Below are 60,948 nucleotides of genomic sequence, written 5' to 3'. Positions count from 1 at the left end.
TGAAGCACCGCTAGGTGAAGCGCCCATTTTCCCAGCAACTCAAGACGTTATGAATGCCTGGCAGTCGCGTAGTGATGATTACTCCCTGGTTTAGTGCGGCATGCTTTACAGCTTAGAACCGGGGCTCCAAAAGCGTTTTGAGCAGCACGGAGCATGTGAGATGTTCCATGAGCTGAAAATGGTTTTCCAAGCTCATGCCCGAGTCGAGAGATATGAAGTCTCCGACAAGTTCTACAGTTGTAAGATGGAGGAGAACAGTTCTGTCAGCGAGCACATACTCAAAATGTCTGGGTTGCACAACCGCTTGTCTTAGCTGGGAGTCAATATCCCGGATGGCGCGGTCGTTGACAGAATCCTCCAGTCGCTTCCACCTAGCTACAAGAGCTTTGTGATGAACTTCAATATGCAGGGGATGGAAAAGACCATTCCTGATGTATATTCAATGCTGAAATCAGCGGAGGTGGAGATCAAAAAGGAACATCAAGTGTTGATGGTGAATAAAACCACTAAGTTCAAGAAAGGCAAGGGTAAAAAGAACTTCAAGAAGGACGGCAAGCGAGTTGCCACGCCCGGTAAGCAAGCTGTCGGGAAGAAGCCAAAGAATGGACCCAAGCCTGAGACTGAGTGCTTTTATTGCAAGGGAAACGGTCACTGGAAGCGAAATTGCCCCAAGTACTTAGCGGATAAGAAGGCCGACAATACCAAAGGTATATGTGATATACATGTTATTGATGTGTACCTAACCATCGCTCGTAGTAGCTCCTGGGTATTTGATACCGGTGCGGTTGCTCATATTTGTAATTCAAAACAGGAGCTGCGGAATAAGCGGAGACTGGCGAAGGACGAGGTGACGATGTGCGTCGGGAATGGTTCCAAGGTCGATGTGATCGCCGTCGGCACGCTGCCTCTACATTTACCTACGGGATTAGTTTTAAACCTCAATAATTATTATTTAGTACCAGCTTTGAGCATGAACATTGTATCTGGATCTCGTTTAATGCGAGATGGCTACTCATTTAAATCTGAGAATAATGGTTGTTCCATTTATATGAGAGATATGTTTTATGGTCATGCCCCGCCGGTCAATGGTTTATTCTTGTTTAATCTCGAACGTGATGTTACACATATTCATAGTGTGAATACTAAGAAGTGTAAGGTTGATAATGATAGTCCCACATACTTGTGGCACTGCCGCCTTGGTCACATTGGTGTCAAACGCATGAAGAAACTCTATGCAGATGGACTTTTGGAGTCTCTTGATTATGAATCATTTGACATGTGTGAACGATGCCTCATGGGCAAAATGACCAAGACTCCGTCTCCGGAACAATGGAGCGAGCAACCAACTTATTGGAAATCATACATACTGATGTGTGCGGTCCAATGAGCGTTGAGGCTCGCGGTGGCTATCGTTATGTTCTCACCCTCACTGATGACTTGAGTAGATATGGATATGTCTACTTAATAAAACACAAGTCTGAGACCTTTGAAAAGTTCAAGGAATTTCAGAATGAGATAGAGAATCAACGTGACAGGAAAATAAAGTTCTTGCGATCAGATCATGGGGGAGAATATTTGAGTCACGAATTTGGCATGCACTTAAGGAAATGTGGAATTGTTTCACAACTCACGCCGCCTGGAACACCTCAGCGTAATGGTGTGTCCGAACGTCGTAATCGCACTCTATTGGATATGGTGCGATCTATGATGTCTCTTACCGATCTGTCGCTACCATTTTGGGGTTATGCTTTAGAGACCGCCGCATTCACTTTAAATAGGGCTCCGTCGAAATCCATTGAGACGACACCGTATGAATTATGGTTTGGGAAGAAACCTAAGCTGTCGTTTCTGAAAGTTTGGGGATGCGATGCTTATGTCAAGAAACTTCAACCTGAAAAGCTCGAACCCAAGTCAGAAAAATGCGTCTTCATAGGATACCCTAAGGAAACTATTGTGTATACCTTCTACCTCAGATCCGAAGGCAAGATCTTTGTTGCCAAGAATGGATCCTTTCTAGAGAAAGAGCTTCTCTCGAAAGAAGTAAGTGGGAGGAAAGAACTTGATGAGGTACTGCCTCTTGAACCGGAAAGTGGCGCAACTCAAGAAAATGTTTCTATGGTGCCTGCACCGACTAGAGAGGAAGTTAATGATAATGATCATGAAACTTTGGATCAAGTTGCTACTGAACTTCGTAGGTCCACAAGGACACATTCCGCACCAGAGTGGTACGGCAACCCTGTCCTAGAAATCATGTTGTTAGACAACGGCGAACCTTCCACTATGAAGAAGCGATGGCGGGCCCGGATTCCAACAAATGGCTTGAAGCCATGAAATCCGAGATAGGATACATGTATGAAAACGAAGTATGGACTTTGACTGACTTGCCCGATGATCGGCGAGCCATAGAAAATAAATGGATCTTTAAGAAGAAGAGAGAGGCGGATGGCAATGTGACCATCTATAAAGCTCGGCTTGTCGCTAAGGGTTATCGACAAGTTCAAGGGGTTGACTATGATGAGACCTTCTCACCCGTAGCGAAGCTAAAGTCTGTCTGAATCATGTTAGCAATTGCCGCATTCTATGATTATGAAATATGGCAAATGGACGTAAAAACGGCATTCCTTAATGGTTTCCTTAAGGAATAATTATATATGATGCAGCCGGAAGGTTTTGTCGATCCTAAGAATGCTGACAAGGTATGCAAGCTCCAACGCTCAATCTATGGGCTGGTGCAAGCATCTCGGAGTTGGAACATTCGCTTTGATGAGATGATCAAAGCGTTTGGGTTTACACACATTTATGGAGAAGCTTGTGTTTACAAGAAAGTGAGTGGGAGCTCTGTGGCATTTCTCATATTATATGTGGATGACATACTATTGATGGGAAATGATATAGAACTCTTGGAAAGCATAAAGGCCTACTTGAATAAGTGTTTTTCAATGAAGGACCTTGGAGAAGCTGCTTATATATTAGGCATCAAGATCTATAGAGATAGATCGAGACGCCTCATTGGTCTTTCATAAAGCACGTAACTTGACAAGATATTGAAAAAGTTCAATGTGGATCAGTCCAAGAAGGGGTTCTTGACTGTATTGCAAGGTGTGAGATTGAGCACGGCTCAATGCCCGACCATAGCAGAAGATAGAGAAAAGATGAGTGTCACCCCCTATGCCTCGGCCATAGGGTCTATCATGTATGCCATGCTGTGTACCAGACCTGATGTTAACCTTGACGTAAGTTTGGTAGGATGGTACCAAAGTAATCCCGACATCGAACACTGGACAGCGGTCAAGAATATCCTGAAGTACCTGATGACCCACAAGTATAGGGGATCTATCGTAGTCCTTTCGATAAGTAAGAGTGTCGAACCCAACGAGGAGCAGAAGGAAATGATAAGCGGTTTTCAGCAAGGTATTCTCTACAAGTACTGAAATAAGTGGTAACATATAGTTTTGTGATAAGATAGATTGTAACGAGCAACAAGTAGCAAAAGTAAATAAAGTGCAGCAAGGTGGCCCAATCCTTTTGTAGCAAAGGACAAGCCGGAACAAACTCTTATAATAGGAAAATCGCTCCCGAGGACACATGGGATTATCGTCAAGCTAGTTTTCATCACATTCATATGATTCGCGTTCGATACTTTGATAATTTGATATGTGGGTGGACCGGTGCTTGGGTGCTGTTCTTACTTGAACAAGCATCCCACTTATGATTAACCTCTATTGCAAGCATCCGCAACTACAACAAAAGTATTAAGGTAAACCTGACCATAGCATGAAACATATGGATCCAAATCAGTCCCTTACGAAGCAACGCATAAACTAGGGTTTAAGCTTCTGTCACTCTAGCAACCCATCATCTACTTATTACTTCCCAATGCCTTCCTCTAGGCCCAAATAATGGTGAAGTGTTATGTAGTCGATGTTCACATAACACCACTAGAGGCTAGACAACATACATCTTATCAAAATATCAAACGAATACCAAATTCACATGACTACTCATAGCAAGACTTCTCCCTTGTCCTCAGGAACGAACGTAATTACTCACAAAGCATATTCATGTTCATAATCAGAGGGGTAATAATATGCATATAGGATCTGAACATATGATCTTCCACCAATTAAACCAACTAGCATTAACTACAAGGAGTAATCAACGCTACTAGCAACCTACTAGCACCAATCCCGGACTTTGAGACAAGAATTGGATACAAGAGTTGAACTAGGGTTTGGAGATGAGATGGTGCTGGTGAAGATGTTGATGGAGATTGCCCTCTCCCGATGAGAGGAGCGTTGGTGATGACGATGGTGATGATTTCCCCCTCCCGGAGGGAAGTATCCCCGGCAGAACAGCTCTGCCGGAGCTCTAGATTGGATTCGCCAAGGTTCCGCCTCATGGCGGCGGAGTCTCGTCCCGAAAAGTTCCCTCTTATTTTTTTCTCATCGAAAGACCTCATATAGGAGAAGATGGACGTCGGAGAGCCACCAGGGGGCCCACGAGGTAGGGGCGCGCCCTAGGGGGGCGCCCCCACCCTCGTGAGAAGGGTGTGGGCCCCCTGGCCTTCATCTTTGGCGAGGATTTTTCTTTATTTATTTGAAGACGTTCCGTGGAGTTTTAGGAATTTTGGAGTTGCGTAGAATAGGTCTCTAATATTTTCTCCTTTTCCAGACCAGAATTCCAGCTGCCGGCATTCTCCCTCCTTATGTAAACCTTGTAAAATAAGAGAGAATAGCCATAAGTATTGTGAGATAAAGTGAAATAACAATCCATAATGCAATAAATATCGATATAAAAGCATGATGCAAAATGGACGTATCAGTACCTGAAAAGGACTAAGGACATGTTTCTCGTTTATGGAGGTGACGAAGAGCTCGTCGTAAAGGGTTATGTCGATGCTAGCTTCGACACAGATCTGGATGACTCCAAGTCACAAACCGGATACGTGTATATTTTGAATGGTGGGGCAGTCAGCTGGTGCAGTTGCAAGCAAAGCGTCGTGGCGGGATCTACATGTGAAGTGGAGTACATGGCAGCCTCGGAGGCAGCACATGAAGCAATCTGGATGAAGGAGTTCATTACCGACCTAGGAGTTATTCCCAATGCCTCAGGCCCGATGACTCTCTTCTGTGACAACACTGGAGCCATTGCCCTTGCCAAGGAGCCCAGGTTTCACAAGAAGACCAGGCATATCAAGCGTCGCCTCAACTCCATTCGTGAAAATATTCAAAATGGAGACATAGATATTTGTAAAGTGCATACGAACCTAAATGTCGCAGATCCGTTGACTAAACCTCTTCCACGAGCAAAACATGATCAACACCAGAACTCTATGGGTGTTCGATTCATCACAAATGTAACTAGATTATTGACTCTAGTGCAAGTGGGAGACTGTTGGAAATATGCCCTAGAGGCAATAATAAAATAGTTATTATTATATTTCCTTGTTCATGATAATTGTCTATTGTTCATGCTATAATTGTGTTATCCGGAAATCGTAATACATGTGTGAATACATAGACCACAAAATGTCCCTAGTGAGCCTCTAGTTGACTAGCTCGTTGATCAATAGATGGTTACGGTTTCCTGGCCATGGGCATTGGATGTCATTGATAACGGGATCACATCATTAGGAGAATGATGTGATGGACAAGACCCAATCCTAAGCATAGCACAAGATCGTGTAGTTCGTCTGCTAAAGCTTTTCTAATGTCAAGTATCTTTTCCTTAGACCATGAGATTATGCAACTCCCGGATACCGTAGGAATGCTTTGGGTGTGCCAAACATCACAACGTAACTGGGTGGCTATAAAGGTGCACTACGGGTATCTCCGAAAGTATCTGTTGGGTTGGCACAAATCGAGACTGGGATTTGTCACTCCGTATGACGGAAAGGTATCTCTGGGCCCACTCGGTAAGACATCATCGTAATGAGCTCAATGTGACTAAGGGGTTGGTCACGGGATGATGTGTTACGGAACGAGTAAAGAGACTTGCCGTAACGAGATTGAACAAGGTATCGGTATACCGACGATCGAATCTCGGGCAAGTGCTATACCGGTAGACAAAGGGACTCGTATAAGGGATTGATTGAATCCTTGTCATCGTGGTTCATCCGATGAGATCATCGTGGAACATGTGGGAGCCAACATGGGTATCCAGATTCGCTGTTGGTTATTGACCGGAGAGATGTCTCGGTCATGTCTGCATGGTTCCCGAACCCGTAGGGTCTACACACTTAAGGTTCGGTGACGCTAGGGTTATAGGGAATAGAAGTACGTGGTTACCGAATGTTGTTCGGAGTTCCGGATGAGATCCCGGACGTCACGAGGAGTTCCGGAATGGTCCGGAGGTAAAGATTTATATATGGGAAGTCCCGTTTTGGACACCGCAAGTGTTCGGGGCGTTATCGGTAACGTACTGGGACCACCGAAAGGGTTCGGGGGTCCACCGGGAGGGGCCGCCAGCCCCGGAGGCCTGCATGGGCCAAGTATGGGAAGGGACCAGCCCCTAGGTGGGCTGGTGCGCAGGGAAGGGGAGAAGGGGGAAACCGTAGGCTCAGATGGGCCTAAGGCCCACCTAGGGTGCGCCCCCTTCTCTCCCCCTATGGCCGCCCCCTAGATGCATCTAGGGCTGGCCGCCACCCCTAGGGGGGAACCCTAGATGGGGGCGCAGCCCCTCCCCTCCCCCTATATATAGTGGGGTTTTTGGGGCTGCCAGAGACACGAGTCTCCCTCTCTCTTGGGGCAACCCTACCCCTCTCCCTCCTCGTCTCTCGCAGTGCTTGGCGAAGCCCTGCTTGAGTGCCACGCTCCTCCACCACCACCACCACGCCGTCGTGCTGCTGCTGGACGGAGTCTTCCCCAACCTCTCCCTCTCCCCTTGCTGGATGAAGGCACGGGAGACGTCACCGGGCTGCACGTGGGTTGAACGCGGAGGCACCGTTGTTCGGTGCTTAGATCGGATTTGGCCGCGATCTGAATCGCTTCGTGTATGACTTCTTCATCCGCGTTCTTATAACGCTTCCGTTTTGCGATCTTCAAGGTACACTCCCCTCTCTCTCGTTGCTAGTCTCTCCATAGATTGATCTTGGTGATGCGTAGAATTTTTTTAATTTCTGCAACGATCCCCAACACTTACCACCCGAGGAAGCCACTTGGTAAGCTGCAATATTTATTCAGAAAGTTTTTCCTCAATTCAAAACCTCGAGGACATGTTTGTTCTTGATGGGGGAGTTGTCACGACCCAACGACACTCTATCTGAAGATGTTGCTGCTGTAGTTTATATTCAGTTAAGTTTGAATGAAGAGATGAGCGTGGGAAGACTCCATCGCCGTCCATCTGCCATCGAACGCGTCTCCTTCCCTCGTACCGCTCGTAAGCTAAGATAAAGAAGCATCCGCTGATCGAGTATTGAACGGCTCACGCTAGCGCTCTTATCGTTGTTCACCTTTCCGACAAAGTCTACAGTAGTTCAACCACTCCATTTCTTTTCTTGTGTTTTCTTTCTCGAATTGTAAGGCTATAAAGCCAACCCTCTCGGGCTGGGAGAGCCATCTCTCAATTTCTAGGGTTTCCCCCTCCGTCGCCAGTGTTCCTGATTGGCTAGTTCTCCTTGTAACAAGCTTGTACTCTCAAATCATTCCTCTGAAAGTGCTAAGATATTCTGAGTTAAGTCTGAAATCCTGAATTTAGTTTTTTTTTAGTTGAGAATTTCTGAATTTAGTTTTTTTAGCAACTTCTGAATTTAGTTCGTCAGAACACTTGGGTTTGACACCATGCTGGAACAGGTCCGTTTAGGTGCGTGCCCGGGCCAGCCCGTTGGCAACTATTACGCGTACACATGCCACGAAGGCCCGACTCGTGTCGCCTCCCTCCATCGCTAACGACTTCCGCCGGGTTTATGCTTGCATCGAGCCGGACACGTCGCCTCTGCTCTCCCTTTCGACTGCTCTAGAGTCTAGACCCTTCTCCCCCGCCGCTTCCACCACCGGAGCAGCGCAGGTGGCAGCCATGAACGCGATTCGGTCGGCCCTCGCGAGGGCGCTCTCCGCCCCGAAGCCCCGGCCGCCGCTGGCGCGCCACTACGCCGCCGTCGGCGAAACGCAGCCGGAGCGGGTGGCGGCGGAGATGGTCCGCTACGCCCTCGGCGGCGCCGGGCATCAGAGCTCGTCAGGTCCCCCATCCTTCCCTCCATCCCTCCCTTCGCCTCCCCGTAGTACCACTGGGGCTTAGGGTTTGAGGACTCAACCGCTGTTTTGCTGCTGGTGTGCCAGAGGACGCGATGCGGATACTGGAGCAGGGGGCGTCGAACCTGCAGGGCGGCGGCGAGGGCGCCGCCGAGGCCGTGAGCTTGCTCATGCTCGCCATGTCCACGCTGCTATACAGGAGGTATGAAACATTGCAATTACGTCTAGATTTTGGAGTCTGGTGCTTTCATTTTGAGTAGATTTTGGATGCTCCTCCTGTTTGGGTAATTTTACAGTCTGGTATTGTCGCGGCATTTAGGAATGTTCTAGCTATAGCACACTCTGTGAGGGTGAAATTGCCTCCTCCCTTATGGTTTGCCTACTTGCTACTCCCTCCGTTCCTAAATATAAGTCTTTCTAGAGATTCCAACAAGTGACTACATACAAAGCAAAATGAGCGAATCTACATTCTAAAATATGTCTACATACATCCGTATGTTGTTGTCCATTTGAAATGTCTAAAAAGACTTATATTTAGGAACGGAGGGAGTACATTCTAGTTTGGTTTAGGCATCTTGTGCTGTGCTGGTGCATGAACATAGTGTGGATTATTATGATACACAGATACAGTGTGTATGAAGTTATGAACTGGGCATGTCATACAAACGTTTTAACATATTTGGCTTGCACATGAGAACTGACTAATGACATTGTTATTCACGGCAATACTACTATCCCATTTAGCATAGCGAGTTTTTACTCCCTTCGTTTAACTGCCCTTCTCACTTGTGTAGATTTGAGTAAAATTATGCTTGTTTTCTCTGTACAGTGGAAGACGCGAAGATGCAATGGAAAAGCTCAAAGCAACCCAGCAAGTCGCTCCTTCTGCAGCTTTCAGAGGTGCTTTACTTTTATAGGTCCTTGTTTTTTTATTAATGGTAGTATTGTGTATTGGGGCAGAATGTGGAATGATAAACTTTTAAAGCAAAGAGCTCTCAAGGCTCACATTTATTTTGTGATTTTAGCAGATAGAAACAGGGAAAGAAATAACTATACATACTCAGAAATACTATCATTTATTATCTGATGGTGCTTTATTTACTTTTTGTCGAAAAGAAGGCATCAACTGACTTGACAAAAAGGAGCAGAACTGTTACAAAACTAAGGAAGCTAATGTGAAAGAACAGTTCGAGAGAGGGGGGAGGGAGGGAGAGATACTAATTCAGTTCATGCTCTTGAATGTCATTTCTGATGCAATATTTTTATTTAAATGTGTAGTTGCTGCATGGGAAGCACTAATGGGAATTCGCATGGAAGCAAGCCAGGTTTGGCACTGCGAGCAAATATTTATCCTTTTCGTGGCCGTAAATAAAGCTAGCATCATGGTATTTCCTAACACAGGATGTCTCCTCATCGATGTCCCCGAATGATTCAGTTGATTTGTCAATCAAAGAAGAAGAAATCAAATGGTCTGATCAGGACCATCTGAAATTTCGGGTTGATGCAATCAGAGGACTTGCTGCTCTTCTAAATGGAGAGATAGACTCAGGTTATTTTTCATTTTGACTTCCTGCATATCTCTGCTGGAAAATAAGGAGTCGGATATTATCCAGAGTGATTTACAGTTGCTCTTTATCAGCCCAGATGCTCTTTGGTGGGCCCAACAGCTGCTATGCTGCAGTAGGCAATAACCAAACAGGTATTGCTGTATATAAAGCATTTGCTCCTTTCCGTATGGCTAGTGCAGACATGGACCTTATTGATGTTCATTACAGAAAATGCTGTCTTTACATATGGTGAATATCTGCACTGTACTGGGGATTTTCCTTTGGCAACACAAATGTATGAAAAGGTTCTTGAGGCAGCAAGCAGAGAAGATATATTTGGAAATCTGTTAGCAGCTGGAAATATGGCTCCTGAGGAGGTTTCTCTGGGTGCCACTTGCTCATACGGCCAGCTTTTATCTCAATCTGGGTAATATTCAGATTCTTCTCTACAGTCATTCTGTGGCTGGTCTTCTTTTCTTCGATTTCTAAGACATGTTCTTTGTTGGTCTTATTATGAAAATATCCATTTTGAAACCAACATCAATATTGTTCGATGAACTACAAAGCAATTATCTTTAGGACGGCAACTTGTCCCTGTTAGGGATCCTATTGACGGCATTCACTCGGTGCTTTTACAGGAAGTTTGATGAGGCAGAGGACTATCTCACAAGAGCACTGCAGAAGGCTGAAGAACAATTCGGTTTGTCACGCAAAGCTTGTTAATGAATATGAGAAAATAATGCATCGAAGCATTTGACCTCCGAGTTAACTATTATGTAACCTTGTTATCCATGCAGGTTCAAATCACCCAAAGGTTGGTATGGTATTGACTTGTGTAGCAAGAATGTATAAACTGAAAGCAAAATCTGAAGGTTCTAGTTCAATAATGGTTCAGGAGGTCAGTAAATCATAATTCTTATTTCAGCTTTATGTGTCATAATTTAGAAATTTTGATCTTCATGTTCCCTTGGTCTTAAATTTTGATGATGAGTTAAGGATGAGGCAATTTTTATTCTTCTCAAGTCAGCTCTCATAATATTTATTTGATTTATATATTTATTACTGCTTGGTGGAGTTTGAGTAATCTTTTCTCCTTGCAAATGACCCGTACTTGATGTTTATTAACCAGCTGGCTGATTGCAGGGGCTATACAGGAAGGCTCTAGAAGTATTGAAAGCACCTGCCATCAACTCTGAGGGTAAAACAATGATCTCCTATGGTGTTGTTTCTTGTTAATCCCTTGGGCGGTATTAAGTTTCGTATTAATATTTTGCAGACACAAGAAGGCAGGTTGATTGGAGAGATATCATTTCCCTTGCTAGAGGTTATACTTTGAATCTTTATTACCTAATCTTCTCTGGAACATTATACCAAAAGGCACTTCTAGTGTATCATTAGAAAAGCAAGTTACTTTATGCAACATCATATATGTCAATTGATTGCCAATTGATATCATAATCAGTTTAAGTTTTTCCTCTATTGGGTCATTCTAGCTTCTGGTTTACAGTTTTAAATTTTTTTTTTGCTTGTTTCCTTGCCTCCTGTTTGAATGAGACGATATGGGGTGCCTTGTGCTAAATCTTGTAATGTAACCTAACAATGTGAATCCAAACCTGCCTACCTGTCTGTGTTAGTACAGTAGTTAGTAGGATTGCAACGCGTCGTAAACCCTTGTTTCAGTAACTGGAGCATGGGAAAACATATTTTCTAATCTTTCCCATGAAAACTTTCCTGGAATTGCAGAGTGCCAGTAACCGTTGGTTAGTGTTAGTGTAAGCCTGGAGTCCTGACAAATCCTAGTAACCGCAAACAGTGAATGTAGCCAGCATTATTGAGGCTCTTACAGTGCCCCGTGCTCATGTTCTTGCGTTTGGTTAATATTGAATTTGTTGCTGCCTGTCCAATTTGCAGGCGAGTATGCTGAACTGTTGCTTATCCAGTCGAATAGGAATGCAGAAGGTGAGCGAATGAAGGAGTGGGCAGAGGATGCCTGGAAGAATCGTAGGTTAACATTAGCCCAAGCGTTGGAGTTTTCAGAAGTATCAAAGCCTACAGTGGTTGATACCCGTATCGGCAGGGTGATATAGCTTCCATGACAGTCTGAGGACAAAGGTACTTACTATGCAATAATCAGGGAACGCTACACTAATGTAATATAGGTTCCCCATGGATTGCCTACGCTTTGCATGTGTTTCTGAGCTTTGGTGGAGAGGTACCCTTGCAAATCCAATACATGATCTTTGTCATCTTGCCTGGAAAACCACTCGATTGTTGGCTTGCTCGTTCAAAATAGGCGACAACTCCCATCTGAATCCAACACTTCTAGTACATTGCTTTCACTTCACAAAGGTACGTACACACACAAACTGTACAAGGGCTCTTAGGTGTTGGGACGACACAGAAGAGATGGCTTCAATTCAATCGGTACCCCAAATGGTCACTCCTTCCTCCCGATGCCGTGGGACATGTTGTAGATCCCGCGCCCCTGCGCATCCACGCACAACACACCAAACATCAGCCCAATGCCCAACGAAAAACACAAGAAAAGTGCAGCATCAGTCAAGGTCTCTTCAACTTACGACGAGGAAGATGCTGGAGGCGGCCAGCGCGAGAGGGATGGCGACGGAGGTGACCACGTCGTAGCGCCCCTTGAGGTACGTCGGCCTGTGCACGCTCTGGAAGTACCTCTGCTTCTCCACCACCTTCTCCCTCGGCCGGAACGGCGCCTCCGGCTCCGGCGAGTATGACGGCGCCATGCTACTCAAGGCGGAAGATTGCGAACGAGGGCGAAATGCTCTCTTGCAAGCAGCTGCCGTTAGCAGCGGGTACGCCGAGCGTCAGCGTCCTTTATAGGCGCTGAAAGCCGTCAGGCGTCAGCTGGAAACTCCCAGAATGCACCCAAAAACAGAGCTCCCGATCATTTCCGCCCCTGACTTTTGATGAGTCCTGTCACGACTTTCCAGGCCGTTCAATTCGATCCGCCCGGAACGTTCTGGTTAACAAATATCGTCTACAGCCTCTGAGAAGAAAACTCTTAGAGGACACACACAGCTTAGCCTGAACAGATTCTTCACCAATAACATGAACAAACACTCTCAAAATTCAAACTTATGCTTGAAATATTTTAGATTTAGATTGGCAAGGGCCGCGCGGACACGTACCCTCTCTATCACAAATTATGATCAAACACTCTCAAACATGAACAAAATTCAAACATATGCTTGAAATATTTTAGATTTAGATTGGCAGGGGCCGCGCGGACGCGTACCCCCTCTATCACAAATTATGACGTCCATTTTCCTATCAAAGGAGATGATGGACCAATGCTCCTCCCAAGTGCAATGGAGGCCACTAATCCAGGCCATGGGTCTTCTTGATCACCCATTGACCCCGTCCAGGTAAGTGCTTTTCTCGGTAGCACCAGGTGCTTCATATATAGCCTCCCCTTGTATGTCTTGCTCTGTTGACGAGCAGTATGGGACTAAAACGTCCAGCGAGATCGATTAGACGCGTTGCCACGTACAGTAGTATATCCTTCATAGCTGCAGGCCCACGGGCTGAAGGCCGTCCGGCACTTGGGCTTTTTGGGCTTAATTAAGGGGATAGGATAGCGTCCAGTCCAAGCAAACGCAGAAAATCAGAATCATATGAGTTAAAAAATAAACGCTAGAAAAAATATGATTTGAAAATAAAATTTTAAAAATATTTTCCGTTCAAATATGTTATAGACTTTTTGGAAACAGAAAAAAAAACTGAGACGCATTTGACCGCTGTAGAAAATCAATCGGATATTGAGGTGAAGAAGGAAGCGCAAGCTTGTGCGGTTTCCGCGCACCTCTGCTCTTCTTGACCCAGCCGTACCCATGGTTAGTTGGGACAGACCCATCAGCACCCAATACAATAGCCTTAGCCAACTAGAGATCCAGCTATCGAAGCAAAGTACTACAAATAAATCCGACCGCCGGCTCATAGCAGCAGATGATACGATCCGGTACGAACCTCCGCTCATTCTCTTCCTCTTCTTGAAAAAAAACAACGATCTGGTATGAACTGTTGCCCGATCAGCATCTCCAGCGCCATAAACAAACCCCAGCACCGCACCAGTTTACGCCGGCGAGGTCAACCCTAGCAATCATGCCTCCACGTCAGCCGCACGGGCCGCCATCTACCCCATTGTTTAGCCACGATCGCCACGCAACTGCTCGACAGGTGTATCGGGGAAGAAGTCAGCAGCCAGACGGATCGATCTTCTTGTCCGGTTGTCCCGCCCTGGCAGGCAGCATAGTCGGCCGGGGTGAGGCGAGGTCACGCTGAACTTTCCCGCCATGGCAGCGGTTTCCGACGGATTACGCCACTGTCGGATAAAAAGAACCCGGCCAATCATGGTCCGGCGGAGGTTTGTGTTTGCTTATCTTTTGCGGCAGGTAAGCTGTAGGCTTCAATCAAAGGCTTTTGTTTTTCAGCCGAGAAATTACAGCGACTGAGAAACCACGTCGCTGTGCACTACGTACTCCACTTGGAAAACTCGCCTTGTAAGACTGACCATCCCTTGCGTTCAAGCCTCCTCCCCTCGGCCCCTCCCCTGCTGGGATTCCATAGCCCCAATGATTAATAACCTGGAATTCTGCCCTAGCTAGTTACCCTGGGAAATTCTCATGGTGAGTGTCTGGCACGACACACTTTGATTGGTTGGTTTCGGAGCTAAGGTGAAGCTGTCAGGGAACGAGCAATTATCCTTCCTTCCTAGGCGAGTAGCCCATTTGGTCTCTGATCTCTATCCGCTCAGAGGAATGGTCTATTTTGCCTCCCTTTTTAAGCCCATGTCCTCCTCCCTCGCCATCATTCATCCCAACAAAGCGTGTCAAACCTCTCCCTCAAGTGTTGTCCCAATACCCACTACCTCTTCTCTCCACCGTCTTCTTCAGCTCTCTCGAGCGGAAGGAAAAGGTCTCATGGAGGGCCTCATCCCGTTCATCTACAGGGCCGTGGCGCAGTACAGGAAGGAGGGGCAGGTCTCCCTCGCCGACCTCCTCTTCGACGAGCAGCCGTCCTCGTCGCCCACGGCGGCCTCGGCCTACTTCCGCCTCCCCGGGGACTCCGGCCGGCACCAGCGCGTCTCGGCCGACTCCGGTGCAGCACGGCGGTCTCCGGCGCACCGTCGGCGCACCATGGAGCACGGATCCTGGTGACCGATTGTGATTGAAGCGCAGAAAGGCCAATAATAAAGGAAACAGAGCGAAGCAGGTGAAGACTTGCCTAGGTACGTCGTCGAGTACATGCAGATACGATGTCGATTGCTGAGCCTAGCTAAGCTAACACGAGCTTCAGACCTGCAGTTTATGTGTGCTATACATGCATATATTTGTATTTCAGTTCAGCCTGTAACGAGTCGGTGAGTGTCAACTGTAAATATGGGATGCACAAGCGCAGGACCTCCGAAGGAGGACTGTGAAGAAGATGTATAGTGTCAGAGTCCATACATATACATGGAGTGTAATATGGCAATAAAAGCTTCACCATGTACAAAAAGGTTGTGTACACGCACACATGACTGCTTGCTGCAAGACTGCAAAAGAAGTGACTGTCAAGCATCAAGATTGCTAGTTGCATCCGCGTTCTTCAGTTCAATCATCCTTTTCAAGGAAGAAGAAGAATTTTCAGTTCGAAATAAGGATAAAAACAACCTTCTGGTTTCACACCCAGAGCAAGAACTACCATTGTTCTCTTGAAACTCACAAGAACAAGAATAACTTTGGTTGAAAAGATGTATGCGGAATCACAAGAACACATGGAAGGTTCTGTGCTACTCTGGTCTCCCATCAGGAAAGGAGTACGCACGAGAACCATAATTAAAGCGCACACGAATATTACAGCAACTAGGATTAGTTTGTTTTTCGTACGCACGGATCAATGCGGACTCGCGGACATCGTCCACATGGCCGAAGCCTTAACACTTGGGCGCCGGGTGGACGCCGAAGGGAAAAACAGGGGTAGGAGCACGTAAATTGGAATTTAAGAAAATTCTAGGCACCTGTGCCCGGACAGATCCATTTGAAATAAGCTTGGAGTACCAAACAAATTTCATCTTTGTTAAATTCAATTCGATATCCCCGCAAAACCGGAAAAAAATTGGTTTGATATCGAGAGCCAAGCCCACACAAGAAAACCTCTCATCCATGACCTCTCTTTTGTGTCAGGCAATTAAAGCCTTTTGTAGGATGAATGTACCAGAATCGGAACTTGTCATGCTGACATTCCATTCAGATGATCTTAGAGGTGCAGAGTATAGTCAACATGGCGTTGATTAAATTCGTACACAGTTTAATCTGAAATTGCCTGACTTCTTTAACGGTGTTTCAGGTAGAGTTATACAAGAAAATCAGAGCAGTCGGACTATTGAAATGACACCTCTGTCCAGACCAACACCCTTATACTTTGATTCTTTACAACGGAGCTGATAGGTTTTCGGCGTGCCTGAAACTCCACAGATTCTTTGTGTTCAATCACGACAGCGCTAAGGGCCTGTTCGGTTGACAGGGAAAATGGAGGGGTTTGGGAGGGATTGGCAGGGATTACACCCTCTACAAGTCAAAACCTCCTTCAATCCACCCCAATCCCCCTATGAGGAGGTGTAACCGAACAAAGCCTAAAGAGAAGCGACACACATCCCCGACTCGGCTAAAACTTTCTAATTGGTCACCAATATTGCATCACATCATCCCAAAACTACAAGGATAACTGGTACAGCTGCAACGCTAAGACTGTGGTACTATCACCTTAGAGAATGAATATGAAGTGTATCTGGAGACACTATAATGAGAAACCGATTTAGCATCATTATCTGGAGGAAAGCTTCCAGTGAGTAATAATACCTAGGAAATGCCACACTGCGAGAGTTTACAGGTGTCCCAACATTTCCATCTGTTTTGGCAGTGTGGTTTCTGTTGCTTACATATCTGAAAAATCGTCCTATATAAATCCTATGATGAGCGGAAACCTCACTATAAACAGAACTTACACACAGGAGGACTATACACAAAATCAGAAGGATGCCAGGAGCCAAAACATGATGACCGCTGATGTAGCACTTAGTGCCCAGGACAGAAAAGCGAATGCCGTCGCGAGTTGAAATCTCCCACAAGGCAGTTCGTAATATCTTCTGCAGAAAGAAATGTCCCTCTCAAAAAGAACTGTTACACCAGCAGCTGAGCACGATGCAGCAAACGAGAGAATCGCAGTAACCTGCATTGTATAGTTGGGTTTCATTAGTGTTGCTGGAAACACTGAACAAGGGGTAACACAATGCTGTCCAAATGAAGGGCATAATCATACAATTTGGTAGATAGCTCAATAGACTAAGACTAGGACATGCAGAGATCAGATTTTCTTTAATGTCAAATTAGTATGATCATTCAGCTAACGTAGATGCACTATTATATGAAAAAAAAGAACAGAGAGACTATGAATAACTTCAATAATAGGTACAGAAACCAAAATTCAACAAAAAGTACAACACCCTAAATTTTTAGTGTGTAACATAACAATAAAATCCCCTAAACGAGCACTAACCAACAAGGGTGTCATCTGCTGTAGCTTAAATGCCATCCATGTAATATGTGTGCTTGCAGCCGTGCATGTATCTTGAGCGAGACAGAGGGAGGGAACAATTGCACTAGACAGGATGATTAACCTAGTAAAACTATAAGTACAAAACTCTACATTTCTGTAGCATTTCAGCACACAAAATAAGCCTTGAATGATCATTTGATTTTGTTTTTCTCATATGGTACGTTTCAGAGCTTCTCAAAGAGCACGCTTATCATATATCGAACGTTAGTCCATGACAAACAATGAAGTAGAGCACATTTCAAAAAAGGAAAAAAAAACTGGAGAAAGCAATAAATCAAAGAAGCACACTGCATGAAAAGAGTTCCAAAAGGAATGTTATCATTACCCAGTCTCCAACGACAAATAAGCTCACTAAAACAGCATTGTTGAGATCTCTTTTGACTTTAAGGGCGTATCCATCAAGACATGCAAGTCCCAAGCTCCACAACGCTTGCAATCCCATCGACGCAATCAAATAGCTGAAATTTGAAAGAGACAAGGACAAGGAGCTCATTACAAAACTCAGATGTGTCCTGCAGTAGAAAGTCTATAAGGTTGGCTATAGATGATATGGCACTCTCTTATAGCCAACGGTTGGCTATACTATTAAGAGCATGGTTAATAGTTGGCTATACTATTAAGGTACTAAGTGAGAATGGAAGGTGGGCCATGCTCTAAGCGTTTTTATGTGGATGATTTATGCGGGACTGTTGGGCGTCGTTGCCACAACAGCAGGCCTTGAGAAGCTCAGCTACTTGTATGTGGACAGAATTCACCCGTGCAAGAGCCAACTTGCACTAAAATGGACATTCGTTACAAGTGTAAACTTACATACTACTGTACTATTTTCTCAAGCACATGTATCACAGGACAGTGATGGTTAACCTCATACTATCTTGTTAGATTCTCTAGCCAACTATCCAATTCTATCTCTAGTTGACTACGCAAAAATTAACAAAGGCCTTGGTGATAAATAAACTGGGAGCATCAATCTACCACCCCACCTTCCCCAGAAGAAAGGCCACTGGTAAATGAATCGTCCATCACTCGATGCACAACATTCCATGAGTTGATTCATGTTAAGCGATTCAGGGCTGGATCCTAGTAGATGGTGCCCCACCCGGCACCAAACTTCCCAGAGCAAGACGGGACGAGCAGGGCGGGAGGTTTACCAGAAGGCGGTGTAGCCGGCGAAGCCGTAGGCGGAGGCCATGACGGCGATGGAGGCGGCGGCGAGCGCGGCCTGGCCGAGCCGCAGCCAGAGCCCGCCCCATGTCCCGGGCCTCCCCACCAGCTCCCTCATCTCCGCGACCCCCCACCTATCACCTCCCGCCCCGGTTGGCCATGCGCGCGCGTGCGAATGGAGTTGTACTGCTGCTGCCGAATCAGGTCCCGGGCCGGCCGGTGTATGGTGCGGGGGGCGGAGAGGAATCGCGGCTCAGCTGCTGCCGGCGGCTTTGGGCGAGACTTGTTGTCGACGAGGAAAAGGGGATTGGGAAAGGGGGGTGGTGGGAGTGGGGCGCCGGCGCGGTGGGGAGTTGGTGCGGGGGTGACGCGCGCGGGCGGGCGGGCGGGCGGCGGGCCCCGGCGCGGAGAAAAGGGCGGAGAGCGCCCGGGGCCGCGGGGTTGCTTGCGTTGGTGGTTTCTGATCTGGATCCGATCTGATCTCATCGGATGGCCGGGGTGAGCCGACGGAGGCGGGGGTGAGGGGGTGAGGGGGAGCGATCCTCCTTCATCCACTTTCCGTGCAGCGCTTTAACGTCGCGTCCGTACCAGTTTGGGGTAAATTTTGTACTGGTGCGGTGGTAATAGCGTGGAGCTGGGAATCACGCGTGGTGTGATGTCCACTTCTGTCCCGTGTCTGCAATCAGTGTGCGGAATCGTGCGTGCAGCCACGGCAAAAAATGTTACTATTCGGCAAAGAAAATGGCACATTTGTGTTGAGCAGCTGATGTTGTTTCAAGCGTAAATAAACCTGTAAAGTTTGGGAAATCAAGATTTTCATTTTTTTCAATCATAAAGGAGGGCTGCATTTGTCATAAATTAAGAGAGGATAGACATCATGGTACAAAGAGGCAAGTACAAGAGCGGCAACAAGCGAGGGAGGAGAGAGAAAAGATGGCGGATGTGCCATTTCCCGTCCATGAGAGATACTCAGTTTCGGTGGCGGAGACACGCCCCAGGCCTACAACAGGGGCCTTGGCAGGGGCGATTCTACCGTCCGGTCATCCCGGGCACGTGCCTGGGCTCAAGCGCTGCCAATTTTTCAAGCGCCGGAGTCACAATCTGTAAATACGTACAATATACGCTCAAAATACATCTGGTTCACAAATTGAGCTACTTTGGACGTCATTTTTGCCTTTTGGGCTTACTCACGTCAAAGGCCCATCCATTAATTTCCTTACATGGGATAATCAGATCGTGCCATCGATCAGGAGGCCGGTGGCTGCATCCCTTGCCCGCCTATTCGTCTGTGCGCCGCGCCGCACGACGTGCCCTAGCAACTCTTGCGGTTGGAGGCGGCGACCGGCGAGGTGGACCGATGGAGCACCGGCGGTCGGCCAGACCGCAAGAGATGATGCACACCTGGGCCTAAGCAGGCTACGACTCCAGCAAGCGACAATCGGGATCGGAAGCGGAAGCGCGAAAGTCAAAGCGGCAGCCCCTTGTGTAAATTCCACTTCGGCTCCGGCGGATGGTGCTCGTATTCGTCACCGCTGGCACTTCAATTCAATGAAAATTGTATAATCTGGTAATATGTTGTATCTTCTAGATTCTCTCTTTTTTTGCACTTCAATTCAATGGAAATTCAATTATTTGATAATGTGTTGTATCTTGTAGATTCTCATCTAGTCACAAGGATGAACATCGGAGATTGGAATTTTATTTGGTAAATTGTATCTCATGTTTTAATTTATTTATATGATGCATGAAATATTAGTGTGTGTGTATTACACATGATGTTTACCTAAATACATGATACTTCTAGTGTTGATAGACCAAAGTAAATTTTATCTTGCGTCATGCCGAGGCTTCGACAATTTGCTAGCTCCGCCACTGGGCCTTGGCCTGGGGCGTGTCTACCAATTCCTTTGTTAACCGTTTATACTGTAGCTACTTTGTAGCTACTGTTCATACTGAAGGTGGCCTGAGGCGTGTGTTTCTGCTGGCTCCATTACTGCTCGGTTTTAATGATGAACATTTTTTAAAGACCTACTGTTGCATTTGTTTTAAAGGAACCATGCGACCACAACGACCAGAGAGTCGGGCCCTTCCTTTTGTTGCTCAACAATGTTGAAACCGCAACAACCCACCAGTCCTGGAAGATGGAATTCACTAACAGCTAGAGGGGATGGAGGCCAACACACCCTAGGAAAGAAGACTTCTATATCCTGATCGTAAAATTCATTCAATCCTCGTCAGTTGGAAGGCTCACATGCTCACTCATTGGTGGTTGGTTAGTTTTGGTTATGTTTTTTTTTGAAACTTCGGCCTCTTTATTAGATCAAATAACCGTTACACCAGCCACCTTACGATAGATGCCGGTGGTTCCTCAACCCATGAACCGGGTGGATTAAAAGCCGCCAGCCTAGCTAGTTCATGGGAGACACGGTTTGCCTCTCTAGGGCAGTGAATGAAAGACACCGAAGTATAACCTACTGATAAGACATTGCAATCTGCATAAATTGACGCCGCTCCTGTTGCAGTGAAGCCACCCGAGTTCATTGTATCGATCACCTCCGCACAATCCGCCTCCACAACCAGCTTGCTTACTCCCATTTGTTGCGCTAGTAGGAGGCCATGCCTCAATGCATATGCTTCTGTTGATGCTGCATGGGAGACATGCTCCAGCTTGTCGTTGGAGGCTGCTAAAAAACCCCTTTGTCATCCCTAAGCACTGCCCCGACTGCTCCATTCAGATTCTGTGCATAAAATGATGCATCAACGTTGAGCTTCACGAATCCCTCCCTTGGCTTGGTCCATCAGCCCTTCTGTACTCCCATCTCCTTCTTCCCGGCGTTCGTGTAGTTAGCAGCTAGAGCAAAAATTGGCAGCGCCGATCGGGCTGGCGTTTGAACTTCCTCTTCATGGACCTTTTGCCTTCTTTCCCACCACACGTACCACACTCCCACAAGGACTAGGGTCTGCGCACTGACATCCGGAAGTAAACTTCCTCTCCGCGGTGCACATAAAATGTAGTCCAGCACCGATGAACCAGCTCTATCCACCTCGCATGCCTCCTCCACAAACCCATCCAACTTTAAACATCTCCAAATCTCGGCCGCTCTTGGACAAGTAAACAGGACATGCTTTATATCCTCGCATCCTCCTGCACACATTGGACAGTTCGTGGGCATAACTATATGACGATTCACGAGGACTCCAAAGCATGGCAAAAACCCATGCAACACCTTCCATGCATGTATCTTGACTTTACTCGGCAGTGAAGATTCCCATAATTTTCCCCAAACTGGATATTGCTGTGACGGTTGGCCTTCCGTTCGCCCGAACCAGCGTCCGAACTGATGATCCCACTCAGCGTGATATGCCGACCTAACCGTGAATATGTTATTCTTTGTGAACCTCCACGCCATAAAATCATCCATCATTCCTGACGGCGCCAGCGGAATAGCAAGAATTCTCTCCGCATCCACCTGCCAGAATGTATTCATGATCAGCTCGTGATCCCGCACTCCTGTCGCCGGGTCGATCAGGTCAGAAACCTTCGACAACAGGTTTGCTCCTCTCGGGGTGACTACACGTCCATCCACACTCGCTGCTATCCATGGGTCAGACCAAATATTAACTTGTGAACCATCTCCAATCCTCCAAATAGCCCCTCTTTTGAAAGTATGAATACCAGCACATATACTCTTCCATGTGAAGGAACATCCACTCTTCATCTTTGCTTCCAGAAGTTTCCCGTCTGGGTAATATTTTGATCTTAGGACCTGCGCACACAAGGAATCCGGATTCTCCAATAGTCTCCATACTTGCTTGGCAAGCAAAGCGAGATTGAAGCTATGTAGATCCTTAAATCCCATTCCCCCTTTGTTCTTCGGAATACAAAGTTTCCACCATGCCGCCCAATGTGTCCTCTTATGGTTATCGTTGTCACCCCACCAGTATCTTGATATGGCATCCGTCATCCCTTTGCAAACTTTTTTTGGGATATTAAACACCGACATCGCGAAAACTGGCATGGCTTGAGAAACAGCCTTAATGAGCACATCTTTTCCTCCTGTAGATAGCATCTTCTCCTTCCATCCGCTCAACAACTGATTGATCCGGTCAATGAGGTACTCAAAAGCTTTCACTCCTGTCCGCCCCCACCATTGCCAGTAGACCCAAGTATCTAACATTCATCGCTTCTGTGAATATACGCAATTTCTGACATATTATTACTTTTTCTTCCACTGCCAAATTCGGGCTAAAGTAGATGCTGGACTTTGCATCACTTACCAACTGCCCCGAGCTCTCACAATAAGCATCCAAAATATCCCGTAGACAGTCAGCATTGGCCCCATCTGCTCTCATCAGAATTAGTGAGTCGTCCGCGAAGAGTAAATGTGAAATTTATGGTGCATCTCTACAGACTCTCACGCCTACTAGATTCCTGTTGTTCTCTTCCCTTTGCAGCAAACTTGACAAGGCCTCAGCACACAATAGAAATAATTAAGGAAACAAGGGGTCTCCCTGCCTTAGCCCTCTCGATGGGTAAAACACGTCTGTATTTGTCCCATTGAAGCAAACATTATATGAAACTGATGACACACAAGCCATAATCAACGAGATCCATCTGTTATCAAAACCCAACCGCTCCATCATTCTCTTCAGGAAGCACCATTCCACCCTATCATATGCCTTATGCATATCTAATTTCACCGCACATAGCCCTGACTTGCCTTGCTTTCTCTTTATAGTATTCATGCATTCATACGCAATAAGTATGTTTTCGTGATCAATCTTCCGGGGACAAAAGCACTCTGCGTCGGGCTGATGATCTCCGGTAAGATTCCTTTCAACCGATTAGCTAGCATCTTCGAGATGATCTTGTAGGCCACATTACAGAGACTAATCGGTCTGAATTGCGTGATATTAGTCGGAGCTACCACTTTCGGAATCAACACTATGGTGGTACTGTTCCATCCTTCTGGGATCGTACCTGTGTTTATTGCTTCCTACACTTCTTTCACCAGGTCCTCCTTAATCATATTCCAAAACCGTTTGTAAAAAGCAGCATGTAATTCATCCAGTCCAGGGGCCTTGAAACCTCATATACTGAACAGTGCTCGTCGGACATCTTCTTCATTGAACAGAGCTAGCAGCGCTTCGTTCATTTGCACTGATACCTTAGGCACCACTTTTTGAATTACATCCTCATTTGGATTATTCACCTGCGAGGTGAACAAATTAGTGAAATAATTTTGTACGATCTTCTCCATCTCTGCTTGCCCTTCCTGCACCACTCCATTCTCATCTTGTAAACTCTTGATAGTATTCTTCTTCCTCCTAGCTGAGGCATACATGTGGAAAAAGTTTGTGTTTCTATCACCATGTTTCAACCAATTCGCTCGGCCTCTCTGCACCCACTCGATTCCCTCTTGTTCCAGCAAGTTCTCAATGACAAGAAGTATCTCCTTTTGCCTATCTATGGCTGCATCTGTAGCCGGACCCCTTCTCAAGTCCTCCAACTCCGCCTTAAGGGCCGCCATCCTCTTTTGCGGTCTCTTCAACACTTCCCTGTCCCACTTGTGCAACTCAGTGTGTACGGCATCGACTTTAGGCTTGAAGGGCCCAATGCCTAGCATCGCCGCCCGTTGCCATGCCGTACGTACCACCTCCTCCACCGTTTCCTCCTTGAGCCATCTTGCTTCAAACCTTCTTTTAGTTCCCCTCGGTCTACTATGTTCCGCATAATATTCCGTATTCACCACTAAAGGTCGATGATCAGACTTCATAATCTCCCCATTCAGCACTCCCACATGCGGGAAAATATTATTCCACATTGAATTACAAACCGCTCTATCCAGTCTCTCCTTGATCCGACCTCTGCTCCAAGTAAAGCTATCTCTTGAGGCTCCCATATCATCTAGATCACAATTGGCCCGAGCATCTCTAAACCCTTGCATATGTCGCTGCTCCCCCTCCTTCTCATGAGCAAAAAGAATCTCATTAAAATCGCCAAACACCATCCAGGGAACGTCCATGACTTGGCGCAGCGATCTAAGATAGTCCCATGATTTATGCTTATTCTCTCTTGCCGGTTCTCCGTAGAATCCTGTACATCTCCACTCCTTCCCATCATCAATAATGACATCAATGAAATTACTCGTAACATCAGGTTTTGTGATTTTCATCTTGCTTCTCCAAAACATCACAAGACCCCCCGCCCTACCATCACTCGGGCCGACCAGCCTCTCCTGGAACCCTAACTTTGTCATCAACTTCTCCGCCTCCGCGTCAGATAGGTGTGCCTCTGAAAGAAAAAGCACATCTGGTTTATAGCACCTCTGGACCTCCCGAAGTGCTCGAACTGCCCAGGACTAACGCATCCCGCGACAGTTCCACCCTAAGAGTAACATTGGGCTTGGCGGTCCCCCGAACCAGGGGCCGCCAACGTTGCCAAGTCCATAGAAATTGTATCATCAACCTTATGCCTCTTGCTTCCCTGCGAGCTTGTGTCATCCTCCCCCTCCTCTCCTCCTTTCTTGCTTGCTTCCTTCGATTCCAGCTGCTCTCCCCCTTTGCCATCAGTTAACAGAAGCTGCGTGCCTGTCCCCTGATCCTTCTCTTTGAACTCCAGTCTTCTTTTAAATGATCCCGAAGGTTGGCCATCAATAGGATATTTGACCAGGCTGCTAGCCATACTACGTAGGTCATCATCATACCTCTCTCCTGAAGTTTGGTTCCTCCAAGCTTCCCTGCCTCGTCCTCCTCTTCCTCCCTGAGTATTCCATGATCCTCTCTCCTCCTGGCCTGTCTGCGCCCAGTGTTCAACTCTTCTAAACTTCGGAGCAATCAAGGAAACAGGGTAAATTATAGCACTTTCATCATGGACACTGTTACCATGCTCCTTGGCGACATGACTAACCAGGACGCAAACACCACAAAAAACTGGCATGTTCTCATATTCAAACTCAAAATGCACCTTCTTTCGCCTTAGGGTAAGGCTTGCACATCTCATCAATGGTTTTCGTACGTCCAAAGTGACTCTCACTCGGATCCCTCCCCCTTGGCCCTTGACTGACTGCTCATCCACATGCACCACTTCCACTGCCCTTCTCGCTAATTGCCTAGCAATACTCGCAGTTCTCATCTTCGCCTTAAGCCCCATCACCCTCATCCAAACCTGATAGGTATTGAGTTCAATCTCATTCACCTCCGACCACCCATCATAGGAGGCCAACAATACTGGGCAGTTTCTGAAAATCCACGGCCCTTCGTTCATCACCCTCTCCCAGTCTCCCAAGCAACTCATCTGTATCGAAAATAGATTGTCCTTAATAGCCCTAAACTCCACTTCTTGCTCCAGGTTCCAAGCCGATCGCATATTGCCATAGAAGGCACCATGACTGAACTTTTTATTAATATGGACCCTAGCCAACGCCATGAATTCAGCATCCTTCTCTAGCTCTTCCAGGTCTTCCTCTAATACCACGTCTTCCTCCTCCTCCTTTCTAAGATTCATGTACTTAAGCTTCTCATTCAACGAATCTTCCTGAGACACCCTGGCTCCATCCATCGAGCCTCCCGATCCCAGATCTCCCTTCGCCCTCCTCTTCTCTCCCTCCTGCTCCACCGACTTCCGCCCATTAACCCTAGATGTGGATGAGTCCGCAGGCGCCATGATCTTCCCACCTAGGGTTGTTGTCCCTTCTTGCTTTGCCCTTCTGGATCGAGAGAGCCCTGCTGGACTAGAAGCCCGATCGGGATCCGATCTAGTCTTGTCGTGTTCCCGTAGTCTCCTCGGCTGTCGCCTAGGAGAAAGAAACCCTAAGGGGTACGTGTCATACTGAATCTGTTGGTTAGTTTTGGTTATGTTAGTCCTCTCATCGTTCTCCTTTACCACATCATGGCCCCTGAGCCTCCAAGTTGGGTTATTAAGGAAATTGATAAAATTAGATGGGCTTTCTTCTGGAAGGGCACTGAGGTTGTTCAGGGAGGCCACTCCCTCGTTAAGAGTATCTCTAACCGATCCCTTATAATCGGTTAAACTCCTCAAATTTTCGGTCTTGAGGAGTTAAGCCAAAAAAGTAGCTAAGAGCATGGTCTCACTTCTTACTAAATTTTCTGTCATTTCCACTCCCGCCCACGGCCGCCGCTTCTTCCTGCCACCGCCACCGGAGGTCCCGATTCCGCCAGAATCGACCCACGCGCCTCCACCCGCACGAAGGAAGCGGCTCGGCACTAAAAACATGTTGTGCCCTGCTACACTATCAACAAAGGTCGGGGTAAGGCCAGAGCGCCCGCGATGACGACCGCTTGCTCCGGTCAGCGGCAAGAGGGCGAGGAAGTCGACGGAGAGAGGGAAGGCCATCACCGAGGCAACAAATAAGAAGAATAAGGTTCCCATGTCGACGCCTCCCCCGTTATTGGTGGCTCGTAGCACTTCTCGAGCCACCCATTTCCCTCCCTCGTCATGTTCGGCGGCTGCAGCCACGGTTGAGGACTATCGCCACCAAGTGTTTCTGTGATATGCCCGAGAGATAAAAAATTGCTTCACTTTTTCGGCCAAAATATTGGTAATGGTTTGTGGCCATGAGATTCAAATGATATGCTTGTCTGTGCTTGTTTTTGTTGATCGGGGTGTGGAGGAACATAATATTGCAACTTTCTTGTCTCATTTGGAGGAATCACATATCCTCGGCCTCGACGATTGATACGTCCATTTTGCATCATGTTTTTCTACTGTTATTTATAGTGTTTTATGCATAATAATGCTTTATGGAGTAATTCTAATGCCTTTTCTCTCATAATGTGCAAGGTTTACACCAAGAGGGAGAATACCGGCAGCTAGAATTCTGGACCTGAAAAAGCTACATAAGAGATACCTATTCTCCACATCTCCAAATAAGCTAAAATTTCACGGAGAATTATTTTGGAATATTTAATAATTTTTGGAGAAAATAACTACTGGAGGGGGGCACCTGGTGCCCATGAGACACCAGGGCGCGCCCTGGTGGATGGTGGGCAGCCCAGCCCAACTTCGGTGCCCATATTCTGGTATATAGGTCATTTTGACCTAGGAAAAAAAATAAGAGGATGACTTTTGGGATGGAACGCCGCCGTCTCGAGGCGGAACTTGGGTAGGAGCACTTTTGCCCTCAAGTGGAGTGATTTCGCCGGGGGAACTTCCCTCCCGGAGGGGGGAATCGAAGCCATCGTCATCACTAACAACCCTCTCATCTTTGGGAGGCCAATATCCATCAACATCTTCAACAACACCATCTCATATCAAACCCTAGTTCATCTCTTGTGTTCAATCTTTGTACCGGAACCTCAGATTGGTATATGTGGGTGACTAGTAGTGTTGATTACATCTTGTAGTTGATTACTATATGGTTTATTTGGTGGAAGATTATATATCCAGATCCATTATGCTATTTAATACCCCTCTGATCTTGAGCATGAATATCATTTGTGAGTAGTTACTTTTGTTCTTGAGGCCACGTGAGAAATCACGTTGCAAGTAATCATGTGAATTTGATATGTGTTTAATATTTTGATGATATGTATGTTGTGATTCCCTTAGTGGTGTCATGTGAACGTCGACTACATGGAACTTCATCATCCTTGGGCCTAAGGGAATGCTTTGTGGAGTAGTTATTAGATGATGGGTTTCTAGAGTGATAGATGCTTAAACCCTAGTTTATGCGCTACTTCGTAAGGGACTGATTTGGATCCATATGTTTAATGATATGGTTAGATTTTATTTTAATACTTTTCTCGTAGTTGTGGATGCTTGCGAGGGGGTTAATCATAAGTGGGAGGTTTGTTCAAGTGAGAAAAGCACCAAGCATCGGTCCACCCACATATCGAATTATCAAAGTAGCGAATGCAAATCAAACCCACCCTTTTTTGCGTGAATTTTGTACTGATGCGGTGGTGGTGTGGTGTGGAGATGGGAATCACGTGTGGTGTGATGTCCGCTTCTGTGTATGTGATCAGTGAGCGGGACGTGCCTGCAGCCACGGCCAAAAATGATATTCGGCGAAGGCACGATGTGTTGAGTAGCTGATGTTGTTTTAAGCATAAATAAACTTGTAAAGTTTGGGAAATCAAGATTTCTTTTTGAATCATGAAGAAGAGCTGTATTTGTCATAAATTTTTAAGAGAGAATGGATATCATCATGGTACAAAGAGGCAAGTACAAGAGCATCAATAAGCGAGGGAGGAGAGAGAAAAGATTGTGGATGTGTCATTCCTCGTCCATGAGAGACACTCAGCTTCAGTGGCGGAGACAGGCCCCAGGCAACAGGGGCCTTGGCCTGGGGCGTGTATACCAATTCCTTTGTTAAATGTTCATACTGTAGCTACTTTCTACCACTGTAGCTACTGTTCAGACTGAAGGTAGCCTTAGGCGCGTGTTCCTGCTGGCTCTGCTACTACTAAGCTTTAATAATGGTCATTTTTGAAAGACCTATTGATGTGTTTGTTCTAAAGGGACCATGTGACCACAATGACCAGAGAGTCGAGCCCCTTTCTTTTGTTGCTCAACAATGTTGAAATCACAATAGTCCTTGAAGATGAAATTCACTAATAGCTAGAGGGGATGGAGGCCAACACAACCTAGGAAAGAAGACTTCTATACACTGACTGTAAAATTCATTCAATCCACGCAGTTGGATTTGTGAAATTTGTCACCGTAGTCATTGTCAACTCTTCTTCATCAACAATTCCATGATGCTCATCGAAAGTGAATAATTCCTTCATAGACTTGATGGACAGTGATGGAGTTGGATGGTATTTGTAATGTAATCGAGTCAATTTGTTAGGGTTTGACCCCTAGTATTCACTATGTTCTGAGATTGATGTTGCTGTGACTTTGCTATGCTTAATGCTTGTCACTAGGGTCCGAGTGCCATGATTTTAGATCTGAACCCTTTATGTTTCCCTGAATATATTTGAGTTCTTGATCCTATCTGCTAGTCATATGTAGTTGTTATTTTTCTGAACCGTAGACCCCCAAGGTGACAATAATTGGGATACTCTCCGGGGATGACTATAGTTCAAGGGGTTCATGTATTCACCATGTGTTAATGCTTTGTTTTAGTTATCTATTAAAGAGAGACCTTAACATCCCTTAGATTTCCTTATGGACCCCACTGCCACGGGAGGGTAGGACAAAAAATGTCATTCAAGTTCTTATTATAAGCACATATGACTATATAAGGAATACATGCCTACATTGATTGATGAATTGGAGCTATTGTGTATCGCTCTAGGTTGTGACCCTAGAAGACTGTCGCCATCCCCTATACTTGTGGGTTATCATGTTGGGGAACGTAGCATGCAATTTCAAAAAAATTCCTACGCTCACGCAAGATCTATCTAGGAGATGCATAGCAACGAGAGGGGGAGAGTGTGTCTACGTACCCTCGTAGACCGAAAGCGGAAGCATTTGACAATGCGGTTGATGTAGTCGAACTTCTTCTAGCTCCGACCGATCAAGTACCGAACACACGACACCTCTGAGTTCTACACACGTCCAGCTTGGTGACGTCCCTTGCCTTCTTGATCCAGCAAGACGTCGAGGTGAGTTCCCTCAGCATGATGGCATCGTGACGGTGATGGTGAAGTGATCCTCGCAGGGCTTTGCCTAAGCACTACGAAGATATGACCGAGGGTGTAAACTGTAGATGGGGGCGCCGCACACGACTAGGCAATTGTCTGTTGTGTGCTAGGCGCCCCCTCCTCATATATATAGGTGGGAGGGAGGGAGGAGCATCCATAGGAGGCACCCAAGTAGGAGGAATCCTACTTGGAGTCCCTCCCGAGCCGCGCGCCCCCTGCCATATATAACCGAGGTGGAAGGAAAGAGGGGGGGAGAGGGAAGGAAGTAGGAATCCTAATCCACACTTTCCTTTCCCTCCCCTCTTTCCTTCTCCTCCTCATAGGGCTGGCCTCTATAGGGGCGCACCAGGGCTCGTGTGTTCCCTCACTTGGCCCATAAGGCCCATATCTTTGCCGGGGGTCCCCGAAACTCCTTTCCGGTGACCCGATAAGTACTTGGTACCCTCCAGAACACTTCCGGTGTCCGAATACCGTTGTCCTATATATCAATCTTTACCTCTCAACCATTCCGAGACTCCTCGTCATGTCCACGATCTCATTCGGGACTCTGAACAACATTCGGTCACCAAATCACAAAACTCATATAATACTAAATTGTCATCGAACGTTAAGCGTGCGGACCCTACGGGTTTGAGAACTATGTAGACATGACCGAGACACCTCTCCGGTCAATAACCAATAGTGGAACCTGGATGCTCATATTGGCTCCTACATATTCTACGAAGATCTTTATCGATCGAACCGTTATGACAACATACATAATTCCCTTTGTCAATCGGTATGTTACTTGCCCGAGATTCGATCGTCAGCATCTTCATACTTAGTTCAATCTTGTTACTGGAAAGTCTCTTTACTCGTTCTATAATACATCACCTCGTGACTAACTCCTTAGTCGTTTTCTTGCAAGCTTATGATGTGTATTATCGAGAGGGCCCAGAGATACCTCTCCGATACTCGGAGTGACAAATCCTAATCTTGATTCATGCCAACCCAACGAAACACCTTCAAAGATACTTGTAAAGCATCTTTATAATCACCTAGTTACGTTGTGATGTTGGATAGCACACAAGGCATTCCTCCAGTATCCAGGAGTTGCATGATCTCATAGTTAAAGGAATATGTATTTGGCATACATGAAAGCAGTAGCAATAAACTGTACGATCAAATGTTAAGCTAATGGATGGTCTTGTCCATCACATCATTCTCCTAATGATGTGATCCCGTTATCAAATGACAAAACATGTCTATGGTTAGGAAACTTAACCATATTTGGTTAACGAGCTAGTCTAGTAGAGCCTTACTAGGGACGCGGTGTTTTGTCTATGTATCCACACATGTATCAAGTTTCTGGTTAATACAATTCTAGCATGAATAATAAACTTTTATCATGATATAAGGAAATATAAAATAACAACTTTATTATTGTCTCTAGGGCATATTTCCTTCAGTCTACCACTTGCACTAGAGTCAATAATCTAGTTCACATCACCATGTGATTTAACACCAATAGTTCACACCGCCATGTGACCAACACCCAAAGGGTTTACTAGAGTCAATAATCTAGTTCACATCGCTATGTGATTAACACCCAAAGAGTACTAAGGTGTGATCATGTTTTGCTTGTGAGAGAAGTTTAGTCAACGAGTCTGCCACATTCATATCCATATGTATTTTGCAAATTTCTATGTCTACAATGCTCTGCATGGAGCTACTCTAGCTAATTGCTCCTACGTTCAATACATATCTAGATTGAGACTTAGAGTCATCTAGATCAGTGTCAAATCTTGCATCGACGTAACTCTTTATGGCGAACTCTTTATCACCTCCATAACCGAGAAACATTTCCTTAGTCCTCTTTCAGGTAACTAAGGATAATTTTGACCACTGTCCAGTGATCTAGTCCTGGATCACTAAGGTACACAACATGGCATACTTTATAGAACCTATGGCTGAGGCATAGGGAATGACTTTCATTCTCTCTTTATATTCTGCTGTGGTCGGGTTTTGAGTCTTTACTCAACTTCACACCTTACAATATAGGCAAGAACTCCTTCTTTGACTCATCCATTTTGAACTCCTTCAAAATGTTGTCAAGGTATGTACTCATTGAAAGTCTTATCAAGCGTCTTGATCTATCTCTATAGATCTTGATGCCCAATATGTAAGCAACTTCACCGAGGTCTTTATTGAAAAATTCTTATTCAAATATCCTTTTATGCTATCCAGAAATTCTACATCATTTCCAATCAACAATATGTCATCCACATATAATATCGGAAATGTTACAGAGCTCCCACTCACTTTCTTGTAAATACAAGCTTCACCGTAAGTCTGCATAAAACCATATGCTTTGATCACCTCATCAAAGCATATATTCCAACTCCGAGATGCTTGCACCAGTCCATAGATGGATCGCTGGAGCTTGCACACTTTGTTAGCACCTCTAGGATTGACAAAACCTTCCGGTTGCATCATATACAACTCTTCTTTGAGATATCCATTAAGGAATGCAGTTTTGACATCCATTTGCCAGATTTCATAAAATGCGGTAATTGCTAACATGATTCGGGCAGACTTAAGCATCGCTATGAGTGAGAAAGTCTCATCATAGTCAACCCCTTGAACTTGTCAAAAAACCTTTTTGCAACAAGTTGAGCTTTGTAGATAGTAACATTACTGTCAACGTCAGTCTTATTCTTCAAGATCCATTTGTTCTCTATGGCTTGCTAATCATTGGGCAAGTCCACCAATGTCCACACTTTGTTTTCATACATGGATCCTATCTCAGATTTCATGGCCTCAAGCCATCTGTCGGAATCTGGGCTCATCATTGCTTCTTCATGGTTCGTAGGTTCGTCATGGTATAGTAACATGACTTCCAGGACAGGATTACCATACCATTCTGGTGCAGAACGTGCTCTGTTCGACCTACGAGGTCTAGTAGTAACTTGATCCAAAGTTTCATGATCATGATCATTAGCTTCCTCTCTTATTGGTGTAGGCATCACAAGAACGGTTTTCTGTGATGAGCTACTTTCCAATTCGAGAGAAGGTACAATTACCTCATCAAGTTCTACTTTCCTCCCACTCACTTCTTTCGAGAGAAACTCCCTCTCTAGAAAGTTTCCATTCTTGGCAACAAAGATCTTGCCTTTGGATCTGCGGTAGAAGGTGTACCCAATTTTTTCTTTAGGGTATCCTATGAAGATGCACTTATCCGATTTGGGTTCGAGCTTATCAGGCTGAAGCCTTTTGACATAAGTGTCACAACCCCAAACTTTAAGAAATAACAATTTAGGTTTCTTGCCAAACCGTAGTTCATATAGTGTCGTCTCAACAGATTTATACGGTGCCCTATTTAACGTGAATGCAACTGTCTCTAATGCATAACCCCAAAATGATAGTGGTCAATCGGTAAGAGACATCATAGATCGCGCCATATTTAATAAAGTACGGTTACGATGTTCAGACACACCATTATGCTGTGGTGTTCCGGGTGGCGTGAGTTGTGAAACTATTCCACATTGTTTTAAATGAAGGCCAAACTCGTAACTCAGATATTTGCCTCTGCGATCAGATCGTAGAAACTTTATTTTTTCGTTACGATGATTCTCCACTTCACTTTGAAATTCTTTGAACTTTTCAAATGTTTTAGACTTGTGTTTCGTTAAGTAGATATACCTATATCTGCTCAAATCATCTGTGAAGGTCAGAAAATAACGATACCCACTGCGAGCCTCAACACTCATCGGACCGCATACATCGGTATGTATTATTTCCAATAATTATTAGCTCGCTCTATTGTTCCAAAGAATGGAGTTTTAGTCATATTGCCCATGAGGCATGGTTCGCAAGTATCAAATGATTCATAATCAAGTGATTCCAAAAGCCCATCTGCATGGTGTTTCTTCATGCGCTTTATACCAATATGACCTAAACAGTAGTGCCACAAATATGTTGCACTATCATTATCAACTTTGCATCTTTTGGCATCAATATTATGAATATGTGTACCACTACGATCGAGATTCAATAAACCATTTACATTGGGTGTATGACCATAAAAGGTTTTATTCATGTAAACAGAACAACAATTATTCTCTGACTTAAATGAATAACTGTATTGCAATAAACACGATCCAATCATATTCATGCTCAACGCAAACACCAAATAACATTTATTTAGGTTGAACACTAATCCCGAAGGTAGAGGGAGTGTGCGATGGTGATCTTATCAACCTTGGAATCACTTCCAACACACATCGTCACCTCGCCCTTACACTACTAGGGAAAAGCTTATAGGCAGACGCTTACTAGTAGCGCGAGTATATACCCCTCGCTACTGCTACTTACTAGTAGCACGGGTTTTTACCCCTCGCTACTACTAAGTTGATAGTAGTAGCGCAGGTTTTTACCCCTCGCTACTACTAAGTAGTCTCTACCGTGCCCTCGGGACATGCCATAGTAGTAGCGAGGGGTATGAACCCGCACTACTACTAAGTTGATAGTGGTAGCGCGGGTTTATACCCCTCGCTACTACTAAGTAAAAGGTAGGTGAAGTCCCCATATCCTCGTCTGAATCCCTCCTCTCTCCCACACTCTCCCATTCTCCTTCTCCTCCCACCCGTGATTCCCATCCTCACCCACTGCCTCCGCCGATCTCACACCTTGGCGCCTTCCCCAAATTTGGTGACCTCCTCTCCCATCGCAGCCCCTCCTCGGCCCCTCCTTCCTCCTTCTCCATTGCTAGAAGGAGAGGGAAACCAGCAGAGCATCGTCCATGGTAGCGGCCAGATCCACCATGGATGCAGCCACTTGCACCTCCTCACCAGGACAAGGCCTCCTGAGGACATGCGAGCACCATGTTCAAGGGTCCTATGACAAGCAGTAGCAGGTCACCGGGCTTCATCTAGGTTTCGAGCGTCGGCTCCAACTTTGGCGGCCACCAGTGAGTTCCTCCTCCTACTCCTCTCTATCTCTCTCTTCCTCATTCAAATAATTTTCTCTTCTTTTGTAGTAACAGTAGAGATGAGAGGTGCGAGAACGAGTTGGGTGGGGAGCCACCATCACCATAGACAACTTCTTCCCCTCCAGGACTAGCAAAAGCCATGGTTGGAGAGGACGATGATGCCCAGCAGCAACAATCATGGATGGAATTCATTTTTTAAATTCCCAATTAGTTAGTAGTAGCGCGGGTCCCTGACCCGTGCTACAGCTAAGTAGTAGTAGCGCAGGCGTCAACCATGCTACTACTATCAGAAGTAGCAGTAGTGAGGGTTATACACGCGCTACTGCTACAAGTTTGCTGTGGCGCCGTATCAGTAGCGCGGGCTCCTGCGCTACTTATACACCCAAAACCCACGCTACTGCTAGGCTTTTCCCTAGTAGTGTTAACCAGTCTCTGTTCATTCTGCAACTCCTGTTTCGAGTTACTAATCTTAGTAACTGAACTAGTATCAAATACCCAGGGGTTACTACGAACACTAGTAAGGTACACATCATAATATGTATATCAAATATACCTTTGTTCACTTTGCCATCCTTCTTATCCGCCAAATGTTTGGGGCAGTTCCACTTCCAGTGACCATTTCTTCTATAGTAGAAGCACTCAGTTTCAGGATTGGGTCCAGCTTTGGGTTTGGGCTTCTTCATGGGAGTGGCAACTTGCTTGCCATTCTTCTTGAAGTTTCCTCTCTTTCCCTTGCCCCTTTTCTTGAAACTAGTGGTATTGTTAACCGTCAAAACTTGATGCTCTTTCTTGATTTTTACCATCGCCGATTTCAGCATCGCGAAGAGCTCGGGAATCATTTTCGTCATCCGTTGCATATTATAGTTCATCATGAAGTTCTAGTAGCTTGGTGATAGTGACTAGAGATTTTTGTCAATCACTATCTTATCTGGAAGATTAACTCCCACTTGATTCAAGCGATTGTAGTACTCAAACATTCTGAGTACATGCTCACTAGCTGAGCTATTCTCCTCCTTCTTGTAGGCAAAGTACTTATCAGAGGTCTCATACCTCTTAACACGGGCATGAGTCTGAAATATCATTTTCAGCTCTTGGAACATATCATATGCTCCATGGCATTCAAAACATTTTTGAAGTCCCTGGTTCTAAGCCGTAAAGCATGGTGCACTAAACTATCAAGTAGTCATCATATCGAGCTTGTTAAACATTCATAATGTCTGCATCTGCTCCTGCAATATAGGTCTGTCACCTAGCGGTGCATCAAGGACATAATTCTTCTGTGCAGCAATGAGGATAATCCTTAGATCATGGACCCAGGCCGCATCATTGCTACTTATCATCTTTCAACTTAGTTTTTCTAGGAACATATCAAAAATAAAACAGGGGAGCTATACGCGAGCTATTGATCTACAACCACTACTGCAGGATGCTGCTAACGCGACACTACGATCAGAGACCCTTCGAGAAACTATGTGCGATGCAATAATCGCAAACAATGCTGTATGAAAACCGTCAGAAATGATACAAAACATTTGCGATGAATGATACATCAAACACGGTTCAGATTATAGTTGCGTGTGCGATGAGGGGCATACGGTTGATCTGTACGAAATGTTTGCGATGAGATAGAACAACAGAAATGGGCAGCCAGATCAAGGTGTGTGCGATATACGGCATACAGTTCACTCCGATGAACCGTTTGCGATGAGTGAGGTGAACACAAATGATTCGGCATAACAAGATGTGTGTGATACCCGGCAAACAGGTCGGTAATCAGAATTGTGTGCGATCATTATAGACAGCCCATACGGTCTTTTTTTGTGAATTGTGTGCTCGTCAGGTGAGGGAGTCCTGGATTAGGGGGTCTCCGGACAGCCAGACTATATCCTTTGGCCGGACTGTTGGACTATGAAGATACAAGATTGAAGACTTCGTCCCGTGTCCGGATGGGACTCTCCTTGGCATGGAAGGCAAGCTAGGCAATACGGATATGTATATCTCCTCCCTTGTAACCGACTCTGTGTAACCCTAGCCCCCTCCGGTGTCTATATAAACCGGAGGGTTTAGCCCGTAGGACAACATACAATCATACCATAGGCTAGCTTCTAGGGTTTGGCCTCTACGATCTCGTGGTAGATCAACTCTTGTAATACTCATATCATCAAGAACAATCAAGAAGGACGTAGGGTATTACCTCCTTCAAGAGGGCCCGAACCTGGGTAAACATTGTGTCCCCTGCTTCCTGTTACCATCCGCCTTAGACTCACAGTTCGGGACCCCCTACCCGAGATCCGCCGGTTTTGACACCGACATTGGTGCTTTCATTGAGAGTTCCACTGTGTCGTCACCATAAGGCTTGATGGCTCCCTCGATCATCGGTAGTGATGCGTTCTAGGGTGAGTTTTTCCTCCCCGGACAGATCTTTGTATTCGGCGGCTTCGCACTGTGGGCCAATTTGCTTGGTCATCTGGAGAAGATCGAGAGCTACGCCCCTGGCCATCAGGTCAGATTCGGAAATTTAAACTACACTGCCGACATCCGCGGAGACTTAATCTTCGACGGATTCGAGCCCGTGTCAGGTGCGCCGCATAGTCACGACGAGCACGACGTAACTCTGCCGTCGGACAGTGTTCGGGAGATCGCATCTGCAACTACTCCGGCCGTCAATCCGGAGCAAATCACGCCATCCAAGAGCGGAGGGGTAGACCCCGCCAGGGAGGCCGCACTCTCAGTGGCGATAGAGCCGGATACTGACTTCACCTCTCATGAGAGCCATGTCGCCGAACCACTGGATTCACCTCCGGCGACGGACTCCGAGCCGCTTACATCCGTGCCCGTCGAATCCGACTGGGCGCCGATCATGGAGTTCACCTCCGTGGATATCTTTCAGCACTCGCCCTTCGATGATGTGCTAAACTCATTGAGGTCCCTCTCCCTGTCAAGAGAACCTTGGCCGAACTATGTCCGGCTAGAACGGGATGTAGACGATGAAGAAATTCGCTGCCCACCCACCACCCACTTAGTAGCCACTGTCGACGATTTAACCGACATGCTCGACTTCGACTCCGAAGACATCAACGGTATGGACGACGATGCAGGAGACGAGCAGGAACCACCGCCTACAGGGCGCTGGACCGCTACATCATCATACGCCATATATATGGTGGACACCCCTAAAGAAGGCAATGGCGATGGGACAACAGAGGATGACCCCTCCAAGAAGCAACCCAAGCGCCGACGTCAGCGGCGCCGCTCTAAGTCCTGCCACAGCAAAAGGAGTGATACCGGCACAGGAGATAATAACACTCCGGATAGTGCCGAAGACAATCACAATCCCCTCCAGCACGATGTAGAGCCGGAGGATGAACAAGCTAGCCCTCAAGAGCAGGCAGCAGATGGAGAACCAGAAGAGGACAATTACATGCCTCTCTCCGAAGAAGAGGCGAGCCTCAGCGACGAAGAATTTATCGTGCCCGAGGACCCCATCGAACAGGAGCGCTTCAAGCGCCGGCTTATGGCCACAGCAAATAGCCTGAAGAAAAAGCAACAACAGCTTCAAGCTGATCAAGACTTTCTAGCAGACAGATGGACCAAAGTCCATGCGGCCGAGGAATACGAACTCGAGCGCCCCTCCAAAATTTATCCAAAACGCAGGTTGCTACCTCACCTCGATGAGGAAGCATTGAAACCCCATGCACCAGTATACGATGCGGCTGACCGGCCACTACGTGGCCGAGCCAAAGAGGCGTTTCAGCCTGAAGTTTAGCCTGCACCCTGCCGCCACTCAATCCAAAATACCAAGGCTCGGGGCAACACACGGGACCTGCGAGACGTATTGGACAGTAAGGAAAAACTTGCAAGGTCAATATACGGGTCACGGGCACGCGCGCCAACACGGGACGATGATCGTCGCGCCGGATACGTCAAAAGCAAATCCGGCCGGGCCGAATACAGCAGACAAGACTCATATGAACTGCGTCGAGATATAGCCCGGCACAGAGGCGCCGCACACCCCCTATGCTTCACTAATGAAGTTATGGATCACGAATTCCCGGAGGGTTTCAAACCCGTAAATATCGAATCATATGATGGTACAACAGATCCCGCCGTATGGATTGAGGATTTCCTCCTTCACATCCACATGGCTCGCGGTGATGATCTACACGCCATCAAGTACCTCCCACTAAAACTCAAAGGACCAGCTTGGCATTGGCTGAATAGCTTGCCAGCCGACTCCGTCGGCAGTTGGGAGGATCTGAAAGACGCATTCCTTGACAACTTCCAGGGCACTTATGTGCGACCACCGGATGCCGATGACTTGAGCCATATAACTCAGCAACCAGGGGAATCGGCCAGACAATTCTGGACTCGGTTCCTGACTAAGAAAAACCAAATTGTCGACTGTCCGAGTGCAGAAGCCCTCGCGACATTCAAGCACAACATCCGTGACGAGTGGCTTGCCCGCCACCTTGGCCAGGAGAAGCCGAAGTCTATGGCAGCCCTCACGACACTCATGACCCACTTTTGCGCAGGCGAGGATAGCTGGCTGGCTCACAGCAATAACACATCGAGGAATCTGGGCGCTTCGGATACCAAAGATGCCAACGACAGACAACGTCGTAACAGACCAAAGTGCCGCAATAACGGCGATAACACCGAGGATACGGCAGTCAATGCCAGATTCAGAGGCTCTAGATCCGGTCAGCGGAAAAAGCCATTTAAAAGAAGTACTCCGGCTCCGTCTAGTTTGGATCGCATACTGGATCGCTCGTGTCAAATCCACGACACCCCCGACAAGCCAGCCAATCACACCAACAGAGAATGTTGGGTGTTCAAGCAGGTCGGCAAGTTAAATGCTGAAAACAAGGACACGGGGCTGCATAGTGATGACGAGGAGGAGCCCCGGCCGCCGAACACGGGAGGACAAAAGGGGTTCCCCCCACAAGTGAAGACGGTGAACATGATATACGCAACCCACATTCCCAAGAGGGAGCGGAAGTGTGCACTAAGGGACATCTATGCGATGGAGCCCATCGCCCCAAAGTTCAACCCATGGTCTGCTTGCCCGATCACCTTTGATCGCAGGGACCACCCCACAAGTATCCGTCATGGCGGATCTGCCGCACTGGTCCTAGACCCCATCATCGACGGATTTCATCTCACTCGAGTCCTTATGGACGGCGGCAGCAGCCTGAACCTGCTCTATCAGGATACAGTGCGAAAAGTGGGTATCGATCCCTTGAGGATCAAACCCACCAAAACCACCTTTAAGGGCGTCATCCCAGGTGTAGAGGCCCATTGCACGGGATCAATCACACTGGAAGTAGTCTTCGGATCACCGGATAACTTCCGAAGTGAGGAGTTAATCTTCGACATCGTCCCGTTCCGCAGTGGCTATCATGCACTGCTCGGACGAACTGCATTTGCAAAATTCAATGCAGTACCGCATTACGCATACCTCAAGATCAAGATGCCAGGACCTCGGGGGGTCATAACAGTGAATGGAAACACAGAACGCTCGCTCCGCACGGAAGAGCACACTGCGGCCCTCGCAGCAGAAGCACAAAGAAGCCTTTCAAGGCAAACCACTAATTCGGCGATACAGCCCCCAAACACCTTCAAGCGTGTCCCGAGTAAACTGCAATAGGATCGCCTGGCACGTTCAGAGCTCGCCTAGCAATTCGGCCCCTGTCCCAGTCCCAGTCAAGCGACGAAATCCGTGCCGCGTGTACATAATTACGCACTGAAAATACCATGGACATAGGCGGGGGCACGATCAAGGCACGTCCCGCAATGCGGCTTAACCTCCCTCGGGGCTGTATATCTTTATCATTTCTTTTCTCTTTCAGGGCCTAACTCTCTGGAAGCCCTTTCCGGCAGTATGATTGCCGGACACATTACGGGAAGGAACAACCAAGGCGGCAAGAAGCTAAGATGTACACGGGAACCCCCAGGTGGTCTCTAATAATAATACCCGCTTTCTATACACAGCTCGCCCTTGGATAGGACATTTCGAATAGTCCTAGTTTCGGCTTATCGCACTACCTGTACCAGTACGCTTCGACGTATTATTTAAATAACAATGCATAGCATAAGTCTACTATTGCATTATTCATTCTTTTTTCTTCCTTTATGTCCATTTACGACAATCCGCACCCGGCAATTCGGGTACGGTCAGTACGCCAGGAGCTTTCGTTTACCCCATAATACGACGCGAGAAGTTGATGACCCACAAGTATAGGGGATCTATCGTAGTCCTTTCGATAAGTAAGAGTGTCGAACCCAACGAGGAGTAGAAGGAAATGATAAGCGGTTTTCAGCAAAGTATTCTCTACAAGTACTGAAATAAGTGGTAACAGATAGTTTTGTGATATGATAAATTGTAACGAGCAACAAGTAACAAAAGTAAATAAAGTGCAGCAAGATGGCCCAATCCTTTTGTAGCAAAGGACAAGCCGGAACAAACTCTTATAATAGGAAAAGCGCTCCCAAGGACACATGGGAATATCGTCAAGCTAGTTTTCATCACGTTCATATGATTCGCGTTCGATACTTTGATAATTTGATATGTGGGTGGACTGGTGCTTGGGTGCTGTTCTTACTTGAACAAGCATCCCACTTATGATTAACCTCTATTGCAAGCATCCACAACTACAACAAAAGTATTAAGGTAAACCTAACCATAAGATGAAACATATGGATCCAAATCAGCCCCTTACGAAGCAACGCATAAACTAGGGTTTAAGCTTCTGTCACTCTAGCAACCCATCATCTACTTATTACTTCCCAATGCCTTCCTCTAGGCCCAAATAATGGTGAGTGTTATGTAGTCGACATTCACATAACACCACTAGAGGCTAGACAACATACATCTTATCAAAATATCAAACGAATACCAAATTCACATGACTACTCATAGCAAGACTTCTCCCTTGTCCTCAGGAACGAACGTAATTACTCACAAAGCATATTCATGTTCATAATCAGAGGGGTAATAATATGCATATAGGATCTGAACATCTGATCTTCGACCAATTAAACCAACTAGCATCAACTACAAAGAGTAATCAACACTACTAGCAACCTACTAGCACCAATCCCGGACTCTGAGACAGGAATTGGATACAAGAGATGAACTAGGGTTTGGAGATGAGATGGTCCTGGTGAAGATGTTGATTGAGATTGCCCTCTCCTGATGAGAGGAGTGTTGGTGATGACGATGGTGATGATTTCCCCCTCCGGGAGGGAAGTATCCCCGGCAGAACAGCTCTGCCGGAGCTCTAGATTGGATCCACCAAGGTTCCGCCTCGTGGCGGCGGAGTCTCGTCCCGAAAAGTTCCTTCTTATTTTTTCTCATCGAAAGACCTCATATAGGAGAAGATGGGCATCGGAGAGCCACCAGGGGGCCCACGAGGTAGGGGGGCGCGCCCCCACCCTCGTGAGCAGGGTGTGGTCCCCCTGGCCTTCATCTTGGCGTGGATTTTTCTTTATTTCTTTTAAGACGTTCTGTGGAGTTTCAGGACTTTTGGAGTTGCCTAGAATAGGTCTCTAATATTTGCTCCTTTTCCAGACCAGAATTCCAGCTGCCGGCATTCTCCCTCTTTATGTAAACCTTGTAAAATAAGAGAAAATAGCCATAAGTATTGTGATATAAAGTGAAATAACAGTCCATAATGCGATAAATATCGATATAAAAGCATGATGCAAAATGGACGTATCAGAAGTCCGAACACTTTTGACAGTGCGGCACCTCGAACTTATAGCATTATATGCATCAGCTCTGAATCATGTCTTGGATCAATAGTTGGGTTTGCCCGGCTCCCATGCTTTGGTACCTTACGTTCCTCTATATCGGCTAAGGTAGCGGTGGGAGAACTACTGCGACTGTGTCCTGGTTCTTCCAGACGAGCACCTCAGTAGAGAAAGCCGAAAACTGACTGTCATGATAAGGCGAGAGACTGGTCGCTGTTCGAGAGGTCTCAAGTCCTTAAAGACTTTTTCCGCTTCGGGCGAGGAGTCGGCCTTGTCCGGCTTAGGCGTGTATAGTGCCCCAAATTCGGCCTTCCGAATACCAGGGGCTTTGCCAAAATTTAAAATTGTAGACTTCTATGGCTAAGTGAGAGTGATAAAGCATTATAGTCTGATTGCCTGGTTCGTTGAGCTGAACACCTCCCTTGAAGGACCCAAAATTGGGGTAAAGAGTGCTCAGGTTTATCCCGAACACCCCAGTACTAGTTACATGGGGGCAGAAGCCGACGACTTGCCAACTCTCAGATTTTATAAACGGCCGCACAGAAGGTAATATTTTAAATTAAAAACGCGTCGCATGGCGCAAATGAACTCGTTTCATATTACAGGATCACATGAGCATGTTCATTCAAAAATTACATCCTTGGCACATTCATCCGCCACAAGGCGGGAACCCTTCAGGACACTCTCATAGTACATCTCGGGGCAGCAATGCTCCTTGCCCTCCGGCGGCCCCTCCTTCACCAGCTTCACGGAGTCCAGCTTCGCCCAGTGCACCTTCGCCCGGGCAAAAGCCCTGCGCGCACCCTCGATGCAGACAGACCGCTTTATGACTTCAAGCCGTGGGCAGGCGTCGACGAGCCGCCTTACCAGACCGAAGTAGCTGCCGGACAGGGGCTCGCCAGGCCACATCCGGACTATAAGGCCCCTCATGGCTTGTTCGGCCGCCTTGTGAAGCTCGACCAACTGCTTCGGCTGGTCGCTCAAGGGCACAGGGTGTTCGGTCCCAGTATACTGAGACCAGAACAACTTCTCCGTCGAGCTCCCCTCCTCAGCTCGGTAAAACTCCGCGGCATCCTGTACACTGCGGGGAAGATCTGCAAACGCTCCTAGAGATCTCCGAACTCGGGTAAGAAAAAGGAAAGTCTCCTTCACGTGCTTGCTTTGCATAATGAATGCCTTACCCGCTGCTATCTTCTTCACCGCATCAATCTCCTGGAGGGCCTTTTGGGCTTCAGCCTTAGCGCTCTGGGCGCTTTCAAGCGCCTGCGCGAGCTCGGACTCTCGCGTCTTAGAGTCAAGCTCCAAGGACTCGTGTTTTTTTGGCGAGAGCCTCGAGCTCCTGCTGCACCTCGTCCACTCGGGCTTCTTGTTTCTCCTGCTCAATGCACTCCTTGGCCGCTTTGTCTTCGGCCTCGGATAGCGCCTTCTTCAAGGCCGCCACTTCGGTCATGGCCCCTGACAAATTCTTGATGATCCTATTATTTACAACCAAACTTCTTTTTAAAAGCGTAGACAAGGTATTGCTTACCTTTGCTCTCCTCGAGCTGCCTCTTGGTAAGGCTGAGCTCGTTCTCGGACCGCTCCAGGCCCTGCTTTAGTGCAGAGACCTCCGCAGTATGTGCGGCAGCGGCCAGCAGTGAAGCCTGCACATACACATAGATATATTCTGATTAGACTCCCGAGTCATCATTTGATCCTCTATTCGGCCTTTCTTCTCGAACGCCGAACAAAGCATCATGGGCTACTATCTATGCGGTAATACTTTCTTATACTTTGATTGCCTACCTCAAAGCATGTTAGGAGGCTGGCACAAGCTTCGGTCAGTCCGTTTTTGGCGGTATGAACCTTCTCGATCACCGCACTCATGATAGTGCGGTGCTCTTCGTCGATGGAGGCGTTGCGAAGCGCTTCCAGCAAGTTGTCCGGTGCCTCTGGATGGATAGATGACACCGGCACGGGCGGCTGGCCCCCCTCAACGGGGGATCGCCCGCCGAAGTCCGGAACCACCGAAGATTCCAGTGCAGTGTTTGGCTGGGGCCCGAACCTGGAGCCCATGGGAGTCCGGCTCCCTTTGCGCCCAGGGTCCGGAAGGTTGCCTCAAGGCGCCCCCAGGACTGCCTCCCCTTGGCCCGATGCCTGTTGAGACAACACCTCGGCGTTGTCCGCAGGGCAAGGCGTGGAGGCGGTCGGAAGAGAACCGTTGTTCATATCCGACGAGTCCAACAAACCGCTCGACGAAGATACGTCGAGATGAGCTCGGGACGGACTGCATAATCATGTTCGGCATGAGAAGAAGCAATGCAGTAAAACATACCATGAATTGCTATGGTGTCCGGATACTTATGACTTCGCCAGGGGCTTGACCCTGGGTAGCCACTCGTCGCCGCTGTGGGCGGCCGTCGTGTAGTAGTCCGGAGGGAGGGTCCTTCCCTTCTTGGACCCTTCGGCCTCCCCGGTTGGGTAGGACTTCCTTTTCTTGTCTCCCCCGGCTAGGGGGGGGGGACTTTCCTCTTCCTCCTTGTTTTCGGGGGAGGAGGGCGCGTCAAAGTTATCGGACGATGAGTCCGATACAACCTTGCGCCGGAGACCCTTTCGGGTCCCCGCGACCTTCTTCTTGGCCTTCTTCACCGGCACCTCGTAAGGTGCCGGAACCAGCATCTCCGTCAGGAGAGCGTCTGCAGGATCCTCCGGCAGAGGGGCAGGGCAATCGATCTGCTCCACTGTCTTCACCCAGTCCTGTTAAAGGCATGGAAGGCTTAGATCCCGCACATGATTAAAATGGGGCAAATGGATACCCTGTGAAATATAAAAACTTACCGGATTGGCGCGGCGCTTTGCGCTGAGTTCGCGGTCCTCGGTGTGGGAAGGAGGTACCTCGGCGCCCTTGAACAACACCCTCCAGACGTCCTTGTGTGTCGTGTCATAGAGCTCTCACAGCATCTCGTGCTTGGCCGGGTCGAACTCCCACAATTTGAATACCTGTCGTTCACACGGGAGAATCCGGTGGAAGAGCATGACTTGGACCACGTTGGCGAGCTTGATTTTCTTGCTCATCATGTTCTTGATGTAGGTCTAGAGTCCGGTCAGCTCTACCGAGGAAACCCAGGACATGCCCTTCTCTTTCCAGGAGGTAAGCCGTGCGGGGATTCCAGATCAGAATTCGGGGGCCGTCACCCAGTTGGTGTCGCGCAGCTCGGTGATGTAGAACCACCCCGATTGCCACCCCTTTATGGTCTCCACATAGGAGCCTTCAAGCCAGGTGACATTAGGCATCTTGCCCACCATGGTGCCTCCGCACTCCGCTTGTTGGCCGACCACCACCTTCGGTTTGACATTGAAGGTCTTCAGCCACAGGCCGAAATGGGGCTTGATGCGGAGGAAGGCCTCGCACACGACGATAAACGCCAAGATGTTGAGGATGAAATTGGGGGCCAGATCATGAAAATCCAGCCCGTAGTACAACATGAGCCCGCGGACAAACGGGTGGAGAGGAAATCCCAATTCGCGGAAAAAGTGGGTAAGAAAAACTACCCTCTCATGGGGTTCGGGTGTTGGGATGATCTGCCCTGCATCTGGCAGCCGGTGCGCGATATCTGCGGCCAGATATCCGGCTTCCCGTAACTTTTTGATGTTCTCCTCCATGATGGAGGAGACCATCCACTTGCCTCCTGCTCCGCACATACTTGGAGTGGTTTGAGAAGAGGAACGCAAGCTTGGGCGCTAGAGCTCGAGTGTGCGGGAACGGATAAGCGAGGAGAAAGAAGGCGTGGGTGAAAAGAGTGAATCTTTGTCCCTTTATAAGGGCAGAGGAGGCGATGCGCCTCCCCACTTGCCTGGTAAAATTGCTTATTCCCCAAGCGCCGTAATTAATGGTGCGGTTGGGTTACCCACGTCCGTATTGATGTGAATCCCGTAATAAGGGGAACACGATCTCTGCTTTGACAAGACATGTCAAGAAAACTGCCTCGCGATATGTGCGGTGCTGGTTGAGAAAAACGGTTTGAATAATGACCGGGCTAGGGCGTAAGGTCATGCTGTCAAAACATGTCAGCAGAGTAGATTTATGGAAATATTATTCTCTCTACGGTGGTATGTGGAACTTGTTTTGCAGAACCGGACACTGTCCTTGTGTTCAAAATCTTCCATGGAGTATTCGGAGGAGGAACCCGCCTTGCAATGCCGGAGACAATACTGCGCGCCGGACTCATCGTCATTGAAGCCTGGTTCAGGGGTTACTGAGGGAGTCCTGGATTAGGGGGTCTCCGGATAGCCGGACTATATCCTTTGGCCGGACTGTTGGACTATGAAGATACAAGATTGAAGACTTCGTACCATGTCCGGATGGGACTCTCCTTGGCGTGGAAAGCAAGCTAGGCAATACGGATATGTAGATCTCCTCCCTTGTAACCGACTCTGTGTAACCCTAGCCCCCTCCAGTGTCTATATAAACTGGAGGGTTTAGTCTGTAGGACAACATACAATCATACCATAGGCTAGCTTCTAGGGTTTGGCCTCTACGATCTCGTGGTAGATCAACTCTTGTAATACTCATATCATCAAGAACAATCAAGCAGGACGTAGGGTATTACCTCCTTCAAGAGGGCCTGAACCTGGGTAAACATCGTGTCCCCTGCTTCCTGTTACCATCCGCCTTAGACGCACAGTTCGGGACCCCCTACCCGAGATCCGCTGGTTTTTACACCGACATCAGGGCATACAATTCAACAAACCAACCTGTTGGCGATAATGTAGAATATCTCTGTCAAATACATATTACTAACCGTCTGCGATGAGATTGACAGGATAAACAGAGATATATACAGTCTTCTTAATTTAGTCCTTCTTCTTCTTGTTGTTCTTGTCGGATGGCCCCACGACATCGTCTTGGCGAGGACGCTTCTTGCCGCCGACCGTTGGCTTTTCATCGCCGCCGCCGTCGTCATCGCCGTTGCTGTCGTCGCCGTCCTCCTCCTCGTTCGACCATTCCTCCTGATCATCATCATCGTCCTCTTCTTTGTCCTCCGACGGCTCCTCGTCCGTTTGGTTGTTGTCTGACAACTTCGGAGGCGGTGTCCCTTCCATGAACCGGATATAATCGAGGTCTGGGCTCAATGCTGGACTCATGGAAGACGAGCGGGATGATTCCGATGTTGACCTATCATCAGGCGCCAGACTGCTGGCCGAACTGTCATCCTCGCTATCGCTCGACATGGCTGTAGAGTGTGTGCCAGTGTGTAGCATGGCCTGCCGGGGATGATGAAGATGGTGGACACTTAAGCGGGGTATGCAGAGAAGAGGAACTACCAATTGAAGCGAGGATTGAAGCGGGGGTTGACGTATTATCTAACCACTGATATAATCAACCGCAATTATTTGTACCCAGTCGCTCCAAATTCCTGGGGTAGCGCAGGACTCCTATTGGCTATTTGTCTGGTTTCCTTTTTCAGGACAAAAACAAGGAACGAGTTTTGGGATTATGCACCGGTACTGGTACGAACAGAGTAGGATAGTTGGCAAGCAATACATTGAGCTCTTCTTATTGATAAAGTCAGTAATAATCAAACTAGAAAGGAAAAGAAAGAAGAAAAAGAAAAATATCTGCCCGAATCTTCGCGTAACATCAATGGCATAGGACCTAGATGTGCATTACTTAGAGCACATCTAGATGTGCTTTAGCAATGCTGTCAAACAAAACCCCTAATCATCATTGCAAACAGCACATAGAACATGGCTAATGCGACAACCACAACTACACATGCTAGTTCCTTCTTGTCTCTTGCTTTCATCTGTTGCCTGTGATTGATTCTTTCTTGCTTCATCGTACTGATTGTACATTCCAGATGAACCCGTTTCTTCTTCAGCTTTACGTTATCTTCTGCGAGCTTGGTGATAACACTCCGAGCCCTTCCATGCCATTCTTCATCCAGCTAGTTAACAAAGGCACAAGCCTCATATCCCTGCCAATGTTAAATGGTATTCTGGATGAGCGGTAGCATTAACTGAAGTAAAATGATGAACTTAATTAGAACTAACCTCTAAGGGGCAACTGAGAAACCGCCTGCCAATGTCGAATCCCTCCGTGCATACATGTCGAGCGGGAGTGTGCCCATGCACGCAACTCAGCTTTTGGTACTTCTCGGTGGCGCAAAACTCAGAGTCGAACTCGTGTTGCGGGAGTCTGGAGTCAAGCTCTGGATCCGGTGACAGATCGCTTTCTTGGGGGGGGGAGGGTCATTCAGGACGTATTCAACAAGGATCTACACTTTGGACATGCTAAAAAAGGTCAAGATAGATTGGAACCTGACATGACGATTTGGATCCGTAGTACACTTGCCTTTTGATGACCTTAGGCAAGTGCTCGGCAGCAATACGAGCAGGAGCAGCCGCATTGAAACCATCAGCACCACTCATCCGCATTCCCCCAATGTCAGCGCCACACGAGGGAATTTGGAGGCTATGTAGGGATTTGGGGCAAATGGGGAAACTATGGAGATAAGCTAACGGTCGGGAACTACTAATGGCACTATATATATGTTGTATACGGCACACTATTTGTACATGTCGTTTGTGTTGGGTATTAGAACGTCACACACGATTTCCACACCAAACCATGTGAGAAGACAACGTAGGTTAGACACGGTTGCCGTTACATAACTGTATGCGATGTACTACCCTGTCCATATAATTGAGTTACGGTGAGATACCATGTAAACAGACGCTCCATGGATATCCGTAAAACAAACAACCGCTCTGCATATAGAGATGGCGGTGGCGGCCTAGGCAGCGGCTACCAGAGAAGAGGTCAATCCTCGGTCGGTGGGCGGTGGCGGCGTCATAGGAGGTCAATCCTCGGTCTGCGGCGGGAGATAGGAGGAGCTCAACCATTGAGGTCGGCGGCGGCGTGATTCGAGCACATCCATCGTGGTCGATGGCGGGATAGTGGAGGTTGAACTTCAGGCAGCAGCCGCACTAAGCTTTGCTCCTTGACCCTGCTGTCTCGGTGTGCCGCCGCATCGCGCTTGTCTGTCTGCTGGGTGGAGTGCTACCCCTTGAGCACTGCGTTGGTTTTCCCTTGAAGAGGAAAGGGTGATGCAGCAAATTAGCGTAAGTATTTCCCTCAGTTTTTGAGAACCAAGGTATCAATCCAGTAGGAGGCTACGCGGGAGTCCCTCGCACCTACACAAAACAAATAAATCCTCGCAACCAACGCGATAAGGGGTTGTCAATCCCTACATGGTCACTTACGAGAGTGAGATCTGATACATATGATAAGGTAATATTTTTGGTATTTTTATGATAAAGATGCAAAGTAAAATAAAAGCAAAGTAAAAAAGCAAAGGAAATAACTAAGTGTTGGAAGATTAATATGACGAAGATAGACCCAGGGGACATAGGTTTCACTAGTGGCTTCTCTCAAGAGCATAAGTATTTTACGGTGGGTGAACAAATTACTGTTGAGCAATTGACAGAATTGAGCATAGTTATGAGAATATCTAGGTATGATCATGTATATAGGCATCACGTTCGAGACAAGTAGACCAACTCCTGCCTGCATCTCCTACTATTACTCCACACATCGACCGCTATCCAGCATGCATCTAGAGTATTAAGTTCAAGAGAACAAAGTAATGCTTTAAGCAAGATGACATGATGTAGAGTGATAAATTCATGCAATATGATAAAAAAACCATCTTGTTATCCTAGATGGCCACAATACAATACGTGCCTTGCTGCCCCAACTGTCATTGGGAAAGGACACCGCAAGATTGAACCCAAAGCTAAGCACTTCTCCCATTGCAAGAAAGATCAATCTAGTAGGCCAAACCAAACTGATAATTCAAAGAGATTTGCAAAGATAACCAATCATGCATAAAAGAATCCAGAGAAGATTAAAATATTGTTCATAGATAAACTTGATCATAAACCCACAATTCATCGGTCTCAAAAAACACACCGCAAAAGAAGATTACATCGAATAGATCTCCACAAGAGAGGGGGAGAACTTTGTATTGAGATCCAAAAAGAGAGAAGAAGCCATCTAGCTAATAACTATGGACCCGAAGGTCTGAGGTAAACTACTCACACTTCATCGGAGAGGCTATGGTGTTGATGTAGAAGCCCTCCGTGATCGATGCCCCCTCCAGCGGAGCTCCGGAACAGGCCCCAAGATGGGATCTCGTGGATACAGAAAGTTACGGTGGTGGAATTAGGTTTTGGCTCCGTATTTGATCGTTTGGGGGTACACAAGTATATATATGAGGAAGGAGTACGTCGGTGGAGCAACAGGGGGCCCACAAGGGTGGAGGGCACGCCTGGGGGGTAGGCGCGCCCCCTACCTTGTGGCTTCCCTGTTGGTTGCTTGACGTAGGGTCCAAGTCTCCTGGATCTTGTTCGTTCCGAAAATCATGTTCCCGAAGGTTTCATTCCGTTTGGACTCCGTTTGATATTCCTTTTCTTCGAAACCCTAAAATAGGCAAAAAAACAACAATTCTGGGCTGGGCCTCCGGTTAATAGGTTAGTCCCAAAAATAATATAAAAGTGAATAATAAAGCCCGATAATGTCCAAAACAGAAGATAATATAGCATGGAGCAGTCAAAAATTATAGATACATTGGAGACGTATCAAGCATCCCCAAGCTTAATTCCTGCTCGTCCTTGAGTATGTAAACGATAAAAACAGAATTTTTGATGTGGAATGCTACTTGGCATAATTTCAATGTAATTCTTCTTAATTGTGGCATGAATATTCAGACCCTAAAGATTCAAGATAAACGTTTAATATTGACATAAAAATAATAATACTTCAAGCATACTAACTAAGAAATTATGTCTTCTCAAAATAACATGGCCAAAGAAAGTTATGCCTACAAAATCATATAGTCTGGCTATGCTCTATCTTCACCACACAAAGTATTTAAATCATGCACAACCCCGATGACAAGCCAAGCAATTGTTTCATACTTTTGACATTCTCAAACTTTTTCAATCTTCACGCAATACATGAGCGTGAGCCATGGACATAGCACTATATGTGGAATAGAAAGGTGGTTGTGGAGAAGACAAAAAGGGAGAAGATAGTCTCACATCAACTAGGCGTATCAATGGGCTATGGAGATGCCCATCATTAGATATCAATGTGAGTGAGTAGGGATTGCCATGCAACTGATGCACTAGAGCTATAAGTATATGAAAGCTCAAAAAGAAACTAAGTGGGTGTGCATCCAACTTGCTTGCTCACGAAGACCTAGGGCATTTTGAGGAAGCCCATCTTTGGAATATACAAGCCAAGTTCTATAATGAAAAATTCCCACTAGTATATGAAAATGATAACATAGGAGACTCTCTATCATGAAGATCATGGTGCTACTTTGAAGCACAAGTGTGGTAAAAGGATAGTAGCATTGTCCCTTCTCTCTCTTTGTCTCATTTTTTATTTGGGCCCCACTTTTTTTATGGCCTCTTTTTTTTCCAGTCCGGAGTCTCATCTCGACTTGTGGGGGAATCATAGTCTCCATCACCCTTTCCTCACTTGGGACAATGCTCTTATAATGATGATCATCACACTTTTATTTACTTACAACTCAACAATTACAACTAAATACTTAGAACAAAATATGACTCTATGTGAATGCTTCCAGTGGTGTACCGGGATATGCAATGAATCAAGAGTGACATGTATGAAAGAATTATGAACGATGGCTTTGCCACAAATACGATGTCAACTACATGATCATGCAAAGCAATATGACAATGATGGAGCGTGTCATAATAATCGGAACGGTGGTAAGTTGCATGGCAATATATCTCGGAATGGCTATGGAAATGCCATGATAGGTAGGTATGGTGGCTGTTTTTAGGAAGGTATATGGTGGGTGTATGATACCGGCGAAAGGTGCGCGGTATTAGAGAGGCTAGCAATGGTGGAAGGAAGAAAAGTGCGTATGATCCATGGACCCAACATTAGTCATAAAGAACTCATATACTTATTGCAAAAATCTACAAGTTATCAAAGAAAAGTATTATGCGCATGCTCCTAGGGGGATAGATTGGTAGGAAAAGACCATCGCTCGTCCCCGACCGCCACTCATAAGGAAGACAATCAATAAATAAATCATGCTCCGACTTCATCACATAACGGTTCACCATACGTGCATGCTACGGGAATCACAAATTTCAACACAAGAATTTCTCAAATTCACAACTACTCAACTAGCACAACTCTAATATCACCATCTCCATATCTCAAAACAATTATCAAGTTTCAAACTTCTCTTAGTATTCAACACACTCATAAGAAAGTTTTACTAATCTTGTATACCTAGCATATTAGGATTATTTAAGCAAATTACCATGCTATTTAAGACTCTCAAAATAATCTAAGTGAAGCATGAGATATCAATAGTTTCTATAAGACAAATCCACCGACGTGCTCTAAAAGATATAAGTGAAGCACTAGAGCAAAAACTATATAACTCAAAAGATATAAGTGAAGCACATAGAGTATTCTAATAATTTCCGAATCATGTGTGTCTCTCTAAAAAGGTGTGTACAGCAAAGATGATTGTGTAAAACTAACAAATAAAGACTCAAATCATACAATACGCTCCAAGCAAAACACATATCATGTGGTGAATAAAAATATAGCTCCAAGTAAAGTTACCGATAGAAGTAGACGAAAGAGGGGATGCCTTCTGGGGCATCCCCAAGCTTTGGCTTTTAGGTGTCCTTCGATTATCTTGGGGGTGCCATGGGCATCCCAAAGCTTAGGCTCTTGCCACTCCTTGTTCCATAATCCATCAAATCTTTACCAAAACTTGAAAACTTCACAACACAAAACTTAAAGTAGAAAATCTCGTGAGCTCTGTTAGCGAAAGAAAACAAAAGACCACTTCAAGGTACTGTAATGAACTCATTCTTTATTTATATTTGTGTTAAACCTAATGAATTCCAACTTCTCTATGGTTTATAAACTATTTTACTATCCATAGATTCATCAAAATAAGCAAACAACACACGAAAAACAGAATCTGTCAAAAACAGAACAGTCTGTAGTAATCTGTATCTAGCGCAAGATATGGAACCCCAAAAATTCTAAAATAAGTTTCTGGACGTTAGTAATTTATCTATTAATCATCTTCAAAAAGAATTAACTAAATATCACTTTCCAAATAAAAATGGCAGCAGTTCTCGTGAGCGCTAAAGTTTCTGTTTTTTACAGCAAGATTAACAAGACTTTCCCCAAGTCTTCCCAACGGTTCTACTTGGCACAAACACTAATTAAACACAAAAAACACAACCAAAACAGAGGCTAGATAAATTATTTATTGAATAACAGTAAGGAAAAATATTGGGTTGTCTCCCAACAAGCGCTTTTCTTTAAAGCCTTATAGCTAGGCATACGATTTTAACGATGCTCACAAGAAAGACAAGAATTGAAGCACAAAGAGAGCATCATAAAACATGTGACAATCACATCTAAGTCTAACATACTTCCTATGCATAGGCATCTTATAGGCAAACAAATTATCAAGGCAAGCAAAAACTAGCATATGCAAGGAAGCGGAAAGAAACAATAGCAATCTCAACATAACGAGAGGTAATTTAGTAACATGAAAATTTCTACAACCATATTTTCCTCTCTCATAGTAATTACATGTAGGATCATAAGCAAATTCAACAATATATCTATCACATAAAATATTCTCAACATGATCCACATGCATGCAAAGTTGGCACTTCTCCAAAATAGTGGGATTAACATTAACTAAAGTCATGACCTTTCCAAACGCACTTTTATCAAAAACTTCATAAGATTGAACATTCTCCAAATATGTGGGATCTAAAGTTTACATTCTTCCAAACCCACTTTCAATATTATTGCAAACATTATAATCAATCTCATATTCATCATGGGGCTTAAATAAATTTTCAAGATCAAAAGAAGAATCACCACAATCATGATCATTGCAACAAGTAGAGGACATAGCAAAACTAGCATCCCCAAGCTTAGGGTTTTGCATATTATTAGCACAATTGAAATTAATAGAATTTATAATAACATCATTGCAATCATGCTTTTTATTCAAATATCTATCATGAATCACTTCATAAAATACTTCATCGCAATTTTCAGATTCACGAATTCCAAGCAAAACTTCATAAAGATAATCTAGTGCACAAAACTTACTAGCAATTGGTTCAACATAATTGGATCTCTTAAAGATATTAGCAAGCGGATGAGGATCCATAGATCTTAGGTTCTCTGTTTAGTAATAAATAAACAATTATTCCAACCAAACGAGTAAACGAGCCAAGTAAGACATCAAAGCAAATGGAAAGATGAACAGAAGAAGGGCGAATAAACGGCAAGGGTGAAGTGGGGGAGAGGAAAATGAGAGGCAAATGGCAAATAATGTAATGCGGGAGATAAGGGTTTGTGATGGGTACTTGGTATGTTGACTTTTGCGTAGACCTCCCCGGCAACGGCGCCAGAAATCCTTCTTGCTACCTCTTGAGCACTGCATTGGTTTTCCCTTGAAGAGGAAACGGTGATGCAGCAAAGTAGCGTAAGTATTTCCCTCAGTTTTTGAGAACCAAGGTATCAATCCAGTAGGAGGCTACGCGCGAGTCCCTCGCACCTACACAAAACAAATAAATCCTCGCAACCAATGCGATAAGGGGTTGTCAATCCCTACACGGTCACTTACGAGAGTGAGATCTGATAGATATGATAAGATAATATTTTTGGTATTTTTATGATAAAGATGCAAAGTAAAATAAAAGCAAAGTAAAAAGCAAAGGAAATAACTAAGTGTTGGAAGATTAATATGATGAAGATAGACTCGGGGGCCATAGGTTTCACTAGTGGCTTCTCTCAAGAGCATAAGTATTTTACGGTGGGTGAACAAATTACTGTTGAGAAATTGACAGAATTGAGCATAGTTATGAGAATATCTAGGTATGATCATGTATATAGGCATCACGTCCGAGACAAGTAGACCGACTGCTGCCTGCATCTACTACTATTACTCCACACATCGACCGCTATCCAGCATGCATCTAGAGTATTAAGTCCAAGAGAACAGAGTAACACTTTAAGCAATATGACATGATGTAGAGGGATAAATTCATGCAATATGATAAAAAAACCATCTTGTTATCCTAGATGGCCACAATACAATACGTGCCTTGCTGCCCCAACTGTCATTGGGAAAGGACACCGCAAGATTGAACCCAAAGCTAATCACTTCTCCCATTGCAAGAAAGATCAATCTAGTAGGCCAAACCAAACTGATAATTCGAAGAGACTTGCAAAGATAACCAATCATACATAAAAGAATTCAGAGAAGATTCAAATATTGTTCATAGATAAACTTGATCATAAACCCACAATTCATCGGTCTCAACAAACAAACCGCAAAAGAAGATTGCATCGAATAGATCTCCACAAGAGAGGGGGAGAACTTTGTATTGAGGTCCAAAAAGAGAGAAGAAGCCATCTAGCTAATAACTATGGACCCGAAGGTCTGAGGTAAACTACTCACACTTCATCGGAGAGGCTATGGTGTTGATGTAGAAGCCCTCCGTGATCGATGCCCCCTCCGGCGAAGCTCCGGAACAGGCCCCAAGATGGGATCTCGTGGATACAGAAAGTTACGGCGGTTAATTAGGGTTTTGGCTCCGTATTTGATCCTTTGGGGGTACGTAGGTATATATAGGAGGAAGGAGTACGTCGGTGGAGCAACAGGGGGCCCACGAGGGTGGAGGGCACGCCTGGGGGGGGGGGGGTAGGCGCGCCCCCTACCTCGTGGCTTCCCTGTTGGTTGCTTGACATAGGGTCCAAGTCTCCTGGATCTTGTTCATTCCAAAAATCACGTTCCCGAAGGTTTCATTCCGTTTGGACTCCGTTTGATATTCCTTTTCTTCGAAACCCTAAAATAGGTAAAAAAACAGCAATTCTGGGCTGGGCCTCCGGTTAATAGGTTAGTCCCAAAAATAATATAAAAGTGAATAATAAAGCCCGACAATGTCCAAAACAGAAGATAATATAGCATGGAGCAATAAAAAATTATAGATACATTGGAGACGTATCATGGAGGTCACCGTGCGGCTAATTAATTAAGGTATTCTTTTCGTGAGTGGCTTAATTAAGGTATTCAATTCCTAAGTGTAGTGTTGTACTAGTACTCCGCGTGTAAATTGACTGTCGATTAATTTTTGTCATTACACGTCTGGATAACAACATGGAGCGCCCTCAGTAATTATTAAAATAAAACCTTGTGATTTATGCACGCATCTCTGGGCAGCAGTTAATCCATGTATTAATGTTGCTGTTTTGTTTTTAATTACCATTCGTCTGCTGCAGATGGAACGATCTAGATGGATGAAGAATCAGAAAAGCGCAGATTTTATCAGTGGCGTGACAGAGTTCATGAATTTGGCTGAAAGTATAAACAGGAGAATTGCTGATGTGGATTACATCTTGTGTCCATGTATTGATTGTGCCAATACAGAGTCACATGAAGTTGCAGATGTCCAGATGCACTTAGTCTCTAGGGGATCCATGGATGGATATACATGTTGGACCAGACAAAGTGAAGAGGAGGTCATGGATGAAGATACCCAGGGCAGCGAGATGCCAAACCCCGATCAGTGTCACATGGATGTTGAATCTAACATCGGGGCAGAGGCGTCAAGCTACCAATGTAACACCGGAAAGCCAAAACTCCCACTGGAAAACCAAGAATTCCATGCAGATGACGACAATCTTGATATGCCAGATTTTTCTGCTATGATTACAGATTTCGAGGGCCTAGAAAAGGATATGATTGGGTACAAGGATCTGCCAACCATTGATGTGGACTCCAAGAAAGAATTGTATCCAGGTTGCATAAAGAAATATTCCAGGTTGAGTGCCACCATGGCGCTTCTCAGATTTAAAGCAACAAACGGTCTATCAAACAAGGGCTTCACAGAGATCTTAGGTATTTTCAAAGATATTCTTTCGGAAGATAATGTGCTCCCTAGAAGCACGAATGAAGCGAAGAAAATTGTTTGCCCATTGGAACTGGAAGTACAGAAGATACACGCTTGTGTGAATGATTGTATATTGTACCATGATGAGTACAAAGATTTTCGTGCATGTCCCACATGCAAGCATGCACGATACAAGCGCAGGAGAGCAAAGGACAAGTACAAATTGGACGACAAGATCAAGACATGAATCCCATTCAAGGTTGTTTACTACTTGCCTTTAATTCCAAGGTTGAGGCGTTTGTTTGCAAACCCTAGAGAGGCAAAGAGGTTGCGGTGGCATCATGATGAGGAAATTGTAGATAGGTTTATGAGGCACCTGAAAGATGGTGCTTAGTGGGAATTAATCAACAACAAGTTTGAAAAATTTTCCAAGGATCATAGAAGTATAAGGCTCGGGGAGTGTACTAACGGGATGAATCCTTTTGGCGATATGAGCACCAATCACAACACATGGCCGATGCTTCTGTGCATATATAACCTAGCTACTTGGTTGTGTATGAAGAAAAAATACATTATGATGTCAATGATTATCCAAGGCCCGAAGCAACCTGGAAATGACATCGACATTTACTTTCAGCTACTGGTAGAAGAACTGCTGACAGTGTGGATAGATGCGACTGCTGTAAAATGTTATGATTCTTACATAAAGGAGATTTTCGATCTACATGCGATGCTGGTGCACACCATTCAAGATATGCCGGCATTAGGCAACACATCGTGGCATAAAACAAGGTGAGATGTAGGATGTGTCACATGCAAGGATAGGACAACTACCAGAAGACTTCTCAACTCACGCAAAACAGTGTATTTGCGTCATCGTAGGTTCTTGCGGATGAATCACCCATATCGAAAGATGAAAGCTAATTTTGATGGTATGACAGAGGCAGGTGTGGCCCCAAGACCCTATGACGGGGAGGTGGTCCACAACATGGTTAAAAAAATAATGTTGTGCTTGGAAAGAACCACCCTTTGACAGTGAAACTAACACCCAAGGATCAAGTGTTTAAGAAGAAATCGGTGTTCTGGAAATTACCTTACTGGGAGATTCTACATGTACGTCACTGCATCGATGTCATGCACATAGAGAAGAACGCATGTGAAAGCATCCTCGGTACTCTGCTCAAGATTAAAGGTAAAAGAAAGGATGGTGACAGTTCACGGCTCGATATGCTTGCTGATCAATCACAATGCAAGAGTGAAGCAGAAGATGATGAAAAATTCATCAAAGCTCACCAGAGTTACAATTTCAGTACAAAAGAAGCAACACCATTCTTCACCTATTTGTTGTCAGTTAAGACACCCTCTTCCTACTACGCAAACATCAGAAGTCTCGTGGATGTGAGCTCAGGTAAAATGAAGTTGGGACACATGAAGTCACATGATTGCCACGTAATGTTGACACAAATCCTCCTGGTGGCCATCAGGAATCTGATGGACAAAGATATAAGAAACACACTCATTGACCTCTGTGCGTGATTTCTTAAACAACTATGGCAGAAAGTTGTAGATCCTGAAGAGTTGGATAATATGCAAGATGATATTGCAAGAATATTGTCCAACCTAGAGATGTTTTTCCCACCGTCATTCTTTGATGTCATGGTCCATCTCACTGTGCACCTTGTCGACGAGATAAAGTATTGTGGTCCTGTGTTTCTTCACAACATGTATCCCTTCGAGCAGTTCATGGGAATACTGAAGCGCTTTTGTCGGAACCGAAACCATCCAGAGGCAAGCATCCTACAAGGTTATACCGCGGAGGAGGTGGTTGAGTTTTGCACCGAATACATGAAACAAAGTCCAATAGGTTTGCCCCTCTCTCGCCACGAGGGAAGGCTGAAAGGTAAGCCGGTCCTTGCTGGCATGCAAATGGCTGCACCCGGAGAATTGGTAGAGAAATCCCATTTGACAGTACTGCTTAACAACCCAATTCTCATCGCTTATGCCGAAGAACACTTGGTGGAGATACGCCAAAGCTTCTTACCAATGGTGTCTTCATCAGAAGTGGAGATGAAGGCGCACTAAGAAGTACGCCGAATGTCTGAAGAATCATTTGGCACAAGGATCCATCTATGACATTGCTACGTGGTTGGCACAAAAGCCATCACCTACGGTGTTGACCTACCAAGCATATGACATAAATGGATACATGTTCTACACTAAGGAACATGATAAGAAGACCTCGTATCAGAACAGCTCTGTTCGAATAGAATGCATGACTGTAAATGAAGCTGATAAAAGGGTATACTATGGAACCATCAAAGAGATTTGGGAGCTTGACTATGTGAAAGTTAAGGTGGCATTATTCAGGTGCGCATGGATCCCTCTTGGTCAGGTAAGGATTGATGAGTACAGGAAGACCTGTGTTAACAAGACAACAATGGCATATCACGCAGACCCATTCATTCTTGCCAGCGATGCTATCCAGATTTTCTTTGTGGAAGACCCCTTGCATAAGAACGACCATTTAGTGATGCATGGGAAGATAAGGGTACTGGGTGTCGACGATGTTGCCGATCAGGACGAGTACGATGAATTTGATGAGTTGCCAGCCAAGGGATGGCGCACCAGTGCAAAAGAGAAGCGTAAAATCATCAAAAACCCCAAGTTCATTCGGGGTCAACTTAATGATCCCAGTTCCCCCATGTACATGGGAATTAAGCCGTAAGACTAGTCTTTATGCCTACCCTGCAACTTAATTCGTTCAATTTAGAACTGTCGTGTGTACTGAATTTGTGAGTTATGCCCGATTTTCTGTTAATGTAAGAAGCATTAATATGTTGACCTTGATATGCTGTCAGCTCAGGCAATGAATATGAACTATTTATTATTATTATTATTATTATTATTATTATTATTATTATTATTATTATATCATAGAGGTAGCACACTCAATCAATCTCACTACAGTATGTGTGAACAAAAATATGCAATTTGGTTTGCGAATAGCACACGGTTCGTTGATGAAAGCCGTGTGCCGACTAAACCCCTCCACCCCGCCCACAATCTGAGTCGTGCTTTTTGATTGGCCAGAACCGAAACCCCACGGATC

General features: G+C 45.9%; 4 protein-coding genes and 1 non-coding gene across 5 annotated transcripts; 2 read left to right on the top strand and 3 right to left on the bottom strand.

The window, feature by feature from the left end:
• Positions 1-7,872: 7,872 nt before the first annotated feature.
• On the top strand, positions 7,873-11,982 carry NDP1 (Tetratricopeptide repeat (TPR)-like superfamily protein). Its single transcript, XM_048685496.2, has 12 exons — positions 7,873-8,176; positions 8,277-8,391; positions 9,019-9,089; positions 9,468-9,514; positions 9,591-9,738; positions 9,829-9,888; positions 9,965-10,163; positions 10,375-10,436; positions 10,534-10,634; positions 10,880-10,934; positions 11,013-11,060; positions 11,648-11,982. Exons 1-12 carry the CDS (start codon positions 8,014-8,016, stop codon positions 11,821-11,823), a joined length of 1,245 nt encoding a protein of 414 aa, XP_048541453.1. The 5' UTR covers positions 7,873-8,013; the 3' UTR covers positions 11,824-11,982.
• A 104-nt stretch (positions 11,983-12,086) lies between these two features.
• On the bottom strand, positions 12,087-14,181 carry LOC125520569 (uncharacterized). The gene is made up of 2 exons (XM_048685527.2): positions 12,316-14,181; positions 12,087-12,221 (listed from the first exon to the last, which is right to left on the bottom strand). The coding sequence occupies exons 1-2, from the start codon at positions 12,490-12,492 to the stop codon at positions 12,174-12,176; spliced, it is 225 nt and encodes a 74-aa protein (XP_048541484.1). The 5' UTR covers positions 12,493-14,181; the 3' UTR covers positions 12,087-12,173.
• Positions 12,983-13,142, bottom strand: LOC125533412 (U1 spliceosomal RNA). The gene has a single exon (XR_007294289.2). It is a non-coding gene; the product is annotated as a U1 spliceosomal RNA (small nuclear RNA).
• A 190-nt stretch (positions 14,182-14,371) lies between the features above and the next one.
• Positions 14,372-15,276, top strand: LOC125520559 (uncharacterized). The gene has a single exon (XM_048685516.2). The coding sequence runs from the start codon at positions 14,527-14,529 to the stop codon at positions 14,923-14,925; it is 399 nt and encodes a 132-aa protein (XP_048541473.2). The 5' UTR covers positions 14,372-14,526; the 3' UTR covers positions 14,926-15,276.
• Positions 15,277-16,552: 1,276 nt separating this feature from the next.
• Positions 16,553-18,899, bottom strand: LOC125520549 (CASP-like protein 5B2). Its single transcript, XM_087526294.1, has 3 exons — positions 18,517-18,899; positions 17,691-17,823; positions 16,553-16,978 (listed from the first exon to the last, which is right to left on the bottom strand). The coding sequence occupies exons 1-3, from the start codon at positions 18,645-18,647 to the stop codon at positions 16,778-16,780; spliced, it is 465 nt and encodes a 154-aa protein (XP_087382420.1). The 5' UTR covers positions 18,648-18,899; the 3' UTR covers positions 16,553-16,777.
• Between the last annotated feature and the right edge of the window lie 42,049 nt (positions 18,900-60,948).

This window comes from Triticum urartu, chromosome 1A (genome assembly GCF_056163025.1).
Source record: "Triticum urartu cultivar PI428250 chromosome 1A, HENAU_Tu73, whole genome shotgun sequence".
NCBI lineage: Eukaryota > Viridiplantae > Streptophyta > Magnoliopsida > Poales > Poaceae > Triticum > Triticum urartu.
This window is presented reverse-complemented; position numbering and strand designations above follow the sequence as displayed.

Coding starts and splice junctions, on each gene's coding strand:
- NDP1 (XM_048685496.2), top strand. CDS start 8,014: ATGAACGCGATTCGGTCGGCCCTCGCGAGGGCGCTCTCCGCCCCGAAG. Junction 9,739..9,828: donor AAATGGAGAGATAGACTCAG/GTTATTTTTCAT, acceptor GCTCTTTATCAG/CCCAGATGCTCTTTGGTGGG. Junction 10,635..10,879: donor GTTCAATAATGGTTCAGGAG/GTCAGTAAATCA, acceptor GGCTGATTGCAG/GGGCTATACAGGAAGGCTCT.
- LOC125520569 (XM_048685527.2), bottom strand. CDS start 12,492: ATGGCGCCGTCATACTCGCCGGAGCCGGAGGCGCCGTTCCGGCCGAGG. Junction 12,222..12,315: donor CCTCCAGCATCTTCCTCGTC/GTAAGTTGAAGA, acceptor GTGGATGCGCAG/GGGCGCGGGATCTACAACAT.
- LOC125520559 (XM_048685516.2), top strand. CDS start 14,527: ATGGTCTATTTTGCCTCCCTTTTTAAGCCCATGTCCTCCTCCCTCGCC.
- LOC125520549 (XM_087526294.1), bottom strand. CDS start 18,647: ATGAGGGAGCTGGTGGGGAGGCCCGGGACATGGGGCGGGCTCTGGCTG. Junction 17,824..18,516: donor GCCGGCTACACCGCCTTCTG/GTAAACCTCCCG, acceptor TTCAAATTTCAG/CTATTTGATTGCGTCGATGG. Junction 16,979..17,690: donor TATTTGTCGTTGGAGACTGG/GTAATGATAACA, acceptor TATACAATGCAG/GTTACTGCGATTCTCTCGTT.